Below are 72,089 nucleotides of genomic sequence, written 5' to 3' on the forward strand. Positions count from 1 at the left end.
CGGCCTGGAATCTTTTGTGTAAGTTTGCTTTTAGAATTTAATAAGCCTACAGATAGGAAATTCGGAAGTTGTTTGTTCCCTCTCAAGAATCCGAAGATGTTACCTCTCTGATCCCCAGGGAAACTGATACTACTAAATGAGAACCATTTTAGTATCATTTTGGTTATTTTTAGTTACAGCATTAAAAAAAACAATAAATAAGGCAGTCTGCCTTTGGCGTTTTTCTCAAGGTGTAGGATCTCAGTTCCCAAAACTGGAGGCTGAAGAGCTCTGATGAAAAGGTCAGAACTGCAGCCATGCATCCAGGAATTCCAGCCCCTTAGTTTAATGAACTGAATTGTACTTTCCTAAGATCTAATCATAAGCATTACTTTAATAGCTACCTTACAGAAATAGATGAATCTCTTCTTCAAAGGGATCAGAGAATGCATTAATTTGTTATTGCTTTTTGCCTAAAGATATTCTAAGCCTAGCATCATTTAAGATATAGAAAAACCATAGCTATTGAATTTCATTAAATTTTGTTGTGTCCATTTCTAAGGGTATCTAAATCATTATGCATTGATTATCTACTGTTCACTCTTAACTCAGTAGAAGAGGGAAGCAGAACTATGTGAACACACGCCAGGCAATGCATAGGGCTCCCTGCATGCATCGTCTCTACTTGAATCTGGGTTCAATATGAGCTGAACATAAAGATAATTTGTTTTTCTTTTTATTACATTTGTGATATATGATTATTTGTGAAAACTTAAGGAATACAAAAATTACAAAAAAGGAAACTGAGTTTTCTCTGAAACTCAGAACCTTACCTGCACTCTTGACCCAACTGCTCACAATTCTCATGGGACTTGGATAAATTACTCAATTTTCTAGTTTCAATCATTTTCTTCACTCTTTTCCCACTTCAGCCTACGGGTGTTCTCTAATCTTGCAAATGCTAACAACAGTTTTTCTTCCATTAAAAAAAAAAAATCTCTTGTTGATTCTGAATTTCTCCTCCTTTCTCCTTACTACCAAACTTTTGGAGGTTGTTGTCTACAGCCCATTTTGATTTAATGCTTCTGATTCATGCCTCAATATACAGTAGGCTAGCAATTCTTTCCACACTCAATGAAAACTATTCTTATAAAAGTTACAGAAGTCCATCTAACTGCCACATGGCTCTTATTCCTTCTCTTATTTTGCCCCCTTGTAGACTGTGGTACATTCTAAGAAAATTTTCCCTCAGTTTTATATATATACACACACATACATATATATATACACACACACACACTACTTTCTTCTAGTTCTCTTTCTTATACTTTTATTGTTGGTTCTCAGACCTGGTGATATGGTTTGGCTGTGTCCCCAGTCAAATCTCATCTTGAATTTTAGCTCTCATAATCCTCACATGTAGTGGGAAGGACCTGGTGGGAGCTAATTGAATCATGGGGGTAGGTTTTTCTCCCATACTGTTCTCGTGATAGTGAATAAGTCTCATGAAATCTGATGGTTTCACAAAGGGCATTTCCCCTGCACATCCTCTCTTGCCTGCCACAAAGTAAGACATGCCTTTGCTCCTACTTCACCTTCCACCATGATTGTGAGGCCTCCTGAGCCCTGTGGAACTAGGAGTCCATTTAACCTCCTTTACTTTACAAATTACCCAGTTTGGATATGTCTTTATTAGCAGCATGAGAAAAGATGAATACACCTGGATTCTTTTTCTTTTCTTTTTTTTTTTTTTTATTATACTTTAAGTTCTAGGGTGCATGTGCTTAACGTGCAGGTTTGTTACATATGTATACTTGTGCCATGTTGGTGTGCTGCACCCATCAACTGGTCAGCACCCATCAATTCATCATTTATATCATGTATAACTCCCCAATGCAATCCCTCCCCCCTCCCCCCTCCCCATGATAGGCCCCAGTGTGTGATGTTCCCCTTCCCCAGTCCAAGTGATCTCATTGTTCAGTTCCCACCTATGAGTGAGAACATGCGGTGTTTGGTTTTCTCTTCTTGTGATAGTTTGCTAAGAATGATGGTTTCCAGCTGCATCCATGTCCCTACAAAGGACACAAACTCATCCTTTTTGATGGCTGCATAGTATTCCATGGTGTATATGTGCCACATTTTCTTAATCCAGTCTGTCACAGATGGACATTTGGGTTGATCCCAAGTCTTTGCTATTGTGAATAGTGCCGCAATAAACATACGTGTGCATGTGTCTTTGTAGTAGAATAATTTATAATCCTTTGGGTATATACCCAGTAGTGGGATGGCTGGGTCATATGGTACATCTAGTTCTAGATCCTTAAGGAATCGCCATACTGTTTTCCATAATGGTTGAACTAGTTTACAATCCCACCAACAGTGTAAAAGTGTTCCTATTTCTCCACATCCTCTCCAACACCTGTTGTTTCCTGATTTTTTAATGATTGCCATTCTAACTGGTGTGAGATGGTATCTCATTGTGGTTTTGATTTGCATTTCTCTGATGGCGAGTGATGATGAGCATTTTTTCATGTGTCTGTTGGCTGTATGAATGTCTTCTTTTGAGAAATGTCTGTTCATATGCTTTGCCCACTTTTTGATGGGGTTGTTTGTTTTTTTCTTGTAAATTTGTTTGAGTTCTTTGTAGATTCTGGATATTAGCCCTTTGTCAGATGAGCAGGTTGCAAAAATTTTCTCCCATTCTGTAGGTTGCCTGTTCACTCTGATGGTAGTTTCTTTTGCTGTGCAGAAGCTCTTTAGTATAATTAGATCCCATTTGTCAATTTTGGCTTTTGCTGCCGTTGCTTTCGGTGTTTTAGACATGAAGTCCTTGCCCATGCCTATGTCCTGAATGGTACTACCTAGATTTTCTTCTAGGGTTTTTATGGTATTAGGTCTAACGTTTAAGTCTCTAATCCATCTTGAATTAATCTTCGTATAAGGAGTAATGAAAGGATCCAGTTTCAGCTTTCTACTTATGGCTAGCCAATTTTCCCAGCACCATTTATTAAATAGGGAATCCTTTCCGCATTTCTTATTTCTCTCAGGTTTGTCAAAGATCAGATGGCTGTAGATGTGTGGTATTATTTCCGAGGACTCTGTTCTGTTCCATTGGTCTATATCTCTGTTTTGGTACCAGTACCATGCTGTTTTGGTTACTGTAGCCTTGTAGTATAGTTTGAAGTCAGGTAGCATGATGCCTCCAGCTTTGTCCTTTTGACTTAGGATTGTCTTGGCAATGCGGGCTCTTTTTTGGTTCCATATGAACTTTAAAGCAGTTTTTTCCAATTCTGTGAAGAAACTCATTGGTAGCTTGATGGGGATGGCATTGAATCTATAAATAACCTTGGGCAGTATGGCCATTTTCACGATATTGATTCTTCCTATCCATGAGCATGGTATGTTCTTCCATTTGTTTGTGTCCTCTTTGATTTCACTGAGCAGTGGTTTGTAGTTCTCCTTGAAGAGGTCCTTTACATCCCTTGTAAGTTGGATTCCTAGGTATTTTATTCTCTTTGAAGCAATTGTGAATGGAAGTTCATTCCTGATTTGGCTCTCTGCTTGTCTGTTACTGGTGTATAAGAATGCTTGTGATTTTTGCACATTAATTTTATATCCTGAGACTTTGCTGAAGTTGCTTATCAGCTTAAGGAGATTTTGGGCTGAGACAATGGGGTTTTCTAAATATACAATCATGTCATCTGCAAACAGGGACAATTTGACTTCTTCTTTTCCTAACTGGATACTCTTGATTTCTTTCTCTTGCCTGATTGCCCTAGCCAGAACTTCCAACACTATGTTGAATAGGAGTGGTGAGAGAGGGCATCCCTGTCTTGTGCCAGTTTTCAAAGGGAATTTTTCCAGTTTTTGCCCATTCAATATGATATTAGCTGTGGGTTTGTCATAAATAGCTCTTATGATTTTGAGGTACATTCCATCAATACCGAATTTATTGAGCGTTTTTAGCATAAAGGGCTGTTGAATTTTGTCAAAAGCCTTTTCTGCATCTATTGAGATAATCATGTGGTTCTTGTCTTTGGTTCTGTTTAGATGCTGGATTACGTTTATTGATTTGCGAATGTTGAACCAGCCTTGCATCCCAGGGATGAAGCCCATTGATCATGGTGGATAAGCTTTTTGATGTGCTGCTGAATCCGGTTTGCCAGTATTTTATTGAGAATTTTTGCGTCGATGTTCATCAGGCATATTGGTCTAAAATTCTCTTTTTTTGTTGTGTCTCTGCCAGGCTTTGGTATCAGGATGATGTTGGCCTCATAAAATGAGTTAGGGAGGATTCCCTCTTTTTCTATTGATTGGAATAGTTTCAGAAGAAATGGTACCAGCTCCTCCTTGTACCTCTGGTAGAATTCAGCTGTGAATCCATCTGATCCTGGACTTTTTTTGGTGGGTAGGCTATTAATTGTTGCCTCAATTTCAGAGCCTGCTATTGGTCTATTCAGGGATTCAACTTCTTCCTGGTTTAGTCTTGGGAGAGTGTAAGTGTCCAAGAAATTATCCATTTCTTCTAGATTTTCTAGTTGATTTGCGTAGAGGTGTTTATAGTATTCTCTGATGGTAGTTTGTATTTCTGTGGGGTCGGTGGTGATATCCCCTTTATCATTTTTTATTGCATCTATTTGATTCCTCTCTCTTTTCTTCTTTATTAGTCTTGCTAGCAGTCTGTCAATTTTGTTGATCTTTTCAAAAAAACAACTCCTGGATTCATTGATTTTTTGGAGGGTTTTTTGTGTCTCTATCTCCTTGAGTTCTGCTCTGATCTTAGTTATTTCTTACCTTCTGCTAGCTTTTGAATGTGTTTGCTCTTGCCTCTCTAGTTCTTTTAATTGTGATGTTAGAGTGTCAATTTTAGATCTTTCCAGATTTATCTTGTGGGCATTTAGTGCTATAAATTTCACTCTACACACTGCTTTAAATGTGTCCCAGAAACTCTGGTATGTTGTATCTTTGTTCTCATTGGTTTCAAAGAACATCTTTATTTCTGCTTTCATTTTGTTATGTACCCAGTAGTCATTCAGGAGCAGGTTGTTCAGTTTCCATGTAGTTGAGCGGTTTTGATTGGGTTTCTTAGTCCTGAGTTCTAGTTTGATTGCACTGTGGTCTGAGAGACAGTTTGTTATAATTTCTGTTCTTTTACATTTGCTGAGGAGTGCTTTACTTCCAATTATGTGGTCAATTTTGGAATAAGTGTGATGTGGTGCTGAGAAGAATGTATATTCTGTTGATTTGGGGTGGAGAATTCTATAGATGTCTATTAGGTCCGCTTGGTGCAGAGATGAGTTCAATTCCTGGATATCCTTGTTAACTTTCTGTCTCGTTGATCTGTCTAATGTTGACAGTGGAGTGTTGAAGTCTCCCATTATTATTGTATGGGAGTCTAAGTCTCTTTGTAAGTCTCTAAGGACTTGCTTTATGAATCTGGGTGCTCCTGTATTGGGTGCATATATATTTAGGAGAGTTAGCTCTTCCTGTTGAATTGATCCCTTTACCATGATGTAATGGCCTTCTTTGTCTCTTTTGATCTTTGATGGTTTAAAGTCTGTTTGATCAGAGACTAGGATTGCAACCCCTGCTTTTTTTTGTTCTCCATTTGCTTGGTAGATCTTCCTCCATCCCTTTATTTTGAGCCTATGTATGTCTCTGCATGTGAGATGGGTCTCCTGAATACAGCAGACTGATGGGTCTTGACTCTTGATCCAGTTTGCCAGTCTGTGTCTTTTAATTGGAGCATTTAGTCCATTGACATTTAAGTTTAATATTGTTATGTGTGAACTTGATCCTGCCATTATGATATTAACTGGTTATTTTGCTCGTTAGATGATGCAGTTTCTTCCTAGCCTCGATGGTCTTTACCTTTTGGCATGTTTTTGCAATGGCTGGTACCGGTTGTTCCTTTCCATGTTTAGGGCTTCCTTCAGGGTCTCTTGTAAGGCAGGCCTGGTGGTGACAAAATCTCTAAGCATTTGCTTATCTGTAAAGGATTTTATTTCTCCTTCACTGATGAAACTTAGTTTGGCTGGATATGAAATTCTGGGTTGAAAATTCTTTTCTTTAAGAACGTTGAATATTGGCCCCCACTCTCTTCTGGCTTGTAGAGTTTCTGCCGAGAGATCTACTGTTAGTCTGATGGGCTTCCCTTTGTGGGTAACCCAACCTTTCTCTCTGGCTGTCCTTAAGATTTTTTCCTTCATTTCAACTTTGGTGAATCTGGCAATTATGTGTCTTGGAGTTGCTCTTCTGGAGGAGTATCTTTGTGGCGTTCTCTGTATTTCCTGAATTTGAATGTTGGCCTGCCCTACTAGGTTGGGGAAGTTCTCCTGGATGATATCCTGAAGAGTGTTTTCCAACTTGGTTCCATTTTCCCCCTCACTTTCAGGCACCCCAATCAGACGTAGATTTGGTCTTTTTACATAATCCCATACTTCTTGCAGGCTTTGTTCATTTCTTTTTCTTCTTATTTCTTTAGGTTTCTCTTCTCGCTTCATTTCATTCATTTGATCCTCAATCGCTGATACTCTTTCTTCCAGTTGATCGAGTCGGTTACTGAAGCTTGTGGATTTGTCACGTATTTCTCGTGTCATGGTTTTCATCTCTGTCATTTCGTTTATGACCTTCTCTGCATTAGTTAGTCTAGCTGTGAATTCTTCCACTCTTTTTTCAAGATTTTTAGTTTCTTTGCACTGGGTACGTAATTCCTCCTTTAGCGCTGAGAAGTTTGATGGACTGAAGCCTTCTTCTCTCATCTCGTCAAAGTCATTCTCTGACCAGCTGTGATCCACTGCTGGCGATGGGCTGCGCTCCTTTGCAGGGGGAGATGCACTCTTATTTTTTGAATTTCCAGCTTTTCTGCCCTGCTTTTTCCCCATCTTTGTGGTTTTATCTGTCTCTGGTCTTTGATGATGGTGACGTACTGATGGGGTTTTGGTATAGGTGTTCTTCCTGTTTGATAGTTTTCCTTGTGACAGTCAGGACCCTCAGCTATAGGTCTGTTGGAGATTGCTTGAGGTCCACTCCAGACCCTGTTTGCCTGGGTATCAGCAGCAGAGGTTGCAGAAGATAGAATATTGCTGAACAGCGATTGTACCTGTCTGATTCTTACTTTGGAGGCTTCCTCTCAGGGGTGTACTCCACCCTGTGAGGTGTGGGGTGTCAGACTGCCCCTAGTGGGGATATCTCCCAGTTAGGCTACTCAGGGGTCAGGGACCCACCTGAGCAGGCAGTCTGTCCATTCTCAGATCTCAACCTCCGTGTTGGGAGATCCACTGCTCTCTTTAAAGCTGTCAGACAGAGTCGTCCGCATCTGCACAGACCTCTGCTGCTTCCCCTGTTGTTTTTTTAGCTGTGCCCTGTCCCCAGAGGTGGAGTCTACAGAGACAGGCAGGTTTCCTTGAGCTGCTGTGAACTCCACCAGTTCTAGCTTCCCAGCGGCTTTGTTTACCTACTTAAGCCTCAGCAATGGCGGGTGCCCCTCCCCCAGCCTCACTGCTGCCTTGCGGATAGATTGCCGCAGACTGCTGTGTTAGCAATGAGGGAGGCTCCGTGGGCGTGGGACCCTCCTGGCCAGGTGTGGGATATATTCTCCTGGTGTGCCCGTTTGCTTAAAGCACAGTATTGGGCTGGGAGTTACCCGATTTTCCAGGTGTTGTGTGTCTCAGTTCCCCTGGCTAGGAAAAGGGATTTCCTTCCCCCTTGCACTTCCCAGGTGAGGCGATGCCTCGCCCTGCTTCAGCTCTCGCTGGTCATGCTGCAGCAGCTGACCAGCACCGATTGTCCGGCACTCCCTAGTGAGATGACCCCAGTACCTCAGTTGAAAATGCAGAAATCACCGGTCTTCTGTGTCGCTCGCGCTGGGAGTTGGAGACTGGAGCTGTTCCTAGTCAGCCATCTTGCTCCCACCTGCATTCTTTTTCTAATCAAGTATCTGAAGTATGTTATATATTGATGTATCCCCTACTTTCCCATTTCTCCTTTGTCTCAGAATCTCACTCTAATCGATGTCATCTATTGCCATGTCTCAATACTATTCTCTATGCTGGATCATCAATACCCTTGTCTATGTCATCAATACCATTCTCTATGCTGGAAATCTATTCTGAGAGACATATTACTCACTTGGGTACTTAATGAATAACTCATATGTACAATGTCCCCAATACATTATTTGTGAAACATATCATTTGAGGCTGCCCTTTTCCAGATGCCCATTCCTAAACATGTTTTGCCTTCATCCTGCTTTGAAAAGAGTCAAATTACCTGGAGCTATAGTTCTTGTATAGTTCTCAAGATTTTAATCTTAAGGCCAAAGACAAACATCATAAGGAGAGTGTATGCAAAAGATGAAAAGAGCCTGTATCTCCAAAGGCATCACTGAATAACAGGACAACTTCCAACACCTGACAGTATCTGGACTTCATTTTTGAAAACAAAACAAATCTTTATTGTTTCCACAGAAAAGGCAAGGCAGGGCAGAGTACACAGTTTAGAACTGGCTGATTTGAATAATTTCAGCAGGGCTGAAGATGTTACAGTGGTGCCTATTTGCCTGCTACCTGGTACTGAGATGATTAAGGTGAGGAACAGTGCTGCTTAGAGAGTAGGGCCAGACAGAGAAGGGAATGACTCTGGATTGGTTAGCTTGCATAACAAAAGCATGCCCTGACTTGATCCTTCATGATCTTAGCTGTCCTTAGGAAAAGTTGTATTTCCCTGGCCAGAAAGACTTTTGAGATGTCAAAACATCACAATATACAGAAGACAAAAAATATAAACAATGAGAAATCAATTACTTCATGCAAATAATTTAAAAAATGAACTAAAAGTTGGAACTGGTAAAGGAGTGTCAACAGAAGGTAGAAATTTTATAATGATGCTTGAGAGAGTGATTTAAAGACAGCTCAGGAAAAATAAATATTAGCATAGAACTGTAGTTTTGTTAGTAAATTGAAAGCTAAGATACTGATAAAAGAACCTGATGTTTCGATGCTACAACTCTAGAAGCACAGTGGTATGTCCTATGGTGGTTTGAGTATTTAATTTTACATGTTACAAGCAGAAAGGAATTGGGTATTTAGAAAGGAAGCTAGTCCCAGCTACTCAGGAGGCTGAGGAAGGAGAATTGCTTGAACCCGGGAGGTGGAGGTTGCAGTGAGTGGAGATCACGCCACTGTACTCCAGCCTGGGCAACAGAACAAGACTCTGTTTTAAAAAAAGAAAAAAAGGAGCCGGGCGAGGTGGCGGGCGCCTGTAGTCCCAGCTACTCGGGAGGCTGAGGCAGGAGAATGGCGTAAACCCGGGAGGCGGAGCTTGCAGTGAGCCGAGATCTGGTCACTGCACTCCAGCCTGGGAGACAGCGAGACTCCGCCTCAAAAAAAAAAAAAAAAAAAAAGAAAGAAAGAAAGAAAAAAAAAAGCTAGCCGGGAAAATGTATCTTAGAGTTATTCTAAGAGAATTATTTTTAATTCCTTTCAAATATAACAATGCAGAGCAGTTCCTGGCTTCCTCCCTTTAGAGGGTAATCACGGGGGGAAAAAAATCAATCCTCTCATTGCTTTACTTAGTCTGGATTTTGGAGCTCACCTGAGAATAAAAAGTTTGACCCTGGTGGAAGTAGGAGGTGAGACACACAATATAAGCAGAATTCCAGCATAAAAATATCGCAGGAGGCACCAAAGTTGAGTTATTCAGGACCTACAGACTTTACACTATGGCTTCACAACTTGAGTTTTAGGATCAATTTCAAGGAAAGAAGCAACTTTAGTTTATAGACTCTGATGTGTCATATATGCTCACAAAGTGTTCTCTCTTAACCCCACAGATTAAAGTGAGAGCTCTATTATTTGTATCCAGAGAGCATGCAAGAAGCACAAAGTTTAGCACCACAAAATGCCCTGCTCTGTGTCCTGCTGAAACATTTTAGGATTGGCCAGGATTGGCCTATTGATTTATTGTTTAGGATGAATAAAGGAGCAAGAAAGGGATAGGGCAAACAGCCCAGGAGACCAAAGCTTTTGATTTATTGACAAAACAAGTGTAGGCTTCTGGCCACTCTCAAAGCGACACCTTTATAAACCGGAGTTTGTTTCTATTCTGAATAACCTTGAGGACAAGTGATTATGTGTGTTCTCCAAATCCTAGAGCCTAGTGAGGGCTGTAATCAGACACAGATCTACCATTAATGAACAGCGAAGCTTTCTGTGCTACTTTTGTAGCAGTGAGACACAGTGTTTCTAATCAGCTGAGAAACTAATTTCTACCTTAATTCCCGTAAAATGAAAGGGTGCGTTTTCATGGATAAGTTCCCAATAAAAAAGCTCTCCTATGGTATTGCTAGGGCTTCAGTGTTTGTCCCCTCCAAACCTCCTGTTGAAATTTGATCTCCAGGTTGCAAGTGGAGCCTGCTGGTGAGGAATTGGGTCATGGGGGCAGATTCCTCATGCAGAGATTAGTGCCTTCCCTCAGGGGTAAATGAGTTCTCATTCTCTTAGTTCCCTGAGAGCTGATTGTTAAAAAGAGCCCGGTACATCCTCTCTCTCTGGCTTCCTCCCTTGCCATGTCCCTGGACACTCCAGCTTCCCTTTGCCTTTTGCCATGAGTGTAAGCAGCTCAATGTTTAATTGGTCTGCGACTCTGAAAACTAGAAGGTTTATGATTGGGCATTTCTCCCCTGATTCCCAATATTGAACTTCCTAGTTGTCAGAGTCATTAACCAATTAAACCTTTTTTCTTTATGAATTACCCAGTTTTGAGTATTCCTATATAGCAGCACAAAATGGACTAAGACAGGTATGTATATCATGATAGCTTCAAAAAGAGTGTAATTTATATTCTTTAAGTATTTGAAACTTTGAACTTTACAGTTTATGAGTGTATCTGTAATTATAAGGATTTAATCATAATAAGCATTGTTTTTGAAACTTTGTAATAAGTTTAACCCCTTTAGACAAATTATAAGTAATCATTATTAATATTTTCCTTGGAGGTTTCCTGTAGCCATGTTTGCTCTTTCCAAATTTGATGTCCTAAAGATAAAAGAACGTAATAGCTAAGGATACATGCTCTGCTGTTTTAACCCACTGCCTGGGTTTTAAGGTTTTAATCTTGGTTTAAATACTGTACTTACTGGCTGTGTAACCCCAGTATGTAAGTTCTCTGTGCCTCAGTTTTCTCATCTGTAAAGTGTGATTAATAATATTATCTCTTCTTAGAGCTATTGAAAAAATTGGATAAGGTAACACAGGCAAAAGTACTTGATACATAATACAGTACTTGGTAACTGTTTATTGCAATTATCAGTTTCTGAGAATTATTTTATAAAATCCTGAGTAAAATCAATTGTATTAAAGCTCCACAGCAGATCAGTTCTGTGGCAGTAGAAGTAAGGCTTTAAGATGGAATGTCAACTTTAAACCATATTTTTGGAGTGAGTAAGTAGGGTTTGGGGAAAGGTCACTTTCTCTAAACAATGATGGTGTAAAATTTCCAAAAGAATGAGTGCTGGATGGATAAAAGACTAATTTTTTTCTACATTTGAAATATCAAAATTAGTGTCTAAATTATTGCTACCTCTTTAAACATTTGTTTATATTTTGTGATGTTTTGAAAATTGTACAGGTGTCTAGTCCATTCTTACATGTTCTGTTCTTGAAATGATTATTTTGTATGATATTGTGTTGTTCTCCATTTTGACTTAGTTTTTGTCTCATACATGTAAAATCAATCTTCCACATACCAGACCATCTGTTCATTCCAGCCTTCCAAGCTAACCCAGTGTGGCTATAATTGGTATTTTGAAATAACCTTGAGTATGTGGACTTACATAACCACAGTCTAGTATATTACCATGCATTAATAAAAATAGCCTCGTATTTCTGTGGAAGAGGAAGAAAAATACCCAGAGTAATCTTGAGTATACTGAATTTCCACTTTGTCACCTACATGTGGTATTTCTGTTATTTAGAAATATTTTTTCTGTTAAACTGGATATAATAGATTGTGTGTATATGTGTGCACGCCTCAGAGAGAGAGAGAGGCAGAGACAGAGAAAGACAGAGGCTTAAATTTCTCAGGACATTGCAGGTATTGTCTTCTGCACCAAGATACATCAAAAACAGTCAGGTCCATTAAACCAACATGGATACTCACTGGTAACTCTTTCATTCATTTGATGATATGGTATGGATATATGTTTACTCGATTGGGCTTTTACTTTGCCTTGAAATTGAAGCAACATAACATCAGTTTCCTTAGTATTGTGTTTGACTTGCCTATGAAATTATTTTCTCATAAATGCACTTAGATTTTTTGAAAGTATCTGTAAAGTTATAGTTGTTTCAGCAACAATTTCCTGAGTGTACAATATATCTTTATATTTGTATACCAACATTTTGAAAACAGTAAGGCTGATTTACATTTCCCTGAAAATCTTGAGTACCAGGAAATATTACTTTAATCCTTCTCAATGACTTTGGGAATAGATCTTCAGTTATTATATATGTACATTCCAAGAAAGAAAGCAAAAGGTCACATGTTTCTCAGAAGCACGTTCATTTTGACAGATTTTATTTTCTAGTGATGATTGTAACAGTATCTCCCATCCACATACTCTTCTGAAATGTTTCCTTGACTTTAACCCAACAAAAAGTAGAGCTGAACTTTCCATCCCATTGAATCTAGTAAGCCCTGTGATTGCTTTGACCAACAGAGTATGGCAGAAGTCAGAGCCAACTTATCTACCAGACCAAGCTAGCACAGTGCCTAGGGCTTGTGATACTGTTAGGGGCCCATGAAAATATTTTGATTTTTTAAATCAGAAAAAAAACGATTTTTTAAAGAAAATGTTTGAATGTATACTTATATTTTCATCTTTATATCAACACTGTCATAAAATATAATTATATATTTCAATTTTATGTGTGTATTTATTTAATATGTCTCAGGAAAATGCTCATGTTCACTTAAGTACCAGAAGATCTTAAGAAAAGGTGTATTACCTGAATTATAAAAGATCCCAGAAAATTCATTTCTTTTTCAAAGCGCTAAAATTTTGAAGTGATTAAGTATTTAAGTATTTTTGAACTGAAACACCACCAATCTGTTTTCTGCTTGGTCTGGCAACTTTCAAGTTCAGCTTGGAGAAAATAATAGGCTTTGCTTAAGAATCCCCTGTGTTGTTTCAAATATCTGTTCTGCAGGAAGAAAATCGACTGCTTCTTATCATATTCTAATGGTCAATGGCCCTCACGATATTGGTAGTATATTTAGGAGAGAAAGATAAAGATTTAGACAAAATAGTAGAAGGTAATTTTATGTTCATTTTTATAGTTAAGTGAGAAAATAAGCCAAAGTGTAAATGACATAATTATAGAAGTATTTACCTTAATCGAGATCTCCTTAAAAAAAAAAAGTGACCATACAATTTTCAAAATTGCTGTGAGTGTTGTGAAAATTGGTCAATATAATGAGCGTGTATTTTAAAATCCAAGAGAAACAGGGCAACATGAGCAAAGCTATAAATTTAAAGCACTTGGTTACATGTTCTTTTAGAATTCTAGAAAGAATACATGCCTCTTCCCCACTCCAGGACACACACAGGCACACACATGTGCACGCTCACACACAACTAATGCTGAAGACCCACATCCGGAAGGTTAGAATAGGAAAGATGTGGACTCCTATAAGGACTCAGGTAAAATGGAGGGGAAGGTTGGTCAGGACAGAGTGATGAAGAGGCATTTATGTGGAAATGAACTATCATCTAGTTTCACAGAAAAATAAAACGCTTTTCTTTTACACATTAGAACTGAAGATAATGTAGAACATATGCCTTTTCACTCTACTTGAAAATGATACCAACTCTGTTAAAGAAAAAACTGAGCTATGAATTTTTCATTATCTTTGAAAGTAGTTGTACATTTTTGTGGCAGATGAATTTTGTTATAGTGTCTCCAGTCTCTGGTATAGCAAATCCCTCACACAATAAATCTTCTATGACTGGAGAAAACTGTATGTTTTTTGCCTAAATAAACTTTTTCCCATGAGATGTTCTTCAGAAAGTATAGCAACTTTAGAAACGTTCAATTGTGGAATCTGTTTTAAGTTTTTGGCACAATGAGACCAATTCTTTAATTCACAAAAGGTAATGTAGGCATTCACACTTCCTGGAAGAGCTAGCTCTCTTTAGGGGAGGAAGCTACTTCCTGTTTTGTCTGTGAGCAGAAGTACTCTCGCCGACGTCACTTCTGTTTTTTTTTTTTTTTTTTTTGGAGATGAAGTCTCGCTCTGTTGCCCAGGCTGGAGTGCAGTGGCGCCATCTTGACTCACTGCAAGCCCCGGCTCACGGGTTCACGCCATTCTCCTGCCTCAGCCTCCTGAGTGTAGCTGGGACTACAGGCGCCCACCCCCTCGCCCGGCTTTTAGTAGAGACGGGGTTTCACTGTGTTAGCCAGGATAGTCTGGATCTCCTGACCTCGTGATCCGCCCGCCTCGGCCTCCTGTAATCCCAATCCTGCTGGGATTACAGGCGTGAACCACCGTGCCTGGCCTGCCGAAGGTACTTCTACCCCCGGCTTTCCAGTCAGTATTCACAAGGCTCCGGGCAGATTGTCTTAGGTTGCCATCCTTGTGGATCTTTATTGCTGTTGCTGTAGAAGATTTTTTTGCTATAGGAGAGCAGTCTTCTACTTCATTCTGATAAAAGCAGAAGTAAAGGATTTGGGAAAACTTTCCCCCTTTGAGCCGAAGCATCCTGTAGATGAAGTAACAGGCTAACAGCGATGCAATTTGAGGCTCCCTTTTTGATAAAATCGAAAGGAACCAAGACACAAATATCAGAGGGTCTAAAGCAGTGCTGGTAGGAGAAACCAGGTCTTTACAATTTCAACTGATTATTATTTTCATAAGACTTTATTTCACAATGTCGTGACCTTGGTGCTATTGACATCTTGTGCAAGATGATTCTTTGATGTCACGACCATTCTGTGGATTGTAGAATGTTTAGAAGCATCTCTGGCCTATGCTCGATAGATACCAGTAGCACCCCCCACCCAGTTGTGACAACTAAAATATCTTCAGGCAGTTGCCAAATGCCCCCTGAGGACAGCATCTCCCCACAGCTTATTTTAATTTATACATAAAGTCTGGCGTATTATTATGTATTGAATGGATACACTAGCAAGCGAAGGTGATTAAATTGTCTGTTCCCATTGCCTGGTATACAGATCATTACTAAGCAAATAATCATTCTCCCTTCCAGGCGTAATATCTTGTAAGTAAATTTGTTTACCCAAAATAAGTTCCAGTGTTTGCCATGGGAGAGTAGTTCATCTAAAATAGATGTTTTTGAATGAAAAAAACGTAACTAAGTTCCAGTTGAAATAGGCTATTTGAGGCCGGGCGTGGTCGTTCACACCTGTAATCCCAGCTCTTTGGGAGGCCAAGGCAGGTGGATCACGAGGTCAGGAGATCCAGACCATCCTGTCTAACACGGTGAAACCCCGTCTCTACCGAAAATACAAAAAGTAACCGGGCATGGTGGCAGGTGCCTGTAGTCCCAGCTACTCGGGAGGCTGAAGCAGGAGAATGGCGTGAACCCGAGAGGCGGAGCTTGCAGTGAGCCGTGATCGCGCTACTGCACTCCAGCCTGGGCGAGAGTGAGACTCCATCTCAAAAAAAAAAAAAAAAAAAGAAAGAAAAGAAATAGGCTATTTGGTATAAAATTTGTCTCTGCTCCCTACTAATAACTCATTAAAACAGTAAGGGAATTTTCTTTTTTAATATATATTTTCGGCCCGACCACGGTGTCTCATGCCTGTAATCCCAGCACTTTGGGAGGCCAAGGTGGGTGGATCACGTGAGGTCAGCAGTTCAAGACCAGCCTGGCCAACATGGTGAAATGCCGTCTCCACTAAAGATACAAAATTAGCCAGGCATGGTGGTGGGCGCCTGTAATCCCAGCTACTCGGGAGGCTAAGGCAGGAGAATTGCTTGAACCAGGGAGGCGGAGTTTGCAGTTAGACAAGACTGTGCCATTGCGCTCAAGTCTGGGCAGAAAGAGCAAAACTCCATCTTTAAAAAAAAAGAAAGAAAAGAAACATTTTCAGAAATGGGAAAGGAGATGATAAAATTTGGGGAACTGGAAACCAAAAGAACATATGGTAAATACTTTGGCCCATCTGAAAATCTAAATTCTAAGCTGGTCATTGTAAAAGCTGGGAAGCACCATGATTTGCACACACACACATCACATCTCATGAATCCATGGCGCTAGATCCACTGGAAGTCAGAAGATAGTGGTAATAATGAAAAGATTGGTCAAAAATCTGTTTAATAAGTCTTGTAGACTTCAGATCTTCCCTCCAAGCAGTACGACAACTTTCTGTGATGCTGCAGAAACCTCAAGATTTATCCTCTAGAAAGGGTAAAACACAAAGATTTGGTACTGGCTGAGTACAAGAGGCAACACCAAGTAGTGTTGAAGGGTGTTTATGGAACACGGGGAGATGAAGCAAAAAACTGTCCACACAAAGAACTGTCCAACAAAGAATGTTGACATTGTAGCCCTTTCACCCATATATATAACTCTGAGCTTTTATCTTCTCAGTGGGAACACAAGAGGCAATGTGGTGTTCTGGATGCTGGAGCCAGTCTGCTGGGTTGTGTGTCAGGAGTTAGCTGTGTGACCCTGGACAAGTTACTCAATTTTTCTTTATCTCACTATCCTCATTTATAACACTGGGATAAAAATAGTACCTTTCTAATAAATTTCTTGGGGTTAAATAAAATATTACCTTATAAGTACTTGGAACTCTGGCATGTAATAAATACCAGGTAAGTATTTATTGCTATTATTATGCCCTGGGATCAGCTTAGCCCAAGAGAAAGGACCGAAAGATGTATAGTCACGTTTTTATGGCGTACAAGTTCAATCACCTCTCAAAAGACTTACAATTAACAAACTTCATGGGCTACTCCTGGTTTTCAGTTAACTTTCAATTCCCGTATGTAAATATCAGTAGTTACCCAAGAAACACCAAACATTGAGAGAGGTCTTTAATATTGAGGTCAGACATCAAAACAAACAAAATAATAATATTCAGTTTGAAGGAAATGCAGATATTTCATTTATAAAACTTGGAAAATTATTAATATTATCAGAAAGATAAGAGAAAATACATTCATGAAGCCAGAACAGGTTGCTATGCTGCTATTAAAGAGTATTAACAAGAGCTGTAGGGAATAGAAATATGATTTTAAGATATAAAAACCTCAATAGAAAGTGTAAAAAGTAAGTTTTGGGTCTCCCAGAAAATACTGGTTAAAAGCAAAGAAGAGAAAGAGAATTAGAGAATCAGACCAGAAGTACTCACATCTACATAAACTGTGGTGTCATGTAACACTTTAACATGCCTAACCTATGGTAACTGATAGCAATACTTAGTATAAAGTAGAATAAAGGTATCTTAGTGATAAAAGATCCTTAAAAATTAACTTCCATGAATGTTTTTCAGGAAGCTATTGAGCGAAAGTAGGAGTGTATCTAAGAAAGAAAAAAAAAAAAAAAAAAAACAGCCTCCAATACCGGAGAGATGAAAGTGAGTTCCAAGTTGTTGATGAAAGAAGGTCTAAGTAAACAGCTTTATGTCACAGCTAGAGAGCGATCAACCCATACTGGTCAGAGCATTTGAAGACTAGTATGGTTCAAAGAAGGTTCATTGAATCACAGATTGACTTGGTGAAATATTTCAGAAACATCTGGCATCTTTAAAATTGAAGTGTTCATAGAGCAATCTCATGAAAGTTGATCATTCTCCCATAAAATAAATTAACCATTTTCTCCATTCATATATTTGAAAGACAGTGAAATTATCACAATAGAATTCATCTGCTAGAAATCTATACTGCTTCTTTCAAAAGTAATGAAAAATTCATGCTTGCTGTCGTTTTTTAAAGTATTCTGTGATTTCTTTTTCCCTAGAATGGTGGCTTAGCATTTTATTTTGATCCCTAAGGTTTCTCATCATCAGTTCACAGTGGTTATTTGTTATTCCTGAGCAGTGTTCTATATCCACACAGTCTCATCTTTGTGAAAAGAGCACTCTATTCTCTTTTCATTAAGAAATCCTTTTTTCTTCCTGCCCTTGGGAAGCAAGCACTGAGAGAGAGTTAAGAAAATGTTCCCAGGCCTAAAATTGACTGCCTTGGGATTAAGACCACAACCCATGAGACAGAGATGGTTAATCTTTTAAAGAATGTGCAGCTCACAACACAATAGGTGTTATATAAAGAGTAGACAGAAGGGAATTTCTTTTTTAGTTGTAGATAGACAACATGTAATTGTACAGGGTACAAAATAATGTCAACATTTATGAATGGAATGTGGAATAATTAAATCATACTAGTTAACGTAACCATCACCTCAAATACTTAACTTTTTTGTCATGAGAACATTTGAAATTTATTCTCTCTTCAATTTTGAAATGTATAATACTTTATTCTTAACTATATTCACCACATTGTGCAATATAACTCAGAACAAGAAAACACACATTTGTCTTGTCTAATCTCTTTTGTACCATTGGGCCATCACTTCCCTGTTCTCTACATCCCCAGCCTCTGTTACCACCACTCTATTCTTTGATTCTAGAACTTCAATGGTTTTAGATTTTACATATAAGTTAGAACATGCAGTATTTGACAAACTGTACCTGACTTATTTTACTTAGTGTAATGTTCTCCAATTCCAGCGGGATGGGAATTTCTAAGACTACAACCCCATACCTCTCTCCACTCAGAGCTGTATCTTTTTTAGTATCTCTTCACTTGCCTTCAAAAATTCAAACATGTTCAAATCTACTATATTGCCACCAGTAATCTTTGAAATTCTTCCAAAGTCCTCTTGACTGTAACAGACATGACTGGGAATGTGGTGCCACAGGAAGGGAAATAGACTATGAGTTGAACACTTGTCTTTTAGTTCCACTTCTGCCGAATTGTTCTAGAACCCTGGACAAAGCATTTAAACTTCTTGTACTGCTTTATTTGACAAGTAGATAATAAAGACAACACAATTTGCCTACTTTTATGGTTGAAAAATGAGGTTTAAAATAGCATGTGTATGTATAAGTGTATGCATAAGTGTTTAATATAATATAATGGGTTATACATATGAAATATTAACTCCTCTAACTTAATCCACTTTTTAACCCTCTGAAAAAGCTGGTTCTGAATAATTTTCATGTTGATGGTAGAAGGAATTGAGTTTAAATCTTAGTTCTTTTGATTTGTTTTTGCTAGTATTTAAAAGGTAGTGGTGTGATTTCAGATTATACAGAAATGAAGAAAATAAGGGTAAGGGCCGTAACTTGAAGGGTCAACTCAGAAATTATTAGATATTTTGAGATTGTAATCATTTTGCTTTCAAATTTAACTGAAAAGAAGGTAAATAATAGTCTTGGCAAAGCTAAAATCTGATATCTGAATCTCTCATTTTCTAACTTTGAGGCAACTGAATGGGCTAACTTTGAGGTAAAAATGTTGATCTCATTGTCAAGGGTCCAAAAGCTAAGTTATTGTAGGTTGAGAAGAAAGGAGACATTGCCTCATTTTATGGAGATTATTGCCTAATTTGTGAAGATAAAGGAAAAACAGTGATGAAGAACAAGGAATTGGCTCAAAGGCCATACAGTCCAATTGAAGTAGACGTGGATTATGATATGCTGCAGTTTTCAAAAGTATGTTATCTTGTCCCTTGAGCACAAGAATCTGTAGTTCCTTACACTGTCACGCTGTGATGAGAAGTTTCCATCTCTGCTTCTACCACTTTTTTTTTTTTTCCTATGAATAAGTAAACCCTCCTCATGGTTCATGCTCTCACTCTCAACCACTAAACTCTGCACTCCTTTCTCAGCCTCTGGCTTTGCTTTCTTATGGCTTCAACTTTCTTATGCCTGGTACTTTCTTTTATTTTTCCTTCTTCCTCCCTCCCTCCCTCCCTCCCTTTTTCCCTCCCTCCTTTCTTTCCTTCCTTCCTTTCTCCTTTCCTTTCCTTCCCTTCACTTCCCATTATTTCCCTTCCTTCCCTCCTTCTATGGACATCATTTAGTGGGTACTTCAGCTTCCATGTCACCATTCTGTGACCATTTCTTCATAAGTCATTTCAAGTTCTTTACAAGATTGAATTGATGGGTCTGTTAATATCTAATATAGAGAAGCTTCCCATGGAAACAATTCCAATGTGAGATTTCCCATAGGCCTTTGCAAACTTAATTACTGCCATTGACTAAGGTGTCCATATTTTGTCTAATTAAAACCTGAACAGCATGGTAAAACTGTGTTTTTTAAAAATTTTCAGAATGTAATTGTGGCATGTAAATTATTAAAAGAATTCTTTCTTATATAATATATAAATGCAGAGCCTGTATGTGTTTTTATTATTGATTATAGTCAACTAGTAAACTCCAGCATGAGGCATGTTCCAGTTATAAAATAAAAAACAACTACTTTTTTGCATTTTTCATAAAAATACTTTTTAAATAATAAACGTACCATCTTATCAGCACTCATATTGCACGTTTGACTTTAAAATATGTTTTGAAATTTTTGTCATTTACCTTCTACAGTAATTTTGGTGTTATTATTCTCATTTTTCAGATGAAGCATTGGAAGCCCAAGAACATTCTATTATTTTCTTTTGAAACTATCCAACTTTAGGTTGTAGGTTTATCTTCTAACTTCTTACTTTTCCAATCAGACCAAAGTACCTTTTATACTCAATGTTATCTATATGTCAAATGAAATCAGGTTTTAAGGTAAGCCACATTTTCTATATGAATTGTAAAGAAGAATAAGTAATAGAATCAAAGTGACTGAAGATGAAGTAAACACATTTTTATCTTCAAAATCTTTTTAAAAAACTTATCTAATGAGAAATATTGCTTATTTTCTATGAGGTGAACTTTCTGATGTGGTTCAAAGTATGTCAGTGTACACCAAAAATCATGTGTAAGATTTTATTGCAGGCAGAGATGATTAATTCTTTGGGGTCTATTTTAATCTCCCTTTTTGAAGTGCAGTGACAGTCAATATATTATTTTAAAGTCTCTGCTTTACATAAAGTTGTAGTGTGAAGCTAAATTTAAACAATGGCAAAATATCACAAGATGTGAATGAAAAGGGGCTATTTCTTTCACAGGCAGATTACAGTTTCCAGTGGTTGTATTAATTCAACCACAGAATACATGGGATTAATTTTTTGATTTCATATCAAGACCTTGCCATGAGCAAAAGAATACATTTTTTACTCTACAGAAGAAGCTTGTTAGCTACACTTTCATCACAGAGCTTGTATAATTACCCTTCAGATTACTGCTCAGATGCACTAAATAGGAAAGCGAGAGTTTTCTTCTAATTGGCTGCTATCAGAGCTGCCACAAGAAATGGTAGATATGGTCCAGTTATCAAAATTTTAACAAAGATGGAAGTTTTGTTTGCTTTTAATTTATTTCCAAGGACCTCCACACCTTGAATTTGGAATTGATCTTTAGTCATGTATGAGAAGAATATTCCATTCACATGCCAACAATAATCAGCACCCATTGCACATCCTGGTGTCTCTGCTAAAATGATTGAATCCTGTAGTAACTGCAATTGCTGATACTATCTGCTGGAAGAGTGCAGTGTAGACAGTAATTGGTTATTGTGAGTAAGAAGATCTATTCCAGATCATTTCACACCATATGTCCTCAGAGGGCCTTCTCTTCCACTCCTTTTAATCCTCTGCTAGTGATTTAACTTTTTAGACCAATTTATGATTTGACTTCTCCTTTCTCCAGCTCTGATTCCTTCATGAAATGAATTGAAAGTACTCTGTGTAACTGAAGGCAAACTTTTAATCAATTGGATTTCAAGGGTGAGGGCTGAGTCTATGCCATGCAATGACTGGACAGTAAATCACCTACCAGAATCTGCTAAACTTCACATGGTGCTCTCCTCCAAAATGGCTTGAGAGATCTGCCATTGGGAGCACACTCCCTTCAACTTGCTGTTCCTGTACTGGAATTTGTTTTATTTGATCCAACCATATCACCACCTAGGTAGGGTAATTCCTTGCCCAAACTGTGAAGTCTGTTAAGTCCACCTTTGAAATAAAAATCGGTGACATTCTTTTACTGTCACTGTCCTTCTCTTAATTCCCATCAGGATAACTAACAATCTCCTGCCTGCCTCCTGCCTATGATATCCTGCTTTCAAGAAGGAGTTATTAGTGATCACTTAAGCAGTTGTTAGAATGAATTTCTGTTAACTTTCTCAGGGGCATTTTAATTTGAAGTGTTATTTTAACTGTCTCCCAAAAGATGATTTGCCTCTGTAAAGGGAATCAAGGAATCTTGAGCATTAGTGAGCTGGGAGGAAGGGATTGGGAGGAAGGGGAAGAAAGAGAGGTGAGGGGCCAGGTGTAGTGGCTCACATCTGTAATCCCAGCACTTTGGGAGGCCAAGGCTGGCAGATCACTTGAGGTCAGGAGTTAGAGAGGAGCTGACCAACATGGTGATACCCTGTCTCTACTAAAAATACAAAAATTAGCTGGGTGTGGTGGCGCACACCTATAGTCCCAGCTTCTCAGGAGACTGAGGCAGGAGAAATGCTCGAGCCCAGGAGTTGGAGGTTGTAGTGAGCCCATATTGCCCCACTGCACTCCAGCCTGAGGGACAGAGCGAGACTGTCGAAAGAAAGAAAGAGAAAGAGAGAAAGAGAAGGAAGGGAGGGAGGAAGGAAGGAAGGAAGGAAGGAAGGAAGGAAGGAAGGAAGGAAGGAAGGGGAGAGAGAGAAGAAAGAAAAAGAGAAAGAAAAAAGAAAGAGAAAGAGAAAAGAGAAAGAAAGGAAGAAAGGAAGAGGAAGGAAGGAAGGAGGAAGGAAGGAAGGAAAGAGAAAGAAGGAGGGAAAAGAGAGACAGAGAGGAGGGAGGAGAGAACAAGAGAGAAAATATATGTGACAGCACAACCTTCAGGTCTTACAGACTTCATAGTTGTTTTATGTGACTGCTTATTCCACTATAGGCCTCATTATTCCACTGTGACCCCACTGGGACTCATACCACATATGCTTACCATAGCTGGTTGGGGTTAGAGGCCCTGCTCAGTGTGAAACCATATTATAAGACAAAGAGAAATGGTCCAAGTGGATATGATACCTAAAACTCTAATTTTATCAGGACTTCATTCTGAGGTAAGTAGATCCACCAAAGAATAGTAAACAGATCTAGTCATTATGAAGTTCACAAAGTTAACAAGGGTTTACCTGATTTTCTCCTAAAAAATCATGATTTAGCAGAAGAAATGCATTTGAAATTTGAAAATTCTACTCTTCCAGACACTTATCTCCCCCTCACCTTTTTCTGTGCCTCTACTTCTATCTATCTCTCTGCCACTCCATTCCCTCTTGTTGTCTTTACTGAGCATAATCTTTTTATCAGCCTCTTGACTTTACATATTTGTGTGGATTGATGATAACATGAGAAATAGTGCAGTAAATATCCAGATTAATCAGAAAGTAGTCACCTAGGGCAGCATTTTTCATTTTAAGCAACAACTAGAAAACAAGTGGCCTTTTTAAATGCCCATAGTTGATTAATGAAATGCAAGATTTATTGTGAAATGCTTGGAGGGCCCACCAGAGGATGTCCCCTCAACTTCCCAGAGAGAGCAAGAAAGTGCTTTTTGTATTTCACTAAAGTGATTAATTTTTATGTAGGGACTAACTTTCCTGTCTGTATATTTATGAGGCTTAGGAGAGTCTATTCTCCTAATGTAACAATGACATTACTTTACATTTACATAGCCCTTTATGCTTTTTGAAGTGCTTGAAGATGTACCATTTCACCTTATCCTGACAGCCACCCTCAAAGACTAGTGAGGAGGCTTCATTCTCTTTCCCTCATAAATGAGACAACAGAGGGCAAAGAAATGGACTATTATCTTTGTCTTTGTTAAAACTAGGATTAGAACCTGTTATATCATTCCTATCAGTGTGTCTATCTGTTCTTTGATTAGATCGAGCTATCTAAACTGAAGAAACAATGTTGCCATTCGCTATAAATAAAATGTAGACATCATTTAAATAAAAACAATTGGTCTATATTGTATGTAATTTATAATTACATACTTTGTAAGTTACTCAAATAGGAACAATAATGATTACTATTGAAAAGTGAAAAGTTTGTTTTAAATAGAAATTTTGCTATGTAAATAAGATCAGAAAAATATAATATCCAACAAATTTAGTGGACTTAAATTATTTGAAGGATGGAACCCCATGACACAGGAAAATACACAAACTATGAAACCCTTGAAGTCAACCTAGGAAATACCATTCTGGACATAGGCTGCAGTAAAGGTTTCATGAAAGAGATGCCAAAAGAAATTGCAACAAAAACAAACATTGACAAATGGGATCTAATTAAACTAAAAAACTTCTGCACAGCAAAAGAAACTATCATCAGAGCGAACAGGCAGCCTACAGAGTGGGAGAAAAATTTTGCAATCTGCTGCATTCTTATAACCAAAGTAAGTGCCGACAGCCAATCAGATTCAAAGAGTGAGAAAGAGACTCCATGTCTTTTGGGGAAGATAGATCACCAAAGTCACAGTGCAAGGGGAGGGGAGAAAGACTGTGGCCAATTTTGCAATTTATCTCATTACTTATATGATTATTTTTGGTTTTCAGCAGATTATTATTTGATTTGGTGAAGTAATTGATACTGCTACTTGAGATTCCTCCATGCAGGTAGCTGGTATGCTATGCTGAAAATACATGTGTCTATATACAAATTTTAACTAAATGGGAGACATTTGAAACTTCTGGTAGTCAGAACAACTGAATTTTATGTTAGAATGATTCTATAATTTTAGACTGCAATTTAGAATAAAATGGTTAATTTTAAATAACAAAGCTCAAGCAACATATTGACTCAGTGTGTATCAAAACAATTAATTCCAGGCCGAATGGATCCTGAAAATATTTCTCAGGAAACCACTTTTTATACATTTATTAGAAATGGATAGATATTCTAGTAGATCTGTCAGCTCATCTCATGTATTCCCTTGAAACATCCTCTTAACTGGAATTTTCGAAGTGTTTGCATGTAGACAGATGGAGCAGGGGGAAGAGAGAGAGAGAGAGAATGTATTCATATTTATCTTTGTGTATGTTGAACTAAGCAGGGCACAAGGCAGACATTTTTAACATTTTATTTTTCTTCTTAAACTTTATGTTTTTCAAACTTTCACTTCTGTTTCCTGTGCAAAGTATGAAAAATTTCAAAATACAAAAATCTGAAGATTGACAGTATTAAAATAGAACCATTTAAAATTAAAAAAAAAAGAAATCTTCAAAATATGGAAGCATCAAATCTGAAATCTGGATTGTTTTTTCATGATTTCAAAACTTGATATTTTTAGCTGGGCATAGTGGCACATGCCTGTAGTCCCAACTACTTGGGAGGCTGATACAGGAGGATCACTTGGACACAGGAGTTCATAGCTACAGTAAGCCATGATTGTGCCACTGCATTCCAGTCTGGGCAACAAAGCAAAACCCCAAACCCCGACTCTAAAACAAAACATAACAAAACAAAAACAAAACCTTGATATAAAAAATTATATTTAATTACTTTATGTTTCCAAAATGATAAATAGAAAAGAAGCAGTAGCTGCTTTGAATCCAAATACGTGAATTTTAAAAGATTGTCATAAAATTATCTGACCCAAAGTTATAGAAACACAATTATGCAAAGTTTCAATACGTGAACATTAAACAGTAGTTTGACTTAATGGAAACTTGTAATATCAACTTTTGTGACAAAATACAATTTTTTATGTAGAGCCAAAGATAGCTTATCCACCTGATTATCCTGTTTCATGGGAATTCCTTCAAATAACTTAAATCCACTATATCCTTGAATTTTCACTGATACTAGTCTACTGTAAGTCATTACTGCCTTGGAGAATCAATTTCTCATACTTTATTATTTCATTATTTTTTATTTTTGATACATAGTATTTGTAGATGTTAATGGGGTACATGTGAAATTTGTTATATGCATAGAATGTGTAATGGTCAGTTCAGGTTATTTAAGTATTCATCACCCAAGTATTTATCATTTCTATGTGTTGAGTATATTTGAAATCCTCACTTCTGGCTGTTTAGAAAAATACAATACATTGTTGTTAACTATAGCCACCCAATTCTGCTATCAAACATTAGGATTTACTTCTATCTAATTCAATGTTTGTCCAGTTAAGCAACCTCTCTTCATTACTCCCTCCTACCACCCGTACACCCTTCCCAGTCTCTGATATTAGTAATTCCACCTCTGCCTCCGTGTGAGCAACTTTTTGGTTCACACATATGAGTAAGAACATGTGATATTTGTCTTTCTGTGCTTGGCTTATTTTACTTAACATAATGACTCCAGTTCCATCCATTTTGCTACAAAAAACATGATCTCATTCCTGTTTTTGAATGAATGGTATTCCATTGTTTGTATATGCCACGTATTTTTCTCTCTCTCTTCTTAAAATTTTATTTCTGTAGCTTTCAGGGTGTGAGTGGTTTTTGGTTACATGGATGAACTGTATAGGAGTGAAGTCTGGAATTTTAGTGCACCAGTCACCTGAGTAGTGTACAATGTGCCCCATAGGTTGATAGTTTTCCTCCCTCACTCTCCTCCCACCCTCCCCCATCCTGAGACTCCAGTGTCCGTTATACCACTCTGTATGCCTTTGCATACTCATAGCTTAGCTCCCACTTGTAAGCAAGATCACGTGGTATTTGGTTTTTGATTATTGAGTTATTTCAGTTAGAATAATTGTCTCCAATTTCATCCAAGTAGATGCAAAATACATTATTTCATTCTTTTTTTATGGCTGAGTAGCAGTCCATGCTATGTATACACCACATTTCTTTATCCACTCATTGGTTGATGGGCACTTAGCTTGATTCCATATCTTTGCAATTGTGAATTGTGCTGAGATAAACATGTGTGCAGGTGTCTTTTCGATGTAGTGACATCTTTTCCTTCGGGTAGATACCCAGCAGTGGTAGATCTACTTTCATTTCTGAGGGAAATCTCCACACTGTTTTCCACAGAGGTTGTACTCATTTACATTCCCACCAGCAATGTAAAAGCTTTTGCTTTCACTACATCCATACCAGTATCTATTGTTTTTTGACTTTTTAATAATGGCCATTATCTCTGGAGGAAGGTGGTATCTCATTGTGGTTTCAATTTGCATTTCCCTGATGATTACTGATTTTAAGAATTTTTTCATTTTTTTTGGCCATTTGAATATCTTATTTTGAGGAATATCTATTCATGTCATTTGCCCACCTTTTAATGGCATTATTTGCTTTGTCCTTGTTGATTTGAGTTCCTTGTAGAATTTAGATATTAGTCTTTTGTTGGACGCATAATTTGCAAATATTTTCTCTCAATCTGTAGGTTGTCTGTTCACTTTGATGTTTATTTATTTTGCTGTGCAGAAGCTTTTTAGTTTAATTAGTCCTATTATTTTTGTTATTGTTGCATTAGCTTTTGGGGTCTTGGTCATAAATCCCTTGCCTGGGCCATGCCCAGAGAAGTTCTTCCTAGGTTTTCTTCTAGAATTTTTATGATTTCAGGTCTTAGATTTAAGTCTTTAATCCATCCTGAGTTAATTTTTTGTAAATGGTGAGAAATAAGGATCCAGTTTCATTCTTCTACATGTGGCTATCAAATTTTCCTAGCACTGTTTACTGAATATGGTGTCCTTTACCTAATTTACGTTTTGTATGATTTGTTGAAGACTATTTGTTTCTATCCTCTTTACTTTCTTTCATTTGTATTTTATGCTTTTCCTTGTAGAATTTTTTTTACCACCTTGATTAAATTTATTCCTAGGTGGGGTTTTTGTGGCTACTATAAATGAGATTGTCTGTATAATTTTTTGACTATTTTATTATTGGTATATACAAATGCTACTGATTTTCACATGTTAATTTTGTGTCCTGTGACTTTATGGAATCTGTTTATTAGTTCTAAGAGATTTCTTTCTTTTTTTTTTTTTTTTCACAAATAGCACTTTTTATTTGACACTAATTGAAGTCTGAACTTTAAACAGATTCTTGGACTGGTGGTTCATATCCATCAGCTCGTTCAACTTTAGCACCTGTCTCGTCCCCAGTGGCTTTTCCAGATCTACTGCCTTCACCATGAAGCTCCATGAGCTTTCCCAATTCAAACTTGGGCTTCTTCAGCATTTTTACTTTTCTAACGAAGACATCATGGAGAGGATAAATAGATTGGCAAGCCTTTTCTATGTCTTTTCCAATGCTGTCTGGAATCAATTTATTGACCACTTCTTTCAAGTCATTTGTCTGCACTTCTCGGGTCGTGATTTCCATCATCTTCTTCCGGATTTGGCGGACCTGTTGGTGCTGAGCATAAGAGGTCTTCCGTATCTGATTGTTACGTTTTTTAGTAAAACCAACACAGAACAGACGAAGCAAGTAACCATCGGTAGTCTTGACATCAACATGAGCTTCAATCATTGTCTGCCACTTTTTGACCATGGAACACATTTTGTCACGGGTAAGATCCATGCCATGGAAGTTAGTCAGGCAGTTTTTGCCCTGAACATCTTCAGTAATCAGCTTGAATTTTCTAAATGCGACTTCATCATTCTGCAAATCAGCAAGACTCACTTCAAACACACGACCCTTGAGACCATCAGATGCAATTTTGGTTCCTTGGGTCCTGGTGATGACCGTCTTTCCAATATTTCTTATATTGAACATGGCAGGTGCTTTCACATCATACCAATCTTTCTTAGAAAATGGATCAACCACTTTCTTCTTGGCTCCCTTTTTGCCGCCTTTCGTAAGGCGCTTGTTCTTGCCAACCGCCATGGCGCTGATCAGGGAGCCGAAAGGTCTAAGAGGTTTCTTTATTCAACTGTTGATGGACACTCAGGTTAATGCCATATGTTGGCTATTGTCAATAGTGCTGCAATAAACATGGGAGTGTATCCCTTTGATATATTGGTTTCTTTTCCTTTAGGTAAACAAACAGTAGTGGGATTACTGGAACATATGGCACTTTTACTTTTTTTTTTTTTGAGATATCTTCAAACTGTTTTTCATACAGGCTGTGTTAATTTGTATTCTCACCAATAGTGTACAAGAGTTCCCTTTTCTCCACATCCTCATCAACATCTGTTGTATTTTTGTCTTTTTAAAAATTGTCATTCTACGGGCGGATCACGAGGTCAGGAGATCGAGACCATCCTGGCTAACACGGTGAAACCCCGTCTCTACTAAAAAAAAATACAAAAATCTAGCCGGGCGAGGTGGTGGGCGCCTGTAGTCCCAGCTACTCCGGAGGCTGAGGCAGGAGAATGGCGTAAACCCGGGAGGCGGAGCTTGCAGTGAGCTGAGATCCGGCCACTGCACTCCAGCCAGGGCGACAGAGCGAGACTCCGTCTCAAAAAAAAAAAAAAAAAAAAAAAATTGTCATTCTAACATGTAAGATGATATATTATTGCAGGTTACATTTCCCTGATGATTAGTAATGCTGAGCATTTTTTCATAAACCTATTGGTTATTTGTATGTCTTCTTTTGAGAAACTTGGATTTTTTTCTGTTTTTACTGTTAGGTTGTGTGAATCTCTTATATATTCTGGATACTAGTTTACAATGAGATGAATTTTCAAATATTTTCTAACACTCAAGAGGTTGTCTCCTCATTCTCTTGATTATTTCTTCTGCTGTGCAGAAGTTTTTATCGTTTAATATAGTCTCCTTTGTCTATTTTGTTGTTGTTTGTGCTTCTGAGGTCTTAGCGATAAAATCTTTGCGTAGACAGTATGTCCAAGAGTTTTCACTATGTTTCCTTCCAGTACATATATTGTTTCAAGTCTTACATTTAAGTCTTTAATTTATCTTGAGTAGATTTTTATACATGATGAGAGATGGAAGTCCAGTTTTAATCTTCCACATATGATTATCCAGTTTTCCCAGCACCATTTATTGAAGAGCATATCCTTTCCTCAGCGTATGTTCTTGGCAGCTTTGTTAAAGATTAGTTGGCTGTAAATATGTGGATTTAATTCTAGATTTTCTGTTCTATTTCATTAGTCTATGTGCCTGCTTTTGTACCAATACCATACTGTTTTGGTTACTGTAGTCATATAATATATTTTGAAATGTGATGTTCCCAACTTTGTTCTTTTTGCTCAGGATTGCTTTGGCTATTTAGGCACTTTGAGACTTTTAGAAGTTTTTTGCTCTTTCTGTAAAAAAATGATATTAGTATTTTATAGGGATCGCATTGAATCTGTAGATTGCTTTGGGTAGTATGGTCATTTTAGTGCTGTTAATTCTTCTGATCCATGAGCATAAGATGGTTTTCCATTTATTTCTATCCTCTTTACTTTCTTTCATTAGTATTTTGTGCTTTTTCTTGTAGAAATTTTTTACTATCTTGGTTACATTTATTCCTAGATGGGTTTTTTTTTTTTTATAGCTATTATAAATGAGATTGCCTTTACAATTTTTTTTTTTTTTTTTTTGAGATGGAGCCTTGGTCTGTCACCCAGGCTGGAGTAGAGCGACGTGATCTCGGCTTGCTGCAAGCTCCGCCTCCCGGGCTCACGCCATTCTCCTGCCTCAGCCTCCCAAGTAGCTGGGACTATAGGCACCTGCCACCACACCTGGCTAATTTATAGTACTTTTAGTAGAGACGGGTTTTCACCGTGTTAGCCAGGATGGTCTTGATCTCCTGACCTTGTGATCCACCCGCCTTGGCCCCCGAAAATGCTGGGATTACAGGCGTGAACCACCACGCCCAGCTGTGCCTTTATAATTATTTTGACTATTTCATTATTGGTGTATACAAATGATACTGACTTTCACATGTTAATTTTGTGTCCTGTGACTTTATGGGATCTGTTTACTAGTTCTAAGAGGTTTTGGTAGAGTGCTCTGCTTTATCTAAACGTAAGATCATGCCATCTGCAAAGAGGGATGATTTGCCTTCTTTTTCCTCATTTTGGATACTTTTTTATTTTAGTCTCTGACCTGATTGTTCTGGCTAGGACTTCCAATAGTTTATTGAATAGGTGTGGTGAAATTGGGCATTGTTATCCTGTTCAAGTTATTAAAGGAAATGTGTTCAAGTTTTCCTTGTTCATTCTGATGTTAGCTATGGGATGGTCACATATAACCTTTATTATTTTGTGGCATGTTTCTTCTATGCCTAGTTTGTTGAGAAGTTTTATCATAAATAGATGCTGAATATTATTAAATGTTTTATCTGCATCTATTGAGATCATCATATGGTTTTTGCCCTTCATTCTATTGATGTGTTTTATCACATTTATCGATTTGTGTATGTTAAACCATCCTTGCATCACTGGTATAAATCTGAGTTCATTATGGTATATTATCTTTTTGATATGCTGTTGAATTCAGATTGCTAGTATTTTGTTGGAAATATTTGTGTCTACATCCGTCAAGGGTATTGGCCTATAGTTTTCTTGGTCATTTCCTTGTCTGGTTTTGGTATCAGAGTTGTAGTGGCCTTATAGAACAAGTTAGAAAATATTCTCTCCTCTTCAATTTTTAAAAAATAATTGGAAGAATATTGAAACTAGTCCCCCCTTTTATTTTCTTTTAGAGCAGTTAATCTGTCCAGTTTTGGGTTTTTCTTTCTTGGAAGACTTTATTACTGATTCAATCTTTCTTACTTCTGGTTATTAGTCTGTTTGTTTGTTCCTGATTCATTCTTGGTAGGTTGTATGTTTCCAGGACTTTGTTTTGTATATTCTTTATTCCTTTCTTGTTTTCTTATTTTTTGTCATTGTGATTTGGTGGTATACTATAATAATACCATTTGAGTCCTTTCCTTTCCTGATTTGTGTGTTTGCTCTGTGTGTGAGTTTTATACTCTTGTCGGTTTTCATGCTGCTAGATGTTGTTCTTTTGCTCCCAGATTTAGGATTCCTTTTAGCATTTCTTGTAGAGCTGCTCTGGTGGGTTTAAATTTCCTCAACTTTTGATTGTCTAGGAAATACTTTATTTTTTCTTCATTACAAAGGGTACTTTTACTGGATATAATATCTGGATGCAGTATCTTTGGCTGGTAAGTTTTTTCTTTCAGCACTTTTAATATATCATTTCATCCTTTCCTTCCCTGTAAGGTTTCTGCTGAGAAATTTGCTAATAGTCTGATGGAAGTTCCCTTATAGGTGACTAGATGCTTTTCTCTTGCTGTTTTTAGAATTCCCTCTTTGTCTTTAACTTTAGATAATTTGTCCATAATGTACTATGAAGCAGACCTTTGTGCATTTTATCTGTTTGGTGATCTCTTAGCTTCCTGTAAATAGATGTCTAAATTTCTTGCTAGACTTCAGATGTTTTTATCTATTATTTCATTAAACAGATTTTGTAATCCTTTTGTTTTTTCTTCACTGTTTGGAACAGCAATAATTCATATATTTAGTCACTTTACGTTTTCCCATGTCACATAGAATTTGCTTATTTCTTTTTAATCCTTTTTTTCTTCATTTTAGTTTGACTGGGTTATTTCAAAAGACCTGTATTTGACTTCTGAGATTCTCTTCTGCTTGATGTAGTCTACTGTTGAAGCTTTCACTTATATGTTTTTCACTTCTAGATTTCTGTTTAGTTATTCTTTTGATATCTATCTTTTTTTGTAAATTTCTCATTCCTGTCATGATATTTTTTAAATCTCTGTATTATTTTTTCATAATTCTCTTGTATATTATTGAGCATCTTTGATATCAGTATTCTGAATTTCTTTTTATTTGAAATCTGTTTCTGAAGAATTATTTTATCCCTTTGGACAAGTCTTTTGTTTGTTTGTTTTTTGCTTTTTCACCTTTCTTGTGTCCTTATGTTGATATATGCACATCTAGTATAACAGTCACCTCTTTCAATATTTCGAATTTGCTTTCATAAGACAGAACTTTTTCCTGAAGATGTAACTGTGGTGTTTGTTGTGTAGGGCACTTTGACTTTTGATTTTGGGTGAGTACAGTAGTGGAGTTAACATATAATTTCTTATACTATAAACAGTGTCAGTGGCATCTGTAATTTCTTTGGTGGTTCAGGGTTTTGTTATTAATGAAGACTGTGGTAAAGTTTTGTTGGGATCTAGGACCAGGTGTGCCAGTCTTAGAGCCCCAGTGGTGTCAGTGGTGAGTTTAGCATACCTGTCCTTGGACTCCAGGTTAGCATACACTGGCACTAATGTTAGCAGGATCAGGCAGACCAATTATTGAGCCTTCAGGTAGCTTGCTCAGGTGCTAGCAATGACAGCAGTGGGCTTGGTGGATGGGTGGGTTGTCAAGCCCCTGGGTAGCAGGCATGGCATCAGTGATGGCAATAGCAGTGATGGAACAACCCTTTGGGATACGAGTGGTTTGCACTGGTTTTGGTGGTGGTTATGATGTGGGTGGGTCAGTCCCTAGACCCACAGGTGACACTTACAGTGGGTTCCATCTGTGGGAGTAGTGACAGGTTGAATGTGTCTGACCTCAGACCCCAGAAGGAGTGTTCTGGTGCCACCATGGTGAACTGGGCTGGGCAATCCTCAGACCCCTGGATACTGTGCTTTGGTATTAAGGGGTGTGGAGAAAGCTGGATGGTCCCCTTAGACCTGCAAGGAGTACATGCTGAGGCTGGCTATGGTAGGCAAGGATGGGTATTTTCCAGGCCACTGACATAATATTCAGGTGAGAGCAGCAGCACCTGTGTCGTCCTGCTACTGGAAAAAGTGGGGTGGCTTTCCCTGGGAAAAGCCATAGGCAGGTAGCTGAGAGGGTGTGGGCTTTGCTTGCACCTTAGCCCACATAGTCAACAGTGGCAGCCATTGTGGGCAGAGAAATTTGTTTTTAGGATGTGGCTGTCCCTCTGCTGAGTAGTGGGGGTTGTTGCCTCCGGCTTTCACCTCTGCACCAGCAGCAGAACAGGATGGTTTGGTGTGACCTGGGATCTCAAAATGACACCATGTTGTAAACCCCTTCTCTACTAAAAATGCAAAAAACATTAGCTGGGTGTGGTGGCATGTGCCTGTAATCCCAGCTGCTTGGGAGGCTAAGGCAGGGGAATTACTTGAACCAGCGATGTGGAGATTGTAGCAAGACATGAGCCAACAGAGCGAGACTTGGTCTCATTCTAAAAACAAAAAAAAAAGGCACCATGTTATTGCTGCTTGTGTCTTGGGGATCTATGGGACTCAGCATGAGGTTTCAGGTCCACCAGGGTCTAGGGCTCACCCATTGCTAAGATTATGGGAGTCTGTGGCAGGAATGTGTATCACTGGAGGGGTCTCTCACTTTTCCTTTCCTTGCAATGGGGAGCCTTTCCAGACCCCCCCCCAATCCCTAAGGAACAGGCTGCCTCACTTTCCTCTCTTACCTTGCTTTTTGTGCTTCCTGCCACTTCTCTGTTGAATTCCGGCATTCTCTCTTAAATAATCTATTCAAGTTGTGATTATCTATTTACTATTATGGTTCCTCTCCATTGAAAATGGGAGCATCAGATGCAACTAGTCAGCTATTTTGAAGCTCCTCCCTCCTCCATACTTTAAAAAGATAAATACTTTTCAGTGTATGCTATTGATTAACTCAATAATATTGCTTGGAAACCTTTAGTAGCTCCCTATAACTTGGACACTCACACACACTCTCTGTCTCTCACAGATGCATGTGCACACACACACATACACACACGCATGCAAACAAACCAAAATCCCTCTTAGCTTGACATGGCAGGCTTTTAACATTTTTGCTCCACCTGTTTTTCTGGTTTTAGCCTCTGCATCCCTTTTATGTGTACCTGCTTTGAATTGAATGCTTGTGAATTTCAAAATTCATATGCTGAAACCTACATTCCCAGTGTGGTGGTCTTTGGAGATGGGACTTTCAGGAGGTAATTATGTCATGATGGTGTAGTCCGCATAGTGGGATTAGTTCCTTATAAGAAGAAACAGAGCAGTTGCTTCTCTTTTTGTTTTCCACCAGGTGAGGACACAAATATATATATCGATGCCATATATATCATATATATATGTATATATATATCGTGTCCTTGAATTTTTTTCTTAAAATCTAGCTTAAATATGATGTTCTCCATGACTTTGTTTCTAATCAACACAGAGGGCCTCTCTTCTCCCACCCTGGTTCCAGGGAGGAAACATTTATGGCATATATTGCATACTACCCTACCTTGGTAATATGTATAATCTCTCCTATACAACTGTAGATTATTTGAGGAGTGCTAATACATCTTTTTAACCTTTCTGCTCCTAACAATATAGCAACTTGCACAACATAGTAACTTGTACATGGTAGGTCTTCAATAAATTATTTATTAGTTGGGGTGACTGTCTTTGCTATAGAGATGGCATTCATGTATTTGAGCGGCCAATTACAAAATGACTATAGCGGAGGGACTATTATTGTTGCCATTTTCCATATAATAAAACCAAACCATTAATGTCTGTAATAAACTCATTCAGAAATGCTAAGTCATTTGTTTGTAATTAGCAAGGAAACAGGTTAGAGTCACCTTACACATTACTGGATAAATCCTGAAGGGGCTATCAACTTGAAGCAAGGTTTTCAATATCAGTAAAAAGAGATGCCTGCTTTTATCAGATAAGTCATTTCCCTCTGGTTATCTGAATCTTCATCTTTGCCTACTTTTATTCATGCATTTTTGGGTCCTGAGCTTGGGAATATTAATATTAACTCTAACTTCCTTATTCCCATTTTTGGTTCTGAACACTGACATGTTTTCCCTTTGAACTTCTCTATTGCCATTGCCATCTCTAATTTGGTCAGAAATAAGACCAGAGTGAACCATAGCAATCATAGGGTGACCAAGACAGGCTTAACATTTTCCTCAGCTTGAATAAACTTAAATGTCTTTGTTCCTAATATAGGACTCCTCTCTTTTCTTAGAGTATTTACTATAGAAAACTTGTAAGAAATTGTAAATCTTTTCTCTGTTCCTTTGAGATGTAAATTTTCTCAAATCAAGAATGTCTTTCTCAAGGACCTGAGACCTATCCCTTTGAAATGTAATCATAAAGAAAGATAGGGCCCCTGCATCCCAGTGTATGTGGGAGGATAGCCGGCTAACCCCTGTAAGTGACAATCTGTAAATACCTTAAACAATAATTAGCCAACAAGCATCTATAAAGCTTGGCTAGTACCGGCTTCCTTTCAGTTTACTTTAGCATAGATTGTAAATATCTATCTTAGACTTCAGTTTGTTGCCTACACCACTGAGAACTCAACAAATACTCTGTTTACATAAAGGAAATCTCTCCAAAGTGGAGTGAGTGGTTTCTTATAAACTCTCCTCTATTAAGTTTCTAGTAGGTGACTCAATGTACAGGTGTTTACAGACAATTAATTATCACCATGATATTTTACTATGTTGATTTACAGGAGAGAATGGGGAAAAGGCCAAAAGCTAAATTATTTCCCAACTATCATGCCCGTGTGTTTGCTCTGTGTTAGCTGGTAATTCAAATTCAACAGTTAATAGAAGGAGGAAGATCAAAGATGGGAATACACAATGACTGATACCTACCATTGCCTAGCCGTGTTTGCTTTGGTGTCAAATCCAGTCAGAAATTTTTTTTAAAAAATTAAAGAGATCAATACAAATGCTCTATTATTATGCTAATAAAGAACTATTTACTTAGAGGAATGCCCTAAAGTGAGTCCTAATAAGTCAAAAACAAAGCACAAGAGCCAATTTTTATCATAAGTTAAGTCATGCTAAATATTCATGAGGGTTCTGTTTGAGAGAGCGCTTCCATTAATAATGTTAAAGATAATACATAAGTTATAAGAAAACTACTTATCATGTGTAAAGATCACAGAGGGTTGGGCCTTGAGATAAGCAAGCTTTTAAAAACGTAGAGGGAACAAAGTGAGTCAACAAATACTTTCAACTCAACTTCTAGTGTTAGACCTTACCCTTATATTTCTAAAGACATAACTCAGATGCCATCCTTCACTCCTGATCGTTATGGAGAACAGAGTATAGACACACCCTTAGGACTACAGATGCTTTAGTAGAGGTCAAAACAAGGTATTTTCAAGATAACAGTTTCATTATAGGAGGGGGCATGTAGGAGAAGGGACAGGCAAAGCATGGAGCAGGTAGTGGTAAAAGTTACTCTGCTGAGGCTATATGGACTTCAAATGCTATCAGGTAGCAGGGTGGTTTTGAATTTATACTATCAATCCTCTCAATTATAATCTGAGAAGATAATCAGATTAATACCTATGTTGACAGTGAGAGGGCAAACAGGCCATTTCTTCAAAAAAAGCAATGCTTATATCAAAACAGAATTTAGGCTAAAGTATGAAATAAGAAAAAAATAACAAAATTCCAAACAATGAACAAAAGAAAATACATTTTAGATTTATGGAATGAAAATAACAACAAAAATAGATATGTTCTTGGATTTCATTACGATTAAATGTTGTAAAAATGTAAATCATATTCAAATTCACTGATTTCAAATGAATTTTAATACATGGGGATTTTTGTTATGTCAGATTTTTTAAATAATATGATAGAATAATTTAATTGTAACATGATAACATTATATTATTCATTATTGTTAAGAATGAAGAGGATATGGAAATCTCCTATAGAATCATCAACTTTTTGGGACTCAATTTCATAACAAGTATTAATAGGTTCAAAATCCTGCCTATTTTTTCTTCTAGTAATTACATTTCTAAAAATTTGTTCTAAGAAAAGACTTACAGATGCTCCTAAAGATTTAATGTAAGATTGGCCTTATGCTAATATGGATAACAAAAAATCGAAACAAAGCTTCTATAGCCGATTGGCTAATCTCATGAAAATTCATCTAATAGAATAGCAGACATAAAGAGTTACATTTTACAATTTAGAATTAGAGAATATAAAGAAAATAGGTAAAAAACAAGTTGTAAGACAATGTTTAAAGTCTGATTTATCGATATAATTTCTCTATGTGTGAGCATACATATACATATATATACACACTCTCTCTCTCACCTTATATATATATATTACCATATTTCTCACCATATATATATGGTGAGAGAGAGAGAGAGAGAGACCAAGTTTCAAGAATGTTATGAGTGGCAATTGCTGTGTTGTGGATTTTCATATTATTATGTAGGAATGAGTACAGAAAGCCATGCATTGTAGAAAACAATGTGTATCACCGACTGATGCTTTCAGCTGCAGATAACAGTAGTTTAAATTCAAAATAAATGTGGCTTAAAGAAACAATTGCTTTTAGAAAAAAATCTGTGTGTTGGCAGTTGCTTCAAGCTTTGACTCAGCTATTGAACAATGCTATCAGGGTTGCTGATTCTATTTTTCTGCTTTGTCACGCTTAGCTTAGACTGTTAGTTTTTATCCTCGTGCTTGTCTCATCACAGTTGCAAGATGGCTACCAGATCTTTAGCTATTACGTCTGCATTTAAGGTAGATTTAAAAAAGACTAAATGATAAAGCCCACCATGTGTGATATCTCTTAGGAGAAAATCAACAGCTTTTCCAGAATTATTCTCTTAAAGTAATTGACTTTTTATCTCATTAAGCAGAACTGGATCATGTGGTTACCTCTAGATTCAAAGCTACGTGACAAAGTCAGGAACCTGATTTCCATAAATATTTTACACCAATAATTCTTATACTTGACTGCACATTGAGGCCAACACTTATCAAACAGCATTTTAAAATACGAAAATTGTGTGTCTGCTTTGTGGCTAAGTAAGAAACGGAAAAGAGTCATTGACAAAACTGTAAATTCTTTCAGTATTTCCAGATGAAAAATGAGCCCTTATTTCTCACCTTATCCAATCCCTTTTCGTATCTGTTGCCAGCAAAGCATTTAATTGCTTAACTCAAGTACTAGTTCCTTCATTAAAAACATAAAGGAGAATATTCATTTCAGATTTTATTATGCTGGTCCAGGAAAAGGAAAAAAGATGTTTGTGTAGGAAAATCCTGTGAAAGAACTTAATAGGAACCAAAAAGAGTACCAGTTTTCTTCCATGGAAAATATGGTATTGTTCAGGAACACTCTTCCAGGTTATCTGATTCTATAGGTCTTTGTGCCTTTCATTATCTTTGAGCTGTTTTACAACTTTAGCTGATAGAGATGCAAATAATTCTTATTCATAGACATACAAATACATTTTGTTTGGTGGAAATACAATGGACAATTCTCTTCCCCCACTGTGTAATATGTCAGTTTTCCATCTATGGTAAGTTTATTTTAGCATTTCTTATCTGCCAGTATATGTGACTTTGAATTTTTCTTTGAACCAGTTTTGACATTGTTCTCATTGACCCTTTAATAACTTAAACAGAGTCTTTGACATGAGTTAATTTTATAGTTGTGTGAGAGTCATGATTATAGCCTAAGTTACTTTTTAATAGTTGAAAGATGAAGTTGAGGTTAATAGGAAAATTAAGATTTTGACCTGATTGTATGTCTGAATTGGTCTCACTGGGAGTGAGCTTTATTACTGTGAATAAAAGAATAATTGATTTTATGAGTTGTGAGTAGGAGATGTTTCATTGACGGTTTCAAATCTGGGACTTAAGTAGATAAAAACAATAACAAAAACTTACCAACAAACCTTCAGAAAAAGAAGTAGCTACAGAAAAATAATCATATCAAAGTTATCCAAAACGAATTTATATTTTGTGCTTTAGTCATGAATTACAATGAACATTAGCCTCTATTTCTTTCACTCTTTCAACCCAGTCTTCCTATTCTAGTTTAATAACAATGATAGAATAATACTTGAGAATTCTTAAAGTGACTCAAACTTGGGCCATTTGATAATTGTTTTAAGAATTTTTCTTTCAAAAAATAAAGGAAAATAAATGAAAGTCTTCCCTTAATTTTGCTAAATTTAGAAGAAAAAGTTCTGGTTCTTTCAATTTTATTCAAGGACCTCGGAAGGAACTTAATGTCTATTTTTTCTCAAAACTAATAATTCACCTGTTTTTTAAACTTTGTTATATTTTATCAAGTATCTGATAAGTGAAAAAATAGAAAATGCATGTATTCATTCACTTTGAATTATTAGTGGCTAAAGGTATTGTCCCTTCTAGGAAAGAAACTTTTAATGACTTCAGGTACCATGGCAGTTTAGTGTCAACTCTTTTGGGGGGTCAACATGGACATTTCATTACATCAAATTATACCCCATAAACTGCATGTTTTGCTAAGCAGTACCACTGTCTTATCTTTACTTACAATATTAACTTTCTCATCTGTATGAGGTACTTTGAAATAAATGATTTTTACAACAGGAACATTCAGTATGGGTCTAGTAATGTGAATAAGCTTTGGACAAAAATAACCAAATACTAAACACTATTGACCTTTCTGGATTTAGCCAGTCAGCATGAAATTTAATTTATACCAGTATTTCTGAAGAGCGGTGAAGTGTAAAACATTCTCTCTATAGGAACTCACCTACTCTATGGATTTTTCACTGTGTAAAACAGGTAATGGTAGAATATTTAAATTGTAATGAAAGAAAAAGCCATTATCAAACAATAACTGCAAAGAAAAGGTAGATTTCCATCTAAAATGCTTATAAACTGCAGATTAAGTTTGGAACTAGCTGAGCCAAGGATCCATCTTGCCCTTAATGAAATCTGAGCCAGATCCATTGCATGCTGGGAGTATCACCGTTGGAGACAGCTCTGTGGCAAATGAGTTACTTGATTCACCCAAGTGAATATAACAGCCATTTTCTTGAACAGTTGGAATCCTTTTGCTGGACGGATAAGCTTTTAAAAACAAAAACAATCTGATAATAGCTCTGTTTACCTACCCTGCCAAAAGTACTAACGGCAAACCTATGTTTAATGAGGCGAAGGGTAGACAGAATGTATTGTAGAACCATGTCTGGCAACATCTCAAGAGAAGGATATAAGTTCTGTTTGAGCAGCCATTTCTACGGAGTCATATTGGTATAAGTATCTCAGAAGGTTGGTGAGAGAAGGTGAGAACAAAATGAATTGAGTAGAGCTCTCTCTTCTAGGGCATCCTCTTTATTTCATTTAATTTTTAAATATCTGTGTTCTGTAAAATATTTCTTTATTTGAAGGGTTCCATCACTGAAAATACTATAGAAGAACATTCCTGTAAAGCAGTGGCTCTCAATAGAAGATATCTTACCCTCAGGAGACACTGACAATATCCAGAGAGTTTTTTTTTTTTTTGGTATTCCTAACTCAGGGGTAATACTGGAATCTAGGTGGTAGAGGTCAGGGATCTGTGAAACATTCTGCAATACACAGGACAAGGGCAGCCTCCACACAATGAAGAATTATTTGACTTAAAATGTCAATAATGCCGTGGTTGAGAAACCCACCTATAAAACAGAACTCTGATTTCTATAACAGCTTTAAATTATCTTCAGAAGAGCTGGGAAATATTGATTTTATAATATCATGATTGTTATTTTTCTTTATGTTCTAGAAGAATCCCAGGATATTTTTTTTTTTTTCTTTGAGAAACAGCTTGCTTGGTGCAGTGATGAGAGAAGATCTGGAATTATATGTGGGATAAAATTTTGATTTTTTATACTTATTAGGGCTGTAGACTTGGGATGTACCTTATTCTTTCTCATTTCTTTCTTTAAAAAATGGAAATGATAGTAGCATCCAATGAACTATTGTGAAAAATAAATAGAAATGTATTTGTTTCACTATTTATTTGTTTAAATAAACAAGAAACAAATATAAAAATCTCACACATGGGCAGTTACATGTATAGTAAAGTTTTTAAATAACTCTCCTAAGGTTATGGAAGTTTAAATTTAGTTGATTGGCTCTGGTCAAGACAATCTTAATGTTCTTCTCACTTGACTGAACTTGAAATAGGCTCCTTTCTAACTCTAGCTCTAACTCTAGTACCGCAGTTTTCTTAGAACGTTTACTTCAGAAAACTTATAATTGCAAATTCTTTTTAAGCCTCTTTGAAATGCATATAAATATTCTCCCTGCCTCTTGTTAGTTTTACAACCAGGAATGTCTTTCTCAAGGACCAGGGAAACATCCCTTTGAAGGAAGATAACACCTCTATCTCTCAGTTCCTGTGAGGAAGATAGGAGCCTAACTTCAATGGGTACCTATTAGAAAACACAGATGGCCTCATAATAGAGAAAAACATGGGCAAACTCAGGAATAACACAATGTCTTCAACACATTTTATTGATTAATGTTTCATACTAATGTTCTCCAATATTTTTCCACTAGTTCATCCCAGTGCTTAAAAACCCCTCCTGTCTTCTGTTTCAGAGGAATTAGCTTCATTCACTTTGCCCTATTGCAGTAGTCTTGAATAAAGTCTTTTTCCCCTATTTGAGTTTGTTCCATGCAATTTTTCTTTGATGTCTCCTGCTTTGGCTCAGCCCCTACATTAAATTAGGGTGAGCTAAAGGTTTATTCTACAGAGACTGAAAACAGGATATGAAGTGGAAGATGTCACTGGACTTAAATAGCCTATCTATAAAGGCAGGGAAGTGGAGAGCTGACTTGTTTCATCAGTATTATCAGGTCCAATCTGCTAAGAGTGAGTGCCAACTAACAGGGAGATTTCTGAAATTACTGACCCTGCCATGGAAATGTCAGCCATCCTATGGCCCAAATTACCCCATAGACAGAGCAGACAACAAACCACTTCATGGGTTTGAATTTCTCAGCTAGACCCAGAACTATTTATAGGACAGCTTTACAGCATTGCCCAAGTTATTTCATTTCTCTTGAAATGACAGGATCCAATATGCTATATGATTTAATTTCTTAGACCCCAAATGTCGCATTTCACTCAGCTACTTCCCTAAAAATAATGTAAAAGGGAAAATGAAAAATCCAGGAACAGAATAACAATTAGTTTATTCAGGAATTGAAATAGAATGCTACATTGTATTGGGCAGAGTCTTTAGTGCTCATGTCTTTTGATTCTCTCAGTTCATATTCAGAGGTTGGCAAACCATTTACTTTCTGCAGGCAAAATCTGTAGGCCACTTATTTATGTAAATTAAATTTTATTGGCTCATAGCCACACCCTTTGGTTTAAGTATTGTCTGTGGAGGTTTTCTCACTAAAAAGACAGAGATAAGCAGTTGTGACAAAAACTCAATAGTGCAAAAAATCTAAAATGTATATTATTTGGCTCTTTATAAAGAAAAGTCTTCCAACTCCTGTATTAAGAGTCAGAAGCCTGTAGAGTTTCTGTTATTTAACCAGGGTTACACAGCAGGGCTAATTATAAAACTTCTTTGGCCTGTAATGACCAGCTTATAAGTTTTTATGTTATTTAAAAACTCATTTCTATAATTATAAAAAGGTAGATAAGAGTTCAGGTCTCTTAGGGAGCCAATTAAATGGCATTCCTGTAAGTATTCCTGGGCTCTGAGTAAGCTGAGAAACAAAATTAACAGAGGTGGCTCTAGTATCACTTTCAGTATTGATTATGGCCCAATGGGAGGGTGTGGCTTGTGTCAGAGTCATTGGCCCTGTGAACTAAACCCCAAGATTAAGTAGATGTACGCACTGGACCAGGGCAGCAACTCCCCTCACACTACCAGAAGGACCTCAGAACCTGGAGGTAGGAGGGTTGAGATAAACATGCCAACTTATTCTTGTTTGCCAGTCACTCTGCTCCCAAGAGACTGGGTGAAGGAAGACTTAGATAGAGGATAGACAGAGGTTTGTGATGGGTGAGTCGCTCACCCAGAAAACCAGGAGTGGAAGAAAGGGTTTCTTTCTGAGAGTTCAAGCATATATCTTAATGAACAAAGTGGGTGATGAGATTTGAGATGGTTTACAATTTATATATTGCTTATTTGCACTTTTAAGTTTTTACAAATGAACAAAATTTGTTTCCGTTTAAAAAGGAAAGAAAAAACTTTAAAATATGTAAACCTATGTCATGTATGAAGGTTTTTCTAGAAGCTTTATAGAGATGAAGCATTAAGAACATAAATGCTTAGTTGCATTTACATTTGGAAAATTTTGTGAGGACAAAATTCATGCAATTTTGAAGTTCCTATTTGTTTTTGTTGTTCTGCTGTTGCCTAAAATTGTTTTTAGTATTCACAATTTGATCCCCCTAAAGGCTTTAATGTTATCAGGTGGCAGAGGATATATACACCTGGTGATAATATTAGTGCATATAAAATATTATAGTATAATTAACAGTCAAGTAGTCTTCTTAAGTTTTCTTTCCAATTTTGAGAAAGTGTTGTTCTGCTCCTTATATTGTTTAGTAACACCACTAAAAATTTTAGAAATATGAAATCACATTGTGAATATTACTGCTTCCATTAGCTGACACCTTTGTGTCACAGCACACTGACATATTCTGATAAATTCCTCCAGAATACAATTTAGTTTTTCTTATAAGTAATCTCTGCTGTGCTGTGCCTCTGCTTGAGGTCTAGCCTTTTGCCCACATCCTCACTTAATCAATAAAAAACCTAACTAAATGTTTGGGAAAATTAATGAGTTCTCAGTACACAATGTATCCAATATCTTGATATAAATGTTTTTCTTCATAATGTTACATATAGAAAGATGCATATTATGGGATATTTTCTATTATTTGGAGGAGAGTGATGTTTGTTCTTGCATAAGATAAATGTACCACCAAGGTTGTGAAAAACAAACACAAGCCAAAAACTCAAAAAGAAAAACAAAAAATGAATTCCAATGCTAGTTCAAGTTCACATTGGGTTGTATGATTCTGTCTGGCAGGTTAACTAAGAATCTACGTAGAACCATACTTTTGTAACAGTGTTGTAGGAAACGCATCAATGCAATTTAATTTCCTCCTAATTGAATACTTACGTGGGCTCATGGTATAAGTAGGATGAAGGAGATTTCCAGGCAAAGTTTTTTGTATGAATTGTTTTATTTTGGCCGGGCAAGGTGGCTCATGCCTGTAATCTCAGCACTTTAGGAGGCCAAGGTGGGCACATAATGAGGTCAAGAGATCGAGACCATCCTGGTTAACACGGTGAAACCCCATCCCTACTAAAAATATAAAAAATTAGCCGGGCGTGGTGGTGGGCGCCTGTAGTCCCAGCTACTCAGGAGGCTGAGGCAGGAGAATGGCAGGAACCCGGGAGGCAGAGCTTGCAGTGAGCAGAGATCGTGCCACTGCAAGCTAGCCCGGGCAACAGAGCGAGACTCTGTCTGGAAAAAAAAAAAAAAAACAGTTTTATTTTATTCATTGGCATTGAACAAAAACCAAGACATTTGCGTGTTGACACACAACATATGACAACAATATCAATGCTTCACTATAATATGAGTCTAGAAAACTTAAAATATATTATTCTAGATAATCACAAAGGAGAAAATCTTCTGTAGGTATGAATAATATAAAGGACCAGATGAACCATTCATGTTCATTTCAATACCAACTGATGCTCAAAACATTGAAATAATTGTTCTTATTATGTTTTACTAAAACAGCTTCCTGGCTAAAGATACAAAATATTTCAAACCTGCAAGGCTTCAGAAAATTAGTGACAGCCCCATTTCTTGCTCACTATATCTAAATAATAATAAAACAAATTATTCTTGAAGAAATCACTAATCCTACTGAGGGTACCCTGTTACTAAAGAACATCTTTAAATGGTGTGCTTTTTTCTGAACTTTGAATTTAAAATGTTTTCTATACATGTATTAAGATATTTCATTGCATTCATATTGCTGAACTTATTCTTAATGTCCTGCCGATCGATCGTATGGGTAAGAGAATGTTCCCTTTTGGCAAATTGGCACCTCCTTTAGACTGAAGAGCAGCCTTGACTGGTAGCATAGCTGACATTCTGATCTGATCTCAGTAGGCAAAGACAGACAAGCTGTCATCTTCAACATAAAATGGTTGCTATGCAGAACAATCCTGTCTGGTGGGAAAATGTTAGATTTCCCTAGAGAGACACTACTGCATGTGGATTTATATTTATTGCAGATTCACTTGAATTGGTAGATGGATTTGGATGGAAATTCTTATTATTAGTCAGCCTGATGTTTCTTTAATGCTCCTCAGTGGTATTCCCCTATAGCTATGTCTTGGCTGTGCAAACACAAAATCTCAGTTTAATGATTGGTATCCTCCCTGGAGATTTTTATTCTCTTCCCTACTCTCTTCCTGGAATTCTCTATAACCTTGTGGGGCAAACCAAGTTAGCACTTAGTATATGTTTGCTGTAAAGTGTTGAGATATTTTATAATGATTTGCCAATTGGAAGCAAAATAATATTTGAATATTCAAAAGAAAATGTGTATCTCAGTGGTTTGATTTCATAATTGGACACACTTTGCTAGAAATACCAAAGTATGTATCATTTTGAGCAGGCATTTACATCTTCTTAGCATCTAGCCAGTAGTCCAATTATCCTATCTGATTTTTGGCCCAAGCTGTGTGGATTAGAAATAGTACATACTCAAAAGAGCTATAGTTAAGAATTTTCAAAATTCAGTAGTTCAAACAAAACAAAAGGTTCTTCCTTCTTGCACGGTGGTGCAGTGTGTGTTCCAAGACAGCTCCATAGTTACTTATACACATGGATTGGTAAGCCTCTATACAGGACATAAGCTTTCTACGGTTACTGCTATTTTGCCATTAGGGAGGAGAACGGAATGAAGGACTAATCTCAGAAACTTTCTCTTAAGAAAGTGAGGCAGAAATTACACACATCACTTTGATTTACATTTTCTTGACAAGACCTTAGTTATCTGCCTATGTGCAAAGGGCATTAGAAAATCCAGTGATGAGGTATTATCCATATCCCAGCCTCAACTCTATGCTGTGGACTAAAGGGAGGCATACTTTCCTGGATGTCTAAGGGTGTCTTCTGTGTCATCTTCATTTCCTCAAACACTGTGCTTCTTTATAGGGAACCATGAAACACAGTAGGTTCCTCTTTCCTGCCCTCCAAGGGACATGAGGGACATTTTACTTTGAGCCCATACTACAGCTCTTTTTTAGCCTTAGGCAGAGGGTTACTTCCTCAAACCTCTCATCTTAAGAAATCTTCGGGTGAGTCGAGTGATAGATTCTATATTCTACCTCCATATACGTCCCTAACACTCTGGGAACACCTGTCAAGTTCTTGACAAGGATATCACTATATCCTGGTGTGCCCCTATGGCTGCACCAAGAGTGACTCCAGGGTGAGTCTGCCAATTTCAGCTCAGTGACCTGTCTATCAGGTATAGTCAGCCCATCTCTTCGTTTTGAAAGTACCTCCAACCCATACAATTTTTTCTCTCAAAGATTCCTCTCAGTTAGTTTTGTGATGGTGGTGGGTGTGGTGATTCTCTTAATAAAGAAGATGATATCTCTTGCAACATCATCATCATCATCATCCGTTCCTCTCTTTCTACCTTCCAGTATTTTGGGAGCCATCAGTCAAGGACTGGCTAGGGTGATGATTGGGGTTACAGAGTGATACGGTTTGGCTTTATTTTCCTTCCCAAACCTCATTTTGAATTGTAATCCCCATAACCCCCATGTGACAAGGGTGGGTGGCAATTGGATCATGGGGGTAGTTTCCTTCATACTATTCTCATGATGATGAGTGAGTTCTCACGAGATCTGATGGTTTTATAAATGGCAATTTCTCCTGGGTTTTTCATTCTCTTGCCTGCCACCACATAAGACATGACTCCTTCCCCTTCTGCCATGATCGTAAGTTTCCCGAGGCATCCCCAAGTAGCATCCCCAAGTATGCTGACCTGTGAGTCAAACCTCTGTCCTTTATAAATTACCCAGTCTTGGGTATTTCTTTATAACTGTGAAAACAGACTAATACAATGAAGTAGTACCAAGAGAGTGGAGTACTCTTATAAAGATACCTTAAAATGTGGAAGCAACTTTGGAAATGGGTAACAGGCAGAAGTTGGAAGAGTTTGGAGGGCTCAGAAAAAGACAGGAAGATGTGGGAAAGTCTGAAACTGCCTAGAGATTTGTTTAATAGCTTGGACCAAAATGCTGATAGTGGTGTGAACAATGAAGTCCAGGCCAAGATGTTCTCAGATGGAGATGAGGAACTTATTGGGAACTGGAGCAAAGGTCACCCTCACTATGATTTATCAAAGAGACTGGTGACATTTTCCCCCTTCCCTAAAGGTCCGTGAAACTTTGAATTTGAGAGAGATGATCTGAGATTACAATTCATTCTTAAAAGGGAAGAACAGCATAAAAGTTTGGAAAATGTGCAGCCTGACAATGAAATAGAAAATAAAACCCCAATTTCTAGGAAGAAATTCAAGCTAGTGCAGAATTTGCATAAGTAATGCGGAGTCAAATATTAATCACCGGGACAATGGGGGAAATGTCTCCAGGGCGTGTCAGAGATCTTTAAGGCAGCCCCTCCCATCATAGGCCCAGAGGCCTAGGAGGGAAAAATGGTTCTGTGGGCTGGGCCTATGGTCCCACTCTTCTGTGCAGCCTGGAGACTTGGTGTTCTGCATCCTAGCCACTCCAGCTTCCCTTGTGGCTAAAAGGGGCCAAGGTATGGCTTGAACTGTTGCTTCAGAGGATGCAAGCCACAAGCCTTGGTGGCTTCCATGTGGTATTGGGCATACGGGTTCACAGAAGTCAAGAACTGAGGTTTGGGAGCCTCTGCCTAGATTTCAGAGGATGTATGGAAATGCCTGGACGTCCAGACAGAAGTCTGCTGCAGGAGCTAAGCCATCATGGAGAACCTCTTCTAGGGCAGTGTGAATCACTCACATCTAAAAAGGATGTGAGATCTGAAAGGAACCAGGGGTGGAATTATATGATTTGACTCTGTGTCCAACCCAAATCTCATCTCAAATGGTAATCCCTGTAATCCCCTGTGTCAAGGCATGGAAGTGATTGGATCATGAGGGTGATTTCCCCTGTTGTTCTTGTGACACTGAGTGAATTCTCACAAGATCTGATGATTTTATAAATGTTTGTCATATTCCTCCTTCACACACTCTCTCTCTTACCTGCCACCATGTAAGATGTGCCTGCTTTCCCTTCCACCATGATTGTAAGTTTCCTGAGACCTCCCCAGGCATGCAGAGCTGTGAGTCAATTAAACCTCTTTCCTTTATAAATTACTCAGTCTCAGGAAGTTCTTTATAGCAGTCTGAAAATGGGCTGACACAGAGAACCTGCTGGGAAACTTATTAACAAGCTGAGAAAAATTTCTTGAGTGAGTTTTAGATTGGGTAGAATTTATCTTTCATTGTTCCTACCTTTTAAGCACTAGTCACCAATTCTGGGACAAAAGCATTCTTACTCAAAATATTTCCTTTTAGACCTTGTCTATTTCCGTATGTTATTTTATACAGTTGGCACTGTAGCACAGCTCCAACTTTTAGTTAGCAATTGGTAGTTATTCACTATTTCATGATGTTCACCTTCAGTGAGTTTATTAAATCTTATTATTGCCATATTGTTTGTAGACAGTTTGGAAATTACAAAGAAAGAAATATTTTATTATGAATATTTCTGAAAATTGTGCTTTGTGTAGTTTTTAAATATCGAATTATCTAGTTGAAAAAAGTTTTTGAAATTAAGAAAAGTCATATGGAGAAAGAAGGAGCAAGAGAGAAAGGGAAAGGTGGTGCCAAGCTCTTTTTAATAATCTAACTAATAGAGCAAGACTTCACTCATTACCTTGGGAAGGGTACTAAGCCATTCATGAGGGAGAGGGATCTGCCCCCATAACCCAAACACGTCCCATCAGGCCCTACCTCCAACATTGTATCACCTCTCAACATGAGATTTGGTGGGGAGAAATATCCAAACTATATTTTAAAAAGTATGGAGCTGAATGTATTAAGATAAATATAACACTTGAATAGCCACCACCACATCAGAAAATACAACCTTATCAGCAACTCCAGAAGCCCTCAATGTGCCCTTCCCAAAAAATAGCGTCTTCTCTGTCCCTAAGGATAATCAGCATCCTGATTTCTATGGAAATCATCTTAATTGTCTTTGCAGTTTTATCACCCAAATGTGCATAACTAATCTGTAACTTATTTTTTAACAGTTTCTTTTAGGTATAATTGATATATAATCCACTACACATATTTGAAGAGTGCAATTTGATTTTTTACATGTAATTATACCTATGAAAGCACCACCACAATCAAGATAATAAATATATCTATCAGCCCCCAAATTTGCATTATGTCTCTTTGATTTCTTTTCCTCCACATCCTTCACTGCTACTCGTACTTCCTGGCAACCACTGATCTTCTTTCCATCACTATAGAGTAGCTTGCATTTTATCGAATTTCATATAAATGGAATCATACAGTATGTGTGTATTCTTTTTGTTTGGTTTCTTTCACTCAGCATGATAATTTTGATTTTCATTGATGTTTTTGCATGTATCAAGTTTATTTGTTTTATTGTTGAGTAGTTTTGCACTGTATGCATATACATTATTTTGTTTATCATATTATCAATACATCATTATTATATATTGGTGGACATTTGAATTGTTTCCAGTCTTTGGCTATTAAAAATATAACTGCTATGAACATTCATGTACAATATTTTATATGGGCATATGCTTTTAATTGCTGTGATAAATATCTGGGGGTGGAAAGGCTGGATCACGTTTAGCTTTTCAAGGAATTGCTGGACTGTTTTCAAAGTGATGGTAGCATTTTATACTCTCACCAGCAAAATGTGTGAATTTCAGTTTCTCGCTGTTCTTGTGAGCACTTCATATTGTTGGTCTTTTTAATTTTAACAGTTCTAATAAGTGTGTTATTGTATCGCATTTCAGTTTTAATTTGCCTTTTCTGAGTGACTGTTGATGTTAACCTTATTTCATGTGCTTATGTTGTCAAGCACATATCTTCTTTAGTGAAGAATCTGGTTATTTTTTCCTATTTAATAATTTGAGATATTTATCTGCTATTACTAAGTGTTGTGTTTTGTTTTGTTTTGTTTTGTTTGAGATGGAATCTTGTTCTATTACCCAGGCTGGAGAGCAGTGGCGCGATCTCGGTTCACTGCAAGCTCCGCCTCCCGGGTTCATGCCATTCTCCTGCCTCAGCCTCCTGAGTAGCTGGGACTACAGGTACTGGCCACCATGCCCAGCTAATTTTTTGTATTTTTAGTAGAGATGGGGTTTCAACCTTGTTAGCCAGGATGATCTTGAACTCCTGACCTCGTGATCCGCCCACCTTGGCCTCCCAAAGTGCTGGGATTACAGGCGTGAGCCACTGCGCCCAGCCTGTTTTCTATTACCAAGTTTTGAGAGTTTTTAATTTATTCTAGAAATAAGGCCTTTATCAAGTATAAGATTCAAAAATATTTTTTCAAAGTGGTGGCTTTTATTTTTATTTTCTTACTAAGTTATTAGAAAAGAAAAGGATGTTAATTTTGGTGAAGTCCAATTTATCAGTATCTTCTTTTAAGCATCATGCATTTGGTGTCATATCTAAGAAATCTTTGCTGTATTCAAGGTCACAAGGATTTTATCCTCTATATTCTCCTAGAATATTTATGGTTTTAGGTGTTAAATTTAGGCCTATAATCCATCTTGAGTTAATTTTTGTATATGGTGTGATACATGGATTGAAGTTCACTTTTTAACTTATGGATATTTTATTATTATAACACTATTTTATTGAAAATAATGTTCTTATTTTTCCTATTGAATTACCTTTGTACCTTCACCAAAACTGGATTAAACATATATATGTAAATCTATTTCTATACCCTCTAAATTCCATTGACATATTTGTCCTTTATCTTTAAGAAAATTTGTCATGGTTTTGGTAACTGTAACTTATAAGAAACTTTAAAGTCAGGTAATATTAGTCCTCCAAATGTTTATTTTCAAAGTTGTTTTTGCTATTTGATACCCTTTTGCAATTTCATTTGAATGTTAGAATCATCTTGTCAATTTCTACCAAAAAGAAAGCTGCTGGAATTTTGATTGAGAACGTGCTGAATCTATAGATGAATTTTGGAGTAACTGAAATCTTAAATATTTTGAACCCCTAATCCATGAACAAAGTACATTTTTTTTTTAGATCTTGAATGTTTCTCAGCAAGGAAAAATAATACATCTTTAGCTAGATTAACTTTAAATATATCATATTTTGATGCTATTGTAAATGGCCTTTAAAATTGTTAATTTCTGATTGTTCACTGAAGTATAGTTAAATAAAATAAATTATTGTTCCTTATCTTGTATTCTGCTGAATTGCTAAAGTTGCCTACTACTAGTTCTAGTAACTGTTTTTAGCTTCATATGATTTTCTTTATATATAATCATGTTATCTCCTTATTAAAACGCTTTGATGTTTTTCTTCCTGTATGGATGCTCTTTATTTTATTTTATTTCCTTATTCTAAACCTCCACTATGATATTGAATAATTGTAGATAAAACTTCCACTACAATATTGAATAAAAGTGGAATGATCACATATCTTTGCCATTTTCCTGTGGTGGGGGAAGCATTTCGTCTTTCACCATAAAGTATAATCTTAGCTGGAGCTTTTCATAGATGTTCTTTATCTAGCTGAGGAAGTTCCTAGTTTTCAGAGAAGTTTTTTGCTTTGTATTTTTAAAAGGAAATCATAACTATTTGTTGAATTTCAACAAATGCTTCTTCTGTGTCTGTCAAGATGATTATATGGTTATACTTTAGTTTGTTAATATGGTGACTACATTAACTTTAATTTTGTCAAATGTTAAATCAATCTTGAATTCCCAGTAAACCCCACTTGCTCATGCTCCATTTTTTAAAATATTGCTAACATTTTGTTAAGAAGGTTTACATCTATGCTTATGAGGATTATGAATCTACAGTTTTCTTGTAATGTATTTTTCTTACTTTGATATAAAATTCTGGCCTTGTAGAATGAGTTTTATAATATTTCCTACTCTTCAATTTTCTTGAAGAGTTTGTGTGAAATTGGTATTATTTCTTCCATAAATTTTTGGCCAAGTTTTTCAGTGAAGCCATATAGGCCTGAAGTTATCTTTGTGAGAAGATGTTTAACTATAAATTCATTTTAATAGATTATTGGACTACATAGGCTATTGCTTCCTGAGTGAAGTTTGATATTTTTTTCAAAGTATTTGTCAAACTTATTGGCATAAGTTGTTTATGATATTTTCATATCTTCTCTTAAAATCTGTAGACTCTGTATTGATGTCACCTCTTCCATTCCTAATACTGGCAACCTGTGTGTCTTTCCTTTTTTTTTTTTTTCAATAGTTGAGTTTACCTTATGTTTCCCTTCTCTTAAAAATCACTGCCCTTTTTTTCCTAATGACTGACATCTTAAAAACTATTGTTTGTTTGTTCAGGTGTTTCAGGTGAAAGGGTAAGTATGGTTACATCTTTTTCAGAAGTCTTTAATTTTGTCTGTTTGTAATGTTTTTTAAGTCTCATTTTTAGTAAGTACTTCTCTCTCTATGCCTTATGTTTCCGATTGCAATTTCTCTTTCTCTCTCTTCTCTTCTTTTCATCTCTCTCTCTCTATCTGTCTCTCTCTCTCTCTCTGTCTCTCTCTCACATTTTATAGAGATGGAGTCTCACTCTGTATCCCAGGCTGGAGTGCAGTGGTATGATCTCAACTCACTGCAAACTCTGCCTCCCAGGTCCCGGTTCAAGCAGTTCTCCTGCCTCAGCCTCCCGAGTAGCTGGGATTACAGGAAAGTGTCACCATGACGCGTTAATTTTTGTGTTTTTAGTAGAGATGGGGTTTTGCCATGTTGGCCAGGCTGGTCTTGAACTCCTGACCTTGTGATCTGCCCACCTCAGCCTCCCAAAGTGCTGGGATTACAGGCATGGGCCACTGTGCCCAGCCTCAATTTATCTCTTAAAGCAACCATATTACTTGTTCCATGGGGTTTCTCACAGTCTGCATGTTAGTGATTTCATTTGCATGGTGCCACTCTAGTGTTCCTTTTTTTTTTTTTTAATATAGTTTCTGTATATTTTGATATATAAGCTCAGTTAGATTACAGTTCAATTTATCTTGGTAATGCTTCTTTTTAAGTGCTTTACTTTTTTGATTATGAAGCACATGATGGCTCCATCCAATAGAGTACCTACTATCACATGTGGTTATTGAACCCTTGAAATGGGAGCTCATATATAAATTGAAGCATATGATTAATATAGGATATACACTGGATTTTGAGGATTAGTACATTTTTTAAATGAGGTTACTAGAAAATTTAAAATTATATATATGTGCCTGAATTACATTTCTTCTGGACAAAGCTAACTCATGACGTCTGATTATCTCTTCTTTCATGTGATGTCAGAATACACTGAGTCTTAATGACTCAATCCATTAATTTAATAAAGGTAGCCAAATAATGATATTCCAATTCTGTCATTCTTTCGTCATTTATTTGTTGAAATACACTTTTAAGGAGAAACATTACCTTAATTTTTATATGGTTACCTAGTGGTGCAGTTTGGATAGGAGTGTCAGGGTAATTTTTAAAAAACTATTTTATTTAGTTATTTGTTCCGAAAATAAAAACATGGTTCCTTTGCATCCTCCAAATTACCTAGAGTTTTAGTATCCTTATGAATTGATAGATTTAAACACATTTTATGTGTTTTGATCATTTGCAGAGATTTTATGTATTGGTGCTCAATTTGCTACTCTGTGGCCATTGTAGTCTCTTTAATTTAACAACAATATACAGTTGACCTTTAAGGAACAGGAGTTTGAACAGTGCAGATCCAAACACAGATGGAAAATACAGTATTTTGGGAATGGGTAACTTATACACGGATTTTTTTCATCTAAACTCAGATGGAGAATACAGAATTTTGGGGATGTAAAACTTGCTTAGTGGAGGGCTGACTTTGCAAGTCAGCCAGTTCCACAGAACCAACTGATGGATTTGAGTATGTGGGGATTTTGGTGTGCATGGTGTCCTGGAACCAATTTTTCACATATTCTCCATCTCTACTGAGGGACAATTACACTTTAAATATAACTGTATTAGTCTTTGATAGTCTCTTGCTATCAAATATTACAGATATTCTCGGCGTATTTTGTCCTTTTCTTGCTTCAGTCTGGAGTGTGATATTTTTCATTTTCCACTTCGTAGGAATGTATATATCAAGGCCATGGTCTGGATGTTAGGTGTGCCCATTGGTTTTGAATCAGTCACTGTTTTCAGTTCAGATGTGATTATAGCATATTTATTTAGTTTCCTCTATCTATGTCTGTTTTTTTATCTCCAACAGACAGAATAAGTCTCACAGGTATCTTTCCTCATAGAATTTGTGTATCGTATAATTAATTGTTTTTTTTATCTTGCATTACCAAAAATAACTTCAGAGTAACAGCACCATTACTACTAGCACTAAAATAATAACTGAAAATAGTTAAAATATTTTTAGCATACGGTCTCATTTTTGTACTCTTAATGGAATGTGTATTTTTGCATCTTTATAACAATGTATCTCTGGTCATTTCTGGCTTTCTGAATCTAATTCCCTAAGATGTCCAAGGATGTGCTCCTGTGAAAATGTTGAGCATCCCATACTGATCTATATTTTTGGATTAACTATACTTGATTGCTGTTGTGAAATTGAAATTCCTTCCAATATCTTCTGCCATCCTTAGGTTGGCTTTCAAATGAGTACCCATTAGTAATTTTATAGTTTTCAGGTCTGTCACATATCACCTTGCTTCCCTGTGTTTTCTCCTGCACAGAGAAGGATTCATGGTGGTATCTTGTTACTTAGCCATTTTGGTAATATTGGCTTTGGAATTTTGGTTTTGCTATCTGTATAGTAAAAAATTGACCTTAACAAAAGATAGCTCTATCCTTTACTCTTGGCTCCTGAGAGGTGATCGCTAAACCCCTGGAATGCCCTGTCTTACAAGAGTGTTTTTGCTTACTTGGGAACCTTGAACCAAACCCATAATATAACTACGTGATTCATTCATAGGGGCTTTGAGTCATGTGGTATCAGCTCGACCCCTAGAGAAGCTGCAAACTTATGCTGAGTCATGTGAACAGTCAACTATGTGTTTTACTAACCCCAATGAAATCTCTGACCCAGGGTTCAAGTGAGCTTTCCCAATTGGCAGTATTCCAAGTATATTTTCACATATTATTCTGGAAGAATTTAATGCTATCAGTAACTTTCCTGGAAGAGGACCACTGAAAGCTCCACATGTGGTCCATTCCTGGACTTCCCATGCATTTCTTCCCTTGACTGATTTTAAATTACATTGTTTCACTGTAATGAATCACAACCATGAGTATAACTGCTTTCAGTGTTTTCTGTAAGTCCTCCTTGTGAATTACTCCTCCTAGTGAAATATCATAACTGAAGATATTCTTGGGAACCTACAAAGTTGCAATTGGTGTTAAAAGGGAGGGTGGTTGTATAGACTACCTCTGCACCCTGCACTATCCTATTGTTCTATGTGTTTATATAGTGAAACTCAGCAAAAATATAATACTGTGTTGTCACTACTACCATCTTCTGAAAATTACCCTATATGTAAGTATTGAAAATTTAAATCTACAGTATATATTTTGTAATGATTGCGTTATAATAATTAAAAGCATATGTATACTATAAATAAAATTATAACAAACAACAAACTTATAAAATTATTGTAAAATGTATATTGTTGGGCTAGTGTTTCTAGTATAGAGAGCTGGTTAATGAATCAATAAGAAATATATGAAACATTACTGTAGAAACATGCAATTTACAGAGTATATTGAAATATAAAATAACCAATGAATCAGATGTTTAATGTTGCTGGCCACCACAAATACAAACTAAATATTTCACATTTTATATTTTGAAAAATTAAAAACATTGGAAGTACCAAGCATTGTCTTCAACTAGCAATTCTACCTTTGGAATAATATCTAAAGTAACTAATTGCATGGGAATGTAAGAATATTCATGAAAAGATACTTATTTAAGAATTATCTACTTTTGTAATGAACTGTACAAAACTTAAATGATATTAAAGCACTATGCTATTATAATTAATTATATATATTCATGTTTATTAACATGTGAAGGTCTGCACAACAAAGAGCTGAAGAAAGAAAACAGAAAACAAAAAATGATCCCATTCGTGCAAAACAGGCTTCGTGTATGTGTGTGTGTGTGTGTGTGTGTGTCTGTATGTATAGGGGTGTGTGTGTGTGTGTGTGTGTGTTGAAAATCTCCTTTGTTTAGCATGTTTAAAATAATATTTATTAAAATTTTAAGAATGATTATGCCTGATTCTATTTTCATGTAGTATATTAATTTTTAGAATAGATATGTTGTTGTATTAATTAGAAAATTAGTTTTATTTTCAAAACACTTAATTTGACTCCCAATTCTCCTTTTTCCACTTTCCCCTCTTCTGTTTCTTTCTCACTGCTCTTCTTGCCCAGCTTTGCTCCTCATATATTATGCCCTTTTTGTCTTCTGAATCTTTCACTTTTCTCTCCCTTTCTCCAGTAGAAATGTGGCTGCCAAATTAGCAAAGTCAAATATTCAGGAATTGCTTGTTGCATGGCTATAGAATGTTCCAATTGCCAAATAATAAACTTTGAAAACCACAGTCATGCGTTTAAGAAATATTTGGTGATATAATTCATTGATCACTGGCTGAAATGTTTTAATAATTGCTATAAAAAATATCTGGATCTCAATGTAATACAACAGAGCAGAAATCTGGACATTCTGCCTGATCATAAGGCTTGCTAAACACAGTATAATAAACTGAATAATGGCCCCCAAAGATATCCGGTCCTAATCCGTGGAACATGTAAATATTACCTGATTTGAGAACGTGTTTACAGATGTAATTAAGAAAATAATTTTGAGGTGAAGAGATTCTCGGATTGTCTTGGTGGGCTCACTGTGAATAACATGTATTCTTATAAGAAGGAGACAAAGGGAGATTTGAGACACACAGAAGAAGAGGAAGAAGAGAAGAAGGCAGTGTGATCCCCTGGGCATAGATTGGAGTGATGTAGCCATAAGCCAAGTAATGTTGGCAGTGACCAGAAGCTGGACAAGGCAAGAAATGGATTCATCCTTTAGTCCCCAAAGACAGCATGGCCCAGCCAACACTTTACTACAGTCCAGTGATACTGATTTTGGACTTCTGGCCCACAGAACATAAGGCAATACATTTATGTTGTATTCAGCCACTAAGTTTGTGATAATTTGTTGTAACAGCTACAAGAAACTAATCCATATGACATTGTTTCAAGATCCCATGGATTTGCTTATGAAATTTTCTCCTCCTGGAAAGACTTTATAATATATTTCATTACTTATCAAACTTGGATTTTTCTTAAAAATCTAGTTAACATGCAGACCTATTATATAGCCTTCTTTGGCATAGCACTTCTGGCATTTTAATAGGCAGAAACAAATTCTCCCTAATGTGTGTTTTCATATGACTCCTTCAACATTTGAATTCTAGTATTTGTTTTCTGTATCATTCACCACATATCCATATCTATTTTCCCATATTATAACTTCCTCTAGGATATATACTGTTTTACATATTGTTCCCAAAATTCCCAGAATCTGACTTAATTTCATTTAATAGTAACTACATAGCTGAATACTCTATGTATAGTCCCATGTACAATTTAGACTCTAAAAAGTACTATAATGGAATAATTTCAGTTGTAAGATTGTATGTCCAAGATCAGGTTTTCTGAATTGTTCTAAGACTCTTTCCTATATTGACTGAGTTCGCTTTAAGCAGTCATTGTCCACATATTGCTGGGAAATGTTTCAAAGAGTGATATGGTTGGACTGTGTCCTCACCCAAATCTCATCTTGAATTGTGTGATGGTTAATATTGTCAACTTGATTGGATTGAAGGATGCAAAACATTGATCTTGGATGTGTCTGTAAGGATGTTGCCAAAGGAGATTAACATTTGAGTCAGTGGGCTGAGAAAGGCAGACCCACACCTAATCTGGGCAGGTACCATCTAATCAACTGCCAGCATGGCCAGGGTGTAAAGCAGGCAGGAAAACGTGAAAAGGCTAGACTGGCTTAACCTCCCAGCCTACATCTGTCTTTCATGGTGGATGCTTCCTGCCCTCAAACATCAGACTTCAAGTTCTTCAGCTTTGGAACTCAGACTGGCTTCCTTGCTCCTCAACTTGTAGATGACCTATTGTGGGACCTCGTGATGGTGTGAGTTAATACTACTTAATAAACTCATATACATATATATACCATAGTTCTGTCCCTCTAGAGAACTCTGACTAATACAGATTTTGGTACCAGGAGTGCTTCTAGAGGAAAAGAATAGTAAGGAAGGAGTTCTTTCATTAGTTTTGAGGTTTCTGGATTTGGCTGCTTAATATGACTAGATGCAAAAATGCTAAGGATTCTACTTTTAATAGTATGGAGAGAACTGGTAGTCCTTGTTAAGAACTGTTTAGAGAGTTATGCACAATAAATGCTCTTGGCACTCCTGATTCACTGCTTGTAAGAGCCAAGGAGTTTAGTGACTCTATACATAAAACCTTTGACTATATGTGGAGACTTATGGAAAATAATGAAGTTGATTGGTTGCTCCTAAGTTCACTGGACAAAGTGATGAAAGAAAATGATGAATTCAGGGATTCTGTCTCCTGGTTTCAGAAGCAGATATTGAGACTCAAATCTGCTAAGATTTCCCTGAGTGAGAGTCTTCTCTCCTGTAGAGAGACAGAGTTTAAATTATGGAAATCAGACACAAGCTCTTGTCAAGCAAGCAGCTGACCTGCAATGAAAAGTGCATGCACAGCCTCGCCAGGTGTCTACTGTTAAAGTGAGGGCATTGACTGGAAAAGAAAAGGACCCTGTAACTTGGAATGGGGACATGTGGGAGGACCCTGATGAAGCTGGGGACACTGAGCTTGTAAACTCTGATGAACCTTTTTTGCCAGAAGAAACAACTTTCCCATCCCCAGTAGTGGCAACACCTCCTCCCCAACCCATGCTGACATCAGCCTTCCCACCTTTGTCTGAGGAGATTAAACCCTGTGCTGCCTGAGGCAATAGTGATGGCCTCCCCTGAGGAAGTTTCCAGGCAAGATAATGTTGATTCTCCTCAAGAGCCATCTCCAACACCCCTGTTTGATTCTGGGCGTATAACTAAAGTCCTATGGACCCCTAGAGGTGAGGTTCAGAATGTGACCTATGAGCGGGTGCACTACACTCAAACAGAACTGCTTGACTTTTCTTATTTATATAAGCAGAAATCTAGAGAACTTGCATGAGAATGGGTATTAAGGGTGTGGGATAATGGTGGAAGGAACATAGAGTTGGATCAGGCTGAATTTATTGATTCAGGCCCACTAAGAAGGGATTCTGCATTTAATGTTGCAACTCAGGAAGTTTAAAAAGTTTCTAATGGTATATGCTTGGTTACTACCAGCTGGGAGGATCCAGAAGATATACCCTTGATGAATGCTTTAAGAAATAGATTTGTGAGGGCAACACCTGCATTTTTTAAGAGTCCTGTAATTGCTGTTCTCTGTGTGTCAGATCTAATAGTGGGAACAGCAGTCACTCAACTACAAAATTTAAATACAGTGGGAATAATTGAATCCCAAGGTGGCAGGGGTCAAGTGGTGGCACTCCTCAAAGGCAACGTGGACATAGCTACCATAGTGGACAGCAGAGGCAAAACAGCAATCAGAATAGTCTGGCTCATGTAAAGCCCTGGCATTGGCTAATTAATCACAGTGTTCCTAGAAGTAAAATTGATAGCAAGCCTACTGCATTCCTACTTAATTTACATAAGCAGAAAAATTCCAGGTTGAATAGACAAAAGACTAATTTGAATTATAAAAGCAGAGAATCATGGTCTCTCAATCACTTTCCAGACTTGAGCCAGTTTACAGATCTAGAACCCATTGAATGAAGGTGAGGCTGGGTCACCTGGAGGAAGGATTCCACTAAATCTCTGACAATTTATGCTGCGAATCTTTCTTCCATCCTTCCCCAAGAAGACCTCTGGCATTTTACCAGAGTAACTGTGCATTAGGGAAAGGGAAATGATCAGAAATTTTGGAGACTACTAGACACTAGCTCTGAGCTGACATTTATTCCAGGGGACCCAAAACATCACTGTGGTCCTGCAATTAAAGTAGGGTCTTATGGAGGTCAGCTATTTAATGAAGTTTTAGCTCAGGTCCAACTTACAGTGGGTCCCTGGACTCATCCTGTGTTCACTTCCCCAGTGCCAGAATGCATAATTGGCACAGACATACTTAGTGGCTGTCAGAACCCCCACATTGGCTCCCTGACTGGTAGAGACCTTTCTGAAGTGATCAAAAACTGTGAAAATATTTGTATCTTATATGAGTGCACACCAGTGTTTGACCTCAGCAGAGAAGTGTTTTAATAATCAAATGAATAGAATGACCCATTCTGTGGACACTACTTAGCCTCTTTCCCCAGCCACCCCTGTCATCACTCAATGGACCCATGAACAAAGCGGCCATGGTGGCAGGAATGGAGGTTACACGTGGGCTCAGCAACATGGACTTCCACACATCACAGCTAACCTGGCTACAGCCACTGATGAGCACCCCATTTGTCAGCAGCAGAGACCAACACTGAGCCCTCATTGTGGCACCATTCCTTGGGGTGATCAGCCAGCTATCTGGTGGCAGATTGAGTATATTGGACCTCTTCCTTCATGGAAAGGGCAGAGGTTTGTCCTCAGTAGAACAGACAATTACTCGGGATATGGGTTTGCCTATCCCGCAAGCAATGTTTCTGCCATGAATATCATCTGTGGACTCAATAAAATGTTTCATCCACCATTATGGTATTCCACGCAGCATTGTCTCTGACCAAGGTACTCACCTTATGGCTAAAGAAGTGCAGTAGTGGGCTCAGGCTCATGAAATTCACTGGTCTTACCATGTTCCCCATCATCCTGAAACAGCTGGATGATAGAAAGGTGGAATGACCTTTTGAAGTCACAAGTACAATGCCAGCTAGGTGACAGCATTTTGCAGGGCTGGTACAAAGTTCTCCAGAAGGCTGTGTATGCTCTGAATCAGCATCCAATATATGGTACCATTTCTCCCATAGCCAGGATTCACAGGTCTGGAAATAATCAAGGGGTGGAAGTGGAAATGACACCATTCACCATCACCCCTACTGATCCACTAGCAAAATTTCTGCTTCCTCTTCCCATGACATTACGTTCTACTGGCCTAGAGGTCCTAGTTTCAGAGGGAGGAATGTTGCCACCAGGAGACACAGCAGTGATTCCATTAAACTGGAAGTTAAGGTTGCCACCTGGACACTTTGGTCTCCTCCTACCTTTAAGTCAACAGGCTAAGAAGGGAGCTACAGTGTTGGCTGGGGTGATTGACCTGGATTATCAAAATGAAATCAGCCTACTACTCCACAATGGAGGTAAGGAAGAGTATGCATTCAATACAGGAGATCCATTAGGGCATCTCTTAGTATTACCATGCCCTGTGATTAAAGTCAATGGGAAACTACAACAGCCCAATTCAGGCAGAACTACAAATGGCGACAGCCCTTCAGGAATGATGGTTTGGGTCACTCCACCAGGGAGAAAAAAAAACAAAAACAAAACGTGACTGGTTGAGGTGCTTGTCAAGGCAAAGGGAACACAGAATGCGTAGTAGAAGAAATTAGTCATCAATACTAGCTATGACCATGTGACCAGTTGCAGAAATGGGGACTGTAATTGTCATGAGTATTTCCTCCTCCTTTTGTTAAAACATGTTTGTTCAGGTATACACTTATTGTAAGAAAATACCTTCATTTTATTTATCATGTGACATCAGATTTATTGACTTCATATCAGCATTTAAGTGTCGTTAACTTTATGTAATAGCATTTGGGTGGGGGATTGGTGCATTTCTGGTTGTATGAAGGATAATTGTATTATGTTAGGCATAATTATGACCTTATTATTGTCTTTATTTGAAGATTATGTATGATCTCAGAAGATGTGTATGGGTTCAAGTTGACAAGGGGTGGACTTGTGATGGTTAATACTGAATATCAACTTGATTTGATTGAAAGATGCAAATTACTGATCCTGGGTGTGTCTATGAGGGTGTTGCCAAAGGAGATTAACATTTGAGTCAGTGGGCTGGGTAAAGCAGACCCACACCTAATCTGGGTTAGCACCATCTAATTAGCTACCATCATGTCCAGGATGTAAAGCAGGCAGGAAAATGTGAAAAGGCCAGACTGGCTTAGCCTCCCAGCCTACATCTTTCTTTTATGCTGGATGCTTCCTGCTCTCAAACATCAGACTTCAAGTTCTTTAGCTTTGGAACTCAGACTGGCTTTCTTGCTCCTCAACTTGTAGATGACTTATTGTGGGACCTCGTGATGGTGTGAGTTAATACTACTTAATAAACTCCCTTTTGTATATATAGCTATCCTATTAGTTCTGCCCCTCTGGAGAACCCTAATACAAATTATAATGCCCATAATCCCCACGTATCCAGGGAGGGATCTGGTGGGAGGTGATTGGATTGTGGTGGCAGTTTCCTTCATGCTGTTCCTATGATAGTGAGTGAGTTCTCACAAGAGTTGATGATTTTAATGTGTGGCACTTCCTCATTCTTGCACACACTCCCTACTGCTGCCTGGTGAAGAGGGTATCTGCTTCCCCCTTACCTTTCACCATGATTGTGAGTTTCCTGAGGCCTCCTAGCCATGCTTTCTGTTAAGCCTGTGAAACTGTGAGTCAATGAAGCCTTCTTGGTTTATAAATTACCCATTTTGGGGAATATCTGTATTGCAATGTGAGAATGGACTAATACAGTAAATTGGTACTGAAATAATAGGCCGCTGCTATAAAGATACTTGAGAATGGAGAAGTGACTTTGGAACTGGGTAACAAGCAGAGGTTGGAACAGTTTGGAGGGCTCAGAAGAAGACAGGAAGATGTAGGAAAGTTTGGCACTTCCTAGAGACATATTGAATAGTTTTTAACAAAATGCTGATGGTGATGTCAACAATGAAGTCCAGGCTGAGGGAAACTTCATGGGGAACTTATTGGGAGCTGGAGTAAAGGCGACATATGCTATACTTTAGCAAAGAGACTAGCAGCATTTTGCCCCTGCCCTAGAGATCTGTGGAACTTTGAACCTGAGAGAGATAATTTAGAGTATCTGGCAGGAAAAAAAAAAACCAAAAAAAACTAAGCAGCAAAGCATTCAAAATTTGACCTGGGTGCTCTGAAAATCATTCAGTTATATGCATTTACAAAGATGGCTTGAACTTGGAACTTATGTTTTAAAGGGAAGCAGAGCATAAAGGTTTGGAAAATTTGCAGCCTCACCATATGGTAGAAAAGAAAAACCCATTTTCTTCAAGTCAGCTGCAAAAATTTGCATAAGTCATTAAGATCCCAATGTTAATCACTGAGACAATGGGGAAAGTGTCTCCAGGGCATGTCAGAGACATTCAAGGCAGCCCCTCTCATCACAGACCCAGAAGCCTAGGAGGGAAAAACTGTTTCATGGGCTGGGCTCAGGGCCCTAATGCTGCTCTGTGCAGCCTTTAGAATTTGGCACCCTGTGTCCCAGTCATGACTACAAGGGGTCAAGGTACAGCTCAGACTGTTGTTTCAGAGGGTGCAAGCCCCAGGCCTTGCTTGCCCCATGGTGTTGGGCCTGCAGGTGCACAGAAGTCAAGAATTGAGGTTTGGGAACCTCTGCCTATATTTCAGAGGATGTATGGAAATGCATGGATGTCCAGGCAGAAGTCTGCTTCAGGGGTGGAGCCCTCATGGAGAAACTGCTAGGACAGTGTGAAAGGAAAGTGTGAGGTCACAGCCCCCACACAGAGTCCCCACTGGGGCACTGCCTAGTGGAATTGTAAAAAGAAGGCAACTGTCCTCCAGTCCCCAGAATGGTAGATCCACTGACAGCTTGCACTATGACTATGGAAAAGCCTCAGGCACTCAATGCCAGCCAGTGAAGGGGCTGCCCAAGGCCTTGGGACCCCACCCTTTGCATCAGTGTGCCCTGGATGTGAGACATGGAGTCAAAGGAGAATATTTTGGAGCTTTAAGATTTAATGACTGTCCTGCTGGATTTTGAACTTGCACAGGGCCTGTAGCCCCTTTGTTTTGTTTCTCCCATTTGGAATGGGAGCATTTATTCAATGCCTGTACCCCCATTGTATATTAGAAATAACTAGTTTGCTTTTATTTTGCAGGCTCCTAGGTGGAAGGGGCTTGCCTTGTTTAGATAAGACTTTGGACTTGGACTTTTGGATTAATGCTGGACTGAGTTAAGACTTTGGGGGACTATTAGGAAGACATAATTTTGTTTTGAAATGTGAAGACATAACATTTTGGAAGGGCCAGGGGTGAAATTATATGATTTGGCTGTATCCCCATTCAAATCTCATCTTGAGTTGCAATCCCCATAATCCTTATGTGTCCCAGGAGGGACCTAGTAGGAAGTAATCGAATCATGGGGGCAGTTCCCCGCCATGCTCTTTCATGATAGTGAGTGAGTTCTTATGAGACCTTTTTTTTTTTTTTTTTAAGTGTGACACTTCCTTGTTCTTACACACACTCCCTCCTACCACCTTGTGAAGAAGGTGCCTGGTTCCTCCTTGCCTTCCACCATGATTGTAAGTTTCTTGAGGCCTCCTAGCCATGTTTCCTGTTTAGCCTGTGGAACTATGCATCAAGTGAAGCTCCTTTGTTTATAAATTATCCAGTTTCGGGCAGTATCTTTATAGAAGTGTGAGAATGGACTAATACAAAGAACACGTCTCAGACATACATTTTTAAATTTATATATCCTAGATATTAGAATAAATTCAAAGCTTGTGAGGTGTACAATTGATTTGACAACAATAACCTGAGTTTATCTTGATCCCTCTAGGAAAATAGTCACATACTATTTCTGTTCACACTAGCTTCTATAATCTCTAATATTCTAATGAATTAATGTTATATATATCCACTGCTTCTCATAAAATGTAATGCAAATATAATTTAGTGCATGTGCATAAAGTCATCTTTCCCTTGGCTTTCATTTATTTTACAGAAATCCTGTTTTGTCACATTATTTTGTGATGCTTCATTTATCATATATCATACTAAATTTTATAACATAGAATCTATTTATAACTTTCTATTACAATCTTTTCTTCTAGTCATCCACATCACCACACCATCTGTGAAACTTTTGTTTTATAATGGCATTTAATATCCTTGATATTTTAAGTTTATATGTACTGCAATAAATGAGAAACATTGCCTCTTAAGAGAGGAGTATAACTATCTTTTTCCATGCCCATTACTATTTTTATAGCATGTCCATTTTGCCTTGTAAATCTCATTACAATATTACATTTTTAAACAAAAAAGCAAAGTGAGTCCCTTACTTGCTACACTTTATGATTCTTTTCATTGTATTTTATGATGAAATTGTTTTTTATTTCATAATCAATGAATATATAATTTTTACATCCTGCCTTTTAAAAAATTACTGAACATATCATATCTATTTTTAATGGAGTTTCTTAGGCTTGGGGTCATAATTTAAATTTGTTACTTAAACTGCTTTGAATGGATGTATGCTCATTGATATTTGGTGATTCTTAATATTTCATTCCTGAAAAAGCATTATTAAATGTGCTTCACGTATTTTTGGTTGAGATGTTCTCATTAACTCTGTGGGTCTTGTGAATTTCTATGTATTCTTTAAGACTGAATTCAAACATAATTTATTTAATATGAAATGTATCTGAATCCCAAACTCCAGCTCATTATTTCAGCAGAGTTTCGCGTATCTTTTCCTCACTCTTGTAACTCTGTGTATATCTACCTTTATTTCCTCAAGCATAATACTGAATTATAATTGGCATCATGTATATAACGTCTTTCTGAATGTAAACACCTAGGGAGTTGAGGATCTGTTTAATCATTCTTTTGCATTACTAATTTTGGCAAAGGGCTTGCGGCATATAAATTTCATTCAATACTAGTAGTTACAATTGTGAACCCTGTACCTAAATTATCTATGTTGAAATCCTGACTTTGCTTTTTCTTGTGTGACCTTGAACAAATTGCTTAACATTCCTGTGCCTCAGTTTTCTTATCAGTAAAATGTAGAGGATAATAATAGTGACTACCTACCTCTTAGGTTGTATTGAAGATTAAATGTGTTAACTAGGGCAAAGAGCAAGGAGCAGTGTCTAGAGCATAGTATGCACTTATGTCAACTGTTATTATTATTATTACTACCATTATTATCATCATTATTTTAAAAGTATATATTGAGGGAATGTTATACCCAAACCTTAAGAGTATATAGGTAATTTCTTTGGGCTTAAGATTTAAAATATCCAATTACATTATTATAGACTACCAAAATCATAACTGTAGATTTGGAATAAATATTATAAAGTACCTCATTAGATCACTAGCTCCAAATTTATTTTTAAACAAGTTAAGGATAATTTAAAGAAAATGACCCAGATTACAGATCAGTTTGTAGATGAGGAGGAATCTTACCAGACATGCTTTATTTAAAAAATGGACATTAGATTAACTACAGACTCATTATTTTCCCATATTAACTCATAATAACTTGCTAAAAAGATAATTATTTTACTTTTCTATTATCTTTGCATAATGAAATAGTTATATACAGACAAAAAAAAGTTCTATATGCCCATGGGGAGGATAGAAAAGCTACCTAGTCAACTTTGGATCTGGTTAAGGAGATTTTGAGGCAGAATCTTGAAAGTCACAACTGGATTTTTAAAGCTACCTATGGTAAGCACAAGAAAGCATTACATAATTTTCAGGCAGACTATAAAAGACATATAGAGGGCTCAGGATTGTATCTCCAGCCACCAAGTTTCTCAACATAAAATAATGTCCCAGGGCAAGGGTCCAGTCCAGGGCAGTGTCAGTAAAATGTGGCCCAAGATCAGAATCAAATCCAGGGTGCCTTTAAGTTTTTACCAATATTTACAGCAAAGCCTCTTAGTGCCTTTCAGATAAACAAAAAGGCCTCTAAGATTCTTAGCAATGTCTTCCCATAGTATTCTGACTCACATCCAAAACTAGACTTGAGCCTGATTTGAAGGGGATTTTTGTAGGTGTGGCTTTGTCTAATGGAGTGGTTTATAAGTTTGTGCATAGAAAACCCATAGAGTTTTTAAAGGGATTGTACCAGCTTGGATGAAAAGTGACAGAAAAAAATTCAAAATAAAAAGAAGAAGGCTGGGAAAACAAGTTATAAACATATGGAACATTTCCTTTCCCCAGAGCAGGAGGAACGGATTAAAAGTATCCAATTGGATACCACAATTGATGTGAGCCAGTGATTGTTCTATGCTTCTCATTTCCTCTTATTTTAACAGGAGTGTTTATTGTAATAATCCTAACTTCATTTTATCTGTGTGCTCTGTCTGTTGAGGGCTGTGTGGTGTGAAGCGGGTCCACAGTGCACTGGTTACCAACTCATCTGAGTCCAGTGAGATACCACCCACTTATATGCAGCAAGTTGCATCAAATGGATTTATTATTTACAGATAGACAGCAAGGGACGACAAAAGCCTGAGATTTATGGTGAGCTCATCCCGCCAAGGCACAGAAAGCTGACTGGTGCAGATAGGGTCTTGACTGCATCTGCCCCACTTGCACCACAGATGATGAACCTCAAAAAGAAACTTACCTTCTTGGGTTATATACCTCAGGGTCATGTGACTCGATGAGCTAAAGCATTGAAGGACGACATCCTGTTGGTGATGGAAAGTGAGTGACTGGAACAAAACATAAAAGATAACTCCGTTATCTCAGGATGTTGCATTCCCAGCGTATTCTGCAGTTATTCTTGAGAACTATAGGCAAGAAATGAGGGAGAACTGGGTTAGTCAAGGTCACCTGGAGAGCTGTCCTGAGGTGGAATGACTCATCAATTTAGTTTCCATGTCTTTCAGATGAAAATGACTATATTCATGGAGTCGCACCTAAGAATAGGAACCAAGAAAATCTGGACTATATTTATATTTTATACACACACACACACACACACACACACACACACATACACACACACACATTATATATATAATCCTTGATGCTGAGCCACAGCCTGATATTGTAATGGGATCAGACTTTGTAGGGAATTGGGAGGTGGTATGCTTTACTTGAATTGTGTTCCCTAAAACATATGTTAAAGCCCTAATCACTAATACCTCAAATTGTGGCCCTTTTTGGAAATAAGGTCATTGTAAATGTAATTAGTTAAGATAAGGTCATAGGATATTATAAAGAGATAAGGTCATAAGGAGTAGGGTGGGTGAACTGTTAATCCAGTATGACTGGTATGCTTTTGAGAAAAAAAGAGACACATAGAGAAGATGGCCATGTGATTATAGCGGCAGAGATTGGAATGAAACTCCTACAAGCCAAGAAACATCCAGGATTTCAAACAAACTCAGAATTTAGAAAAGGAAAGAAAGTATACTCTTCTCTAGGTTTCCAAGGGAGCATGGTCCTGTGGATGTCTTGACTTCTCACTTCCAGTATTTGAAACTGAGAGACAGTAAATATCTGCTTGAAGTCACCCATTTGGAGGCACTTTGATATGTCAGCCCTAGAAAACTGACACAAGGTGTGTGTATTTTTGCCTGTGGGAAGAATGTAAATAAATTTTGGTCATAGAGAGGACTATGGTGGATTAAAAGTAGGTATAAATTCTTTGCCACACCTCTTAACAGAAGGCAGAGCTTATTCCTTTTCCTCCTAAATCTAGGCTGAATTTATACCTTTATTTGATCAACAGAATATGAAGAAAATGATTCTGTATAGTTTCAAGGACTGAGCCTGAAGAGATCAGCAGCTTCTGCTTTTGTGCACTGGGAATACTCTCTGACCATGTCGAGAGAAGCTCACGTCACATAGAGACAAGATAGAGTAAAACCGAGGTGTTCTGGCTACAGCCCCAGCTAAGCTCCATGCTAACACACCAGGCTTAACTGTCAGTCATATGAGCAAGCCATTTTGGATCGTCCACCAGCCAAAGCTCAGCAAACCTGTAGCACAAGCATCTAATTGAACACTGTCAGGTTATAGACTCTCAAGGGATAATAAATGATTTTTGTTGTTATAAGCTACTGAATCTTGGGGGTTTTGTAATATGGAAACAATAAACCAAAATATCTGTATTGAGCTCTCATTATGTGCCAGATACTGTGCTGGAAAGTTTATATTTTCTATCTCATTTAATCTTCATCAAAACTTATATATTAGATAGTAGTCCCGCTTTAGATACGAAGAAAGTGAAACTCAAGGAGTTTCAGTTAGAACATTCCTCAGCTATTAATAGAAAAGAACTGAAAAAGGAATCCTACCCAAGATATATTAGAATGAAAAGCCTGTGTGCTTACACATTTAAGTATAATTTTATTAACTGACTATATGACCTTGGTGAGTCATTGATTCTCTTTGTAAAAGTTTTTCTCATTCATAAATCAAAACTCAAAATCTTCACTGTCTAATCTGCAGGGTTATTTTGATGATCTTAGGCACGTATAAAGTACCCTGTATAGCTTAATATCTGATATATCAATCAATCTATCTATCTATCTATGTAAAGTTTGACACTATTTATTTAAAATGATATATAAGACAAGGAGGCTCCTTGTATAAGGCTCCTTATATGGCATACAAATTTTTGGCTTGAATGGAAAAAGTGATGCCTCTTTTAAAATATTTTTATTAATACAGTTACTGTTCCTTTACTTTTGTGTACTATTTTGCCATTATTAGGAAAATAAGCCACATGTAAGAACAAAATAATGCTCCTCAAATTAGAAAGTTTATAGAAATTCAGAGACATTGGTAATGCTTTATTTTCCATTGCTTGTTTATTCACAAAATCCATTAACTTTCAGATCGTTTCTTCAACCACTAATGTGTATTAGCTTGATTGTTAGTGAATTCACCTCTTTAAGCCATATCACTGTCTTTTCTAGAGCTAAACCACCAAAGCTGAAGGCGTTATTAGTTAAGACCCACATTCACATACCTGCACAACCCCTTCAGTTTTAGAAAGATGGCAAGGAGCAAATTTTAAAGAGTGAAGTGTGTCAGGTAGCCACTTGAAACCTGGTACTTAGAGTATGATTTTTCTGCTTGTTCCCAGGAAACTGTGTTCACTAAAATACATTTACCAGAGTGGTATTTCTGTTTTCAGGGAGGCAGTTAGCTTAAGAAGGCATTGTTATTACAGTTTTCAACTGCAGCAATATTAGACAATATACTCACATGTTAAAGGCCAATATTTTTTCTTAGTACCTCTTTGCTACTAAGAAAGCTATGGTTTAGCCTCATAAAAATAAAACAGCATCATCTTTTGGACCAAAGAAGTTATTATTTAATGGGAAAAATAGGTTAAACTATAAATAAATATAGATAGATACTTGTAAATTCATATATAGTTATGTATTCCTTAATGACAAGGATATGTTCTGAGAAATGTATCATTAGGCAATTTCGTTATTGTATGAACATCATAGAGTGTACTTAAATACAGATGTTATAGCCTTCTACAAACCTAGGTTATATGGTGTAGTCTTTTGTTCCTAGGCAACAAACCTGTACAACATGTTACTGTACTAAATACTATAGGTAAGTGTGAAAAAATGTTAAATATTTGTATATTTAGATATAGAAAAGGTATATTTAAAATAGAGTATAAAAGATTTATTTTTTAAATGGTGCACCTCTATTAGGCACATACCAAGAATGGGGCATGAAGGACTGGAAGTTGTTCTGGGTGAGTCAGTGAGTGAATGGTGAGTGAATGTAAAGGCCTAAAACATTACACTCCTCTAGACTTTATAAATACTTCACAGTTAGGGTATAATAAATTTTAAAAATATATTTTTCTTTCTTTAATAATACATTAACTTTAGCATACTGGAATCTTTTCTTACT

General features: G+C 37.3%; 1 protein-coding gene across 1 annotated transcript; it reads right to left on the reverse strand.

Moving 5' to 3' along the window:
• Positions 1 to 28,081: 28,081 nt before the first annotated feature.
• On the reverse strand, positions 28,082 to 28,957 carry LOC117062315 (40S ribosomal protein S3a-like). Its single transcript, XM_033175735.1, has one exon. It carries the CDS (start codon positions 28,933 to 28,935, stop codon positions 28,141 to 28,143), a length of 795 nt encoding a protein of 264 aa, XP_033031626.1. The 5' UTR covers positions 28,936 to 28,957; the 3' UTR covers positions 28,082 to 28,140.
• Between the last annotated feature and the right edge of the window lie 43,132 nt (positions 28,958 to 72,089).

The sequence above is a fragment of the Trachypithecus francoisi genome, unplaced genomic scaffold (assembly GCF_009764315.1).
Source record: "Trachypithecus francoisi isolate TF-2019V2 unplaced genomic scaffold, Tfra_2.0 Lachesis_group17, whole genome shotgun sequence".
NCBI lineage: Eukaryota > Metazoa > Chordata > Mammalia > Primates > Cercopithecidae > Trachypithecus > Trachypithecus francoisi.

What these genes read in the sequence shown, in the direction of transcription:
- LOC117062315 (XM_033175735.1), bottom strand. Translation starts at nt 28,935, where the DNA reads ATGGCGGTTGGCAAGAACAAGCGCCTTACGAAAGGCGGCAAAAAGGGA.